General features: G+C 49.5%; 6 protein-coding genes across 7 annotated transcripts; 3 read left to right on the top strand and 3 right to left on the bottom strand.

Annotated features, from left to right (window-relative positions):
* Positions 1-6,442: 6,442 nt before the first annotated feature.
* FBXO2 (F-box protein 2) lies at positions 6,443-10,803 on the bottom strand. The gene is made up of 5 exons (XM_056865129.1): positions 10,551-10,803; positions 9,515-9,641; positions 7,724-7,819; positions 7,480-7,615; positions 6,443-6,577 (listed from the first exon to the last, which is right to left on the bottom strand). Exons 1-5 carry the CDS (start codon positions 10,801-10,803, stop codon positions 6,443-6,445), a joined length of 747 nt encoding a protein of 248 aa, XP_056721107.1.
* Positions 10,804-16,754: 5,951 nt separating this feature from the next.
* LOC130491699 (F-box only protein 44-like) lies at positions 16,755-19,499 on the bottom strand. The gene is made up of 4 exons (XM_056865485.1): positions 19,238-19,499; positions 18,117-18,234; positions 17,866-17,961; positions 16,755-17,088 (listed from the first exon to the last, which is right to left on the bottom strand). The coding sequence occupies exons 1-4, from the start codon at positions 19,494-19,496 to the stop codon at positions 16,755-16,757; spliced, it is 807 nt and encodes a 268-aa protein (XP_056721463.1). The 5' UTR covers positions 19,497-19,499.
* A 4,280-nt stretch (positions 19,500-23,779) lies between these two features.
* Positions 23,780-28,732, top strand: LOC130491697 (F-box only protein 6-like). The gene is made up of 5 exons (XM_056865484.1): positions 23,780-24,038; positions 25,142-25,268; positions 26,361-26,456; positions 28,354-28,483; positions 28,604-28,732. Exons 1-5 carry the CDS (start codon positions 23,780-23,782, stop codon positions 28,730-28,732), a joined length of 741 nt encoding a protein of 246 aa, XP_056721462.1.
* Positions 28,733-35,376: 6,644 nt separating this feature from the next.
* Positions 35,377-40,775, top strand: LOC130491257 (F-box only protein 6-like). The gene is made up of 5 exons (XM_056864969.1): positions 35,377-35,635; positions 37,111-37,237; positions 38,541-38,636; positions 39,649-39,784; positions 40,629-40,775. Exons 1-5 carry the CDS (start codon positions 35,377-35,379, stop codon positions 40,773-40,775), a joined length of 765 nt encoding a protein of 254 aa, XP_056720947.1.
* Positions 40,776-42,236: 1,461 nt separating this feature from the next.
* On the bottom strand, positions 42,237-49,591 carry MAD2L2 (mitotic arrest deficient 2 like 2). Of its 2 annotated transcripts, XM_056865262.1 has the most exons (8): positions 49,536-49,591; positions 48,239-48,357; positions 48,031-48,102; positions 47,715-47,815; positions 46,749-46,843; positions 45,560-45,633; positions 43,810-43,902; positions 42,237-42,298 (listed from the first exon to the last, which is right to left on the bottom strand). In XM_056865262.1, the coding sequence occupies exons 1-8, from the start codon at positions 49,573-49,575 to the stop codon at positions 42,257-42,259; spliced, it is 636 nt and encodes a 211-aa protein (XP_056721240.1). In that variant the 5' UTR covers positions 49,576-49,591; the 3' UTR covers positions 42,237-42,256. The 2 variants fall into 2 exon arrangements, with proteins under 2 accessions (XP_056721240.1, XP_056721241.1); XM_056865263.1 differs by lacking the exon at positions 48,031-48,102.
* A 12,164-nt stretch (positions 49,592-61,755) lies between these two features.
* Positions 61,756-66,896, top strand: DRAXIN (dorsal inhibitory axon guidance protein). The gene is made up of 5 exons (XM_056865370.1): positions 61,756-62,191; positions 62,862-63,158; positions 65,172-65,255; positions 65,704-65,793; positions 66,741-66,896. The coding sequence occupies exons 1-5, from the start codon at positions 61,756-61,758 to the stop codon at positions 66,851-66,853; spliced, it is 1,020 nt and encodes a 339-aa protein (XP_056721348.1). The 3' UTR covers positions 66,854-66,896.
* The last annotated feature ends 1,261 nt before the right edge of the window (positions 66,897-68,157 follow it).

Genomic DNA, 68,157 nt, shown 5'->3' with positions numbered 1-68,157 from the left:
TCCCTTAGCGAGGCAGGCAAAGAAAATCGCTTTTCTTGCCCCTTCTTGCTTTTGAGCCATTTTCGACTGTCGGAGGTGGAAGCGCGCAGCACCCGAGCCGGGTTGTTTTTTTTTTTAATTTTCCAAATGTTTCACTGGTGAGAAGGGGGCTTGAAGACTAAATGGTCTTTGGATCCCCTAAATGTCACCCATTTCGCAGGGTTATGGATTTTATCTTCTGCCAGAAAGGTCTATTTAAAGAAAAAAAAAGTTGTAAGAGTTGATAGGAGCACGGCGGGATGAAGAAATGTTTTTAGGGCTCTGTGAATGCTTGTGATCCTGGAGGGAGTGGCAAAAAATGGGCAAAACTGAACTGCCTGAGAATCCCAGATTCCATTTAAAACAAAACAAGTTGCTAGCCCTTACAGCAATTTTTTTTAAAAGCTTCAATTCAAGAACCACAGACAAGTCCTGCTGGATTAGATCCAAGTCTCATCTAGTTGAAACTCCTATTTCCAAAAGTAAAGAAGAAGAGTTGGTTTTTATATGCCGACTTTCTCTACCACTTAAGGCAGAATCAAACCGGCTAACAATCACCTTTCCTTCCCCTCCCCACAACAGACACCCTGTGAGGTAGGTGGGGCTGAGAGAGCTCTTAATAGAACTGTGACTAGCCCAACGTCACCCAGCTGGCTTCCTGTGTAGGAGTGGAGAAACAAATCCAGTTCACCAGATTAGCGTCTGCCACTCATGTGGAGGAGTGGGGAATCAAACCCGGTTCTCCAGATCAGAGTCCACTGCTCTTAACCACTACACCACAATGGCTCTCTGGTTAATCAGATGGCTGTGGGCTTCCCACAGGCAGGGCATGAAGACAACAACCATTCCCTAATACTGGCCCCTCCAACCATTGGTTTTCTGAGATATACTGCCTCTGTACATGGAGGTTCTATCATGGCTAATAGAAGTTGCTACAGACTGCATTTTGTAACCTGCCTTGAGAGACAACGAGAACGGTGGGCTGTAAATGAAGTCAATAAATAAAATTAATCTGTCTGCGCTCCTTTGAAAGGTAACTTAGCCAGTGACCAGCACCACCCCTTGTGGCAACCTTGAGAGCATCTACAAGTAGCAAAACCAGAACCAAGTAGCAAGACTAGAGTTACTGACCAGATACATGCTGTGCCAATTCAGACTGCCGGGGGATGGCGGGATGGGGAGAGAGATCTTACTGTTTTCATTCCTTTAGCTATTAATTATTTTGTGTTGTAATGTTCCTGTTCTATCACTAGATGTCAGTATAGGAGCAAATTGCAGTTTCCATTTATGTGATTCCACCTAGTGGTGGAAGATGAAAATTCTGTTCGTTCTCCTGTAACAGGTCACAGAGGATTTGAACTTTGCCATCCTCGTCCATTGAAAGGTGGGGTGTCAGGGAAGAAAAATTCTACCCTATCCTTCTCCCTGGTGTATAAGAGAGCAAATCCTAAACAGGTCTACTTGGAAATAAATCCTACTCTATTCAAGGAGGCATAAGCCCAGGAAATTGTTTTTAGGATCGCAGCCTCAGTTTTGTATATTCAGGGCTGGATTTTGGACATGGGGGAGCATTCAAACATACTCCCCCCCCGCCCCCGCAGTCTGAAGTGGCCCAGCCCAGGAAGGGCTATGCCATGTGATGATGCCGAATAATTATTTCTGCCCCATATTTGCTGCTCCGTCCCCCTCCTCTCTCGCATCACAGTGCAATTTGCCATTCTTCCCTGGCTTATCACTACAACAAGCCAGGCGACGGGCCCGGCACCACAGGCCTTATCTGATTGTGTTTGTCTAAGGTGCGATTCGGCAGTAATCCCCCAGGCAATTAATTGGCTTTTGTTCAGCAAGAGTGAACAAGATCTCATCTTAATCTTCATTATTTCTTCTTGTAGAGTGGAGTCAACACAAGATTAAGTTTAATTTACAAAAAAAAAAAAAGCTGGGGAAAAATTGCAGAGTCTCCGGTTTTTATCCCGCCTCGCATCGTTTCTTTTCCTTTTTGCTTAAAATTCACTTTGTGGTGTTCGCTTCCTCAACAGTCGGGAACACAACAAACCCCTCATCCAGCAGCGTTTGAGGTTTTAGAAACAAAGATGCTAGCGGGCTCACATCTGCCTGAAAACAGCATCTTCTGAGCAGGAAACTTACTGGCTGATACTGGGATGCTGTGGGGTGTGAACCTGCAACCTCAAATGTCAGGCCCTGACCCTATGTGTGTCCCCCTCCACAGAGCTTGTGGTCAAAGGACAGAGTTGCCAGCCCCAGGTTGGGAAATTCCTGGGGTGGGAAATTCCTGGGGGTGGACGTTTGGAGAGGGGAGGGACCTCTGCAGGGTGTAATGCTATCAACCCACCCTCAAAAGCTGACATTTTTTCCAGGGGAGCTGATCTCTGTCGTCTGGAGGTCAGTTGAAATTCCAGGAGGTTTCCAGGCCCCACCTGGAGATTGATAACCCTATAAGATAGGGTTGCCAGGTCCCTCTTCTTCACTGGCAGGAGGTTTTTGGGGTGGAGCCTGAGGAGGGTGGGGTTTGGGAAGGGACTTTAATGCCATAGAGTCCAATTGCCAGAGCAGCCATTTTCTCCAGGTGAATTATGTCATCTGGAGATCAGTTGTAATTTCTGGAGAATTCCAGGCTCCACCTGGAGATTGGCAACCCTATCAGAGGAGAGAGCTGCAGGCCCTTCCAGCAGGGACTTTGCCTCTATTCCCATATTCCTCCTGGCCTGGGAAGTCATAGGATGCTGGAGGGCCAATCAGGTGCTGTGGAAGAGTATAAAGATGCCTCGTGGCCCATCCATCCCCATCAGTCCTCAGAGTGTGGGGGGGCTCTGAAGTTACTAGGTAGTGATGGAAATACACCCTATAGCTATCTTCAGGGGCTGAGTCCTGGCATGGAAAATAGATGCCATATCTGAACATTGCAGCTTGGTTGGCTGCCAGCCATGTTTGTAAGACAATGGGTCCGTGGTTGTCCCTCTGGGTGAAAGCCAGGATAGGGTCTCTTTTCTGTGGCCTTCTGCAAAGACCCCCCCCCTTGGAGCAGAGAAAATCAGGGCCCAGCAGAGGAGCCCAGCAACAGACAAAGAATCTCCTCCACCATCCTTTGCCTGGCTGGCGTTCATTCCCTGCAGGTGAGAGAGGTTAAGGCAGCAGCTGAAAACCCCCAGGTGAGGCCTGCAGTCGATTTCCTTCACTCTTCACCTTATCTGAAAGTGCTCACATCTGCTTGAAACAGCCCCCCCCCCCATTGGTCCTGAAAACCCTTCTCTGATGGACTGGCAACTGCTTGAGTTGTAGGGTAAGCACTCTGCACATGCTCCTTAGCTGCTTTGTCCCATCACACCTGGAAGCAGCTGCGGCTTGGAGAGTGTGCCCCTGCAGCGTATATTTTATTACACAGCTTTGATAACATCTGTGTGTTTGGAAGTGCTGTATAGTTTGGTAGTGTCCAAAATAAATGCTACACGCAGAACCTGGGGGGTTTGGGAGAGGGGCTTTCCAGGCAAGCACTGGAACCTCTCATTTTAGAAATGGGGTTCCCGGAACCTCTGCAGCCCCCAAATGTATTATGGCTGTGGGTGGAGGGAAGAGTTACAGGGAGCTGGACACTTGCAGTGCTACAGTGCCATCTGCTGTCCACGTGCGGCCTGATGGTTGCTAAAGCGGTGTTACTGGCACATGCCAGCCCTTCCGGACGCATAAGGGGTGAGCCCGCTTATCTTAATTTTGGACTTAATCACACAAGTGTCTTTTTCTTCCCCCCTGTCCAGCGAGCAGGTGTGGGGAAGGCTCACAATGTGTTTGTATAGCTTGATTGGGATTAAAGGGAGGAACCTAGGTTCAAATCTCCTCTCTTCCGTGAGCTCATTGGGTGACCTGGCTTTGGGCTGGTCACGTGTTGCCTCTAGTCTCGACCTGACCCACCTCACAGGGTTATTGTGAGGATAGAACTATGTGTGCCACCCTGAGCTCCTGGAAGGAAGGTTGGGAAATCCAGAGGTATTCTGCCTCTGAGCTTGGAGGATCCATTGAAATTTCGTATCTGTTGATCAGTCCATCCTTCAGGGTTTTGTCTCACTCTTTCCTTAAAACCATTTAAGTCAGTGGCTGTCTTTGCGGCCGTGAACAGGATAAAGGAAAAACACGTGTAAAGAGGTATTTGTCAGGAGCAACCCCTCTTCCCCCAAGACAGTATTAAAATGAGGTGCTGTATCTAGCTCCTTGGTCCCTAGAAATGGGATTTAGTGCATCCAATCTGCATTTCATCTTCAAAAAGGGTTTCCAAAAAACTGTGGTATTGGGCAGCTTCGGCTGATAGGATGGTGGTGACATCTGGTGGCCGGTTTGGGGAAGCCATGTGCTTTCTCTGCCCAGCTGTGTTTAAGAACATCAGGAGAGAACATCAGAAGACCCCTGCTGGGTCCGGCGGCCAGCAGTCCGTCTGGTCCAGTGGCCAACCAGTTACTCCAGAGGGCCAACCAGCAGGGCATTGGTTGCTGGGGTCCCAAAGCAGCTTACGTCATTCTCTCTTCCCTTTTATGCTCACAACAACCCTGTGAGGTAGGTTAGTCTGAGAGTGTGTGACTGGCCCAAGGCCACCCATCGGGGAGGAAAGTGGTTATAAATGAAGTAAAATTTAAAAAAATGAGGCTTTTTCAGTTATGGCTCCTAAACTTTGGAACCGTTTTGCACTGGAGGTTCACAAAAGCTACATCACTCTTTATGTCCCAGAAGGGATTATATACATTTTTCAATTTTCTGTTTTGGCTCTTCTGGTTCTTTCCTGCTTTGTATCTGGGTTGTTCACCATCATTATTTTATATTAATTTATGTTGCATTATGTTGAGCCACTCTGAGCTTTTGGAAAGGCAGGATTGTTTGTTTTTAAGAGTTACATGAATAAATCCACTCTGTGCGGATGGGATTCCAGCTACCCAACATTTATTTACATGTTTGTCTAAAGCATTCTAGGCACCTTGGAAGCATAGTAAGGAAACCCTGGGAGATTTGCAATAGGATGGCAATAGAGTTCTTCCCAGCCTGGGATACAGCATAGGGCAGATCAGCTCTCTTTGCCAGGCGTGGCTGTTGGATGTGGGCGCCAGGCTGGCGTTAAGAAGAGGAGGCAGCCGCTGGGATCTCACGGGACACCAAATAGTCAAACACAGAAGAAGTGCCCCACAAGTGACGTAAATTGCAGCAGGCATTTGGCATTCTGGCGGTTTGCTTCCCTGCAGTCCAACAACCGTTTCTTGGGCTGTAGCTCATTCATTCAGGATTGGGTTGGCTGGGGGGTGGAGTTGTGCCGCTTCGCCTTTTCTGTGCCAAATCTGACCCAGGGCAAAATAGTGGTTTGAAAATTCAGCTCGGAGAGGCACTCAAAAATCTATTAATGTCCAAGATTGGGCGTTTGTATTTTCCTTCTTCCCCTTAAATTCAGTAGCATGAAGTCTTACAAGAAATCTGAACAAGTGTTTTTTACAAGGACATTTGCTTCTCAGCCACCCCCCCCTTCTGTTTGATAAATGATGCTAATTTTGACACCCTTGTTGCAAGGGTCATTGTCCTGCTTGCTTAATATGTAAGCTTGAGCTTTATTTTGTTGTCGTTCTTAAGGTCTACTTTCAAGCTAAGCCATATTTGTCCTTTTGAAAACATAGCAGGGAATGAAGGAAACAGTATTCGGGGGTAGACTGCCTCTGAGCATGAAGGTTCCATTTAGCGGTCCTCATGGCTAATCTCGGCGCCCCGCTATTCCAAACACAAGGCTGGTTTCCCTAGAGAGGTCCGAGCATCCCTCTGACTCACCTGTGCCAAATTTGCATTACTTTTGTGCAGGGCAACTGAGAGAATTGGAAGGGGATGGAATTCATGGGGGGCCTGGGTCACTCCGGGGGCCAGCAGAACTGGGTATGTCCTGAGGCTTGTTTTTCATAAGTTGTCTGGGGTGGGGGGCAGAGAACCTTTGCCTAGAGGCCATTAATGGCTGTCGGCAGCGCCACCTTTATGTGGAATTTTATAATACACACAAGGAAGGGACAAGCAAAACCGGATATATTTTCATCCGCGCACCCGGCTGCATCGCCCCAACCCCCATTTGCCAACCTTCCCCTTCAAGCATTGCTTTTTTTAAATTACAAGCGGGAGGATGGTCATGGGTGTGGATGTTTTTGAATTGGCAAGATACTGAGCTTCATCAGCATTCAAGTCCAGGGAAGGCTTCTCTTCGTTTTTTACTTTTTTGTTTCTGGGATTTCCAGAGAATTAGACCACAGCAACAACTCCAAATCTGGCAGATTCTGTTTTAGGAGAATGCTTCCTCCCGCCTTGAGCACGACCATGCAAAAGGTGCCTCCTTCCTCGATGAGGGGCAGTCCACTGTGCGGGCTCTAACCCGGCACCAGCATACTGAGGGTCAAGATTATAGCTCCACGGTGACGCTGCTGTGGGTCATGCGTGCTCCGTACCAGCCCTTCCAGAAGACCGTGTCCTGGCCTCCGTGTTCAAAAGAGACGAACCGAACCCCAGGGCCATAGTCGGTGAACGTGTGGGTGATCTTTGGGAGGTGGGAGAGAAGGAGAATTAGAGAGAGAGAAATGGTCAGGCATTTGTATTGGTGACAAATCCATTGAACTATGGTGGCTGTCGAGAAACCCGCCCTCCATAAAGCTTTTGGTCAAAGCCCTCAAAACCAGTGTCCATCGCCACATCTTGTGGCAGAGAGTTCTATATGCACTTGATGCCTGGTGTGAAGAAGTACTCCCTTTGGCCTGCCTAAATCTGTGATGGGGCGATTTCGTGGAAGACCTCCAAGATCTAGTATTATAAGGCGGGGAGAAAGATGTCTGTCCCCTTTCTTCACACCCCATATCAGAAGAAGAGTTGGCTTTTATATGCCGACTTTCTCTACCACTTAAGGGAGACTCAAACTGGCATACCATCGCCTTCCCTTCCCCTCCCCACAACAGACACCCTGTGAGGTAGGTGGGGCTGAGAGAACTCCAAGAGAACTGTAACTTGCCCAAGGTCACCCAGCTGGCTTTGTGTGAAGGAGCGGGGAAACAAATCCGGTTCACCAGATTAGCGTCCGCCGCTCATGTAGAGGAGTGGGGAATCGAACCCAGTTCTCCAGATCAGACTCCACCACTCCAAACCACCACTCGTAACCACTACACCACGCTGGCTCAGAAGCCTCCAGGATGTGTGTCTCTCCGTTATCGCTTGCTATGTTTTAAAATGCCAAAGTATTTTCATTAGCAAAGACTCTGGAGTAGGAGGAAACGGATGCCATGCCCACAGCCTGCCCCCTCCCTTTTAGAGGTTCCAGAGGTTTGGGGCATCCTGCAGTCTGAAAGTACCCCAAAATCCCCTGTCCGGGGCAGGCCCGGCTGGCCCCTGCCTCTGAAGAGATCTCAGGGCTTGGCTTTAGTCCGACCGTCGCCCTCCCTGTGCTCCCACCTCGTTCCATTCGCCTTCGTTGTCTTGCGGGAGAGCTATCGTCTCGCTCCTGTACTCCGCCACCACCTCGTCCGTCTCCGACAGCAGCTTCACATTCAGCTCGTACAAGCAGCCGGCATCACACCGGGCCGCGTACCTGCAAGGGAGGGCAGACCCACATCGATGGGGGATGAGTAAGCTGGTGGGAAACATTCTTGTGGCAGAACCAAGTGCATGGTCGGGGGGGGGGGCTCTCTTCGCTTACCAGTCCTTCACCACAATTTTTGGCTGGATCGTGTCCATCAGCTCCTCCCAGTACCCTTCAGCCCGGAGATCAATGACTTGGGATTTGCGGCACCACCTAAAATGTCACACACGTATAGTGTGTCACACAAGGCATAGTTAAAGCGTGGAACTCCCTGCCCCAGGATGCGGTGATGGCTGCCAACTTGGAAGGCTTTAAGAGGGGAGTGGACATGTTCATGGAGGAGAGGGGCTATCCATGGCTGCTAGTCAAAATGGACACTAGTCATGATGCATACCTATTCTCTACAGTATCAGAGGAGCATGCCGAATATATTAGGAGCTGTGGAACACAGGCAGGATAAATCTGCTGCAGTCATCTTGCTTGGGGGCTTCCTAGAGGCCCCTGGTTGGCCACTGTGTGAACAGACTGCTGGACTTGATGGGCCCTGGTCTGATCCAGCAGGGCCTTTCTTATGTTCTTACGACACTGTGTCACTGAACTTAAGCCATTTTGTGGCTGCGCCCACCCTGCTGTGTTGGAATTCCAAATGTGCCTGCAGACTCAAAAAGGTTGGGGACCCCTGGAATAGACCTAAGCAGTATTCTGAGTAGACCAGCTTTGGTGAGAACTGTGATGGAGGGAGTCATGTGGACTAGCCACTTAAGTAGTCTTTGTGGCCCTGGGATCGTTAACATGCCGGCCTCTTTTGCAGGCAGATGAACTCCCAGTTTTATCAGACTGCCCAATCAGAACCTTGTGAAATGCGAAATTTTGTACCAAAGAAAGCTCAATGTGAATTAAGCAAACGTTATTGACTTTTAGGGTTGCCAGGTTCCTCTTCACCACTGGCAGGAGGTTTTGGGGGCGGAGCCTGAGGAGGGCGGGGTTTGGGGAGGGACTTCAATGGCGTAGAGTCCAGTTGCCAAAGTGGCCATTTTCTCCAGGTGAACTGATCTCTATCAGCTGGAGATCAGTTGTAATAGCAGGGGATCTCCAGCTAGTACCTGGAGGTTGGCAACCCTACTGACTTTGTACAATTTTAATTCTGCAGTTTTAAAGCTACTTTGCATCACATATTCTACTTGGATAGGCAATGGAGGAGCAGGACACTGATGTTAGATGCACACAACTCTGAAAGTCTAAATCGCTTCTCCGACAATTGAAATTTCATCTGATATTGCCTACATATTTCTCAGGCGTAGCTTTGCAGCCATGAGGACTAGCAGCTTTTTAAAAAAGTAAACCTTGCCCTTAACCATTAGAAATTCAGCCAACTCTCTGGCTTTTGAGATTTCGGCAGGTAAGGCTTCATACACATGACTTTGCAGAACTTAGACACTTGCTCTCTTTAAAAAAATAAATATATAAAGCTGGCTTCAAATGCTGTGCCCTGCGCTATACTCCATGGGTTTGCCGTGCTCCTGTGAAATTGCAGCATTCACACATAAGAAGGAGAGTTGGTTTTTATATGCCGACTTTCTCTACCATTTCAGGGAGACTCAAACCAGCTTACAATCACCTTCCCCTCCCCACAACAGACACCCTGTAAGGTAGGTGGGGCTGAGAGAACTCTAAGAGAGCTGTGACTAGCCCAAGGTCACCCAGCTGGCTTCATGTGCAGGAGTGGGGAAACAAATCCAGTTCACCAGCTTAGCCTCTGCCACTCATGTGGAGGAGTGGGGAAGCAAACCTGGTTCTCCAGATCAGAGTCCACTGCTCCAAACCAGCGCTCTTAACCACTACACCAAACTGGCTCTCTTGCCCAAATCTCCACTGAGATACAGAGACAGAGAAAATAACTGGACTTACTCAAAAGACGTGACAAAGTACTTGTGGACCTCCTCGCTGGGGAATTCTTTCCCGAAGTCTCCGGGCAGCTCCTCGATTTTCCAGCCGTCGCCCCCGCTGTCCACTTCCTCCCAGTGCTCGAGGCCCTCTGCAAAAGGGCAAAATGAGAGAGGCCCTTCCGTCTCCTTCCACGCTACCAGTCCGAGGGTGGGCACCAAGCTGTGCTTGTCTACAAATGAAATAGTAGTCCACCCGCAGACCACCCTGGGTCTCATCTACATGGCAAGGTTCAAACTGGTTTGGGTTTCACAGCTTTCTGCAAGGGCAGCTTTGGGATGGTGTGCCAACGTCCCTGTGGAACTTGCTCATCTGGCTGGCTGTACCACGTGTAGCAGAAAGAGAATGATGAGGTGGTAAAAGGGGCTGTACCGCTTCTGACTTCATCATTTCTGATGCACCTTCATGTTAAAAAAAATCCCACCACAAGGAGAAAGCTAGCACATCAGGGGAAAGGATCTCGGTCAGCCTTTCAGCCTACTGGAGATGGTGTTCCAAAATGGGATCCTTTCCCTGTAGTTTGCAGTCTGTTCTGCCTCCTCATATAAGTCAGGCAGTGCTTGAGAGTATTCAAGGCAATTGGCAAAGATTATTTGTGTTTTCTCCACCAGCTCGGAGACTGGGATGGGAGCCAAGAAGTCCCCAGTTCAACTCTTGGACCTAATGCCTTAGCAAGCCTATTATTCTCAGCTTTCCCCACCACAATAGGAAGATGGGCCTACCTTACAGGGTTGTCGCAAGGCTTGCTGAGACCCCTAAAGCATGCTTCTGTCTAGTGCATTGCCATGTTTGGCAGGGGGTGCCATGCTACAACAATTGCCAAGACAGGCAGAAACTCAACAGGAGTTGCTTTTCCCAAGCAGGATCATGCAGCGCTGGGAAAACTTCTCCTCCTGGATTTCTGCCTGTCATGGAGCTGTTGAAGGCCACCCTGCCGGGCACGTGGCTGAGGATCTCCTGGATGACGTTGCATTTCCCCCGATCCTCCTCCACCCCTCACCTTCGCCGGTGGCGTTCTTGATCAAGTTCTTCTTCCGCTTATTCAGGAAATAAAGCATCTGCCAATTCTCGCCTCCCGCCTCTTCCGCATCTTCTCCGGCGAAGCCTTCCTGCTGGCACTTCAGTAGCCACAGGGCCGTGCCGTCGATCAGGGCCTTCCACTGGGAGCAGACCAGCCGGCACACCAGGATCAGCTCAACAGCCGGGACGGAGGCCAGGATCCGCACCAGCAGCGGCTCGGGAAGGGACTCCATCCTCTGCAAGGGAGCTGGCAAGAAAGAGAGAGTCGGTGGCTGGGGCAGAGAGAAGCCGCCAAACAATTCGATGTGTGGGAGGCAAGATTTACTTCCTGGCCACGCTTCAAGTTGGAGACTGGCAACTGGAGTCCCCTGGGCCAAATGCCTAGAATCATAGAGCTGGAAGGGACCACCAGGGTCATCTAGTCCAACCCCCTGCACAATGCAGGAAATTCACAACTACCTCCCCCCCACACCCCCAGTGACCCCTACTCCATGCCCAGAAGATGGCCAAGATGCCCTCCCTCTCATGATCTGCCCAAGGTCACAGAATCAACCTTGCTGACAGATGGCCATCTAGCCTCTGCTTCAAAACCTCCAGGGAAGGAGCGCTCACCACCTCCCGAGGAAGCCTGTTCCACTGAGGAACCGCTCTAACCCTCAGGAAGTTCTTCCTAATGTCTAGAGGGAAACTCTTTTGGTTTAATGTCAACCCGTCGGTTCTGGTCCGACCTTCTGGGGCAACAGAAAACAGCTCAGCATAATCCTCTGTAGGACAGCCCTTCAAGTCCTTGAAGATGGTTATCATGTCCCCTCTCAGGGTTCTCCTCTTCAGGCTAAACATCTTCCTGCTTGCTCCCTGCCCGGTTGCCAACCCAGCAGTGAAAGAAGGGTGTGTGGGGCGTGGCACCTGCAGTAACGGGACGTGCCCTTTTGGGAGGGGTGTTGTCTTGGCCAGCCGCTCCCTCTTCTCAAACTGGAACTCTGCCCAAAGCTATTGCTGGCTGGGCTTTTACACAGTGCAATCTAAATTGCAGAGAATATATGGGAAGGTGGAATTTTAGCTGGAGGAGGAGGAGGAGGGAGGGAGGATACGCAGGTTCTGGGTGCCCGGCAGTGATCTTGGCAGGGCCCACGAGGGTTTCTTTGCCTGCCACACCTTTACCCTAATGCAGAGCTCCCCCCCCCCGCTTCTTCTCCCGTGGTCTAAACAGACCTGGAAAAGGAGGGCTGAGAGAGGTCCCACCCGAGAGAGCAGCTGCCAGCCAGAGACTAAGATACAGGGTAGCTGGACCAGGACTAGACAGGTTTGCCAACTCTGGGTTGGGTAATTCCTGGGGGTTTGGGGATGGAGCTGGGGGAGGGTGTGGTTTGGGGAGGGGAGGGACCTTAGCCGGGTATAACGTCGTAGAATCCACCCTCCCAAGCAGCCATTTTCTCCAGGGAAAGGGATCTCGGTAGTGTGGAAATGAGCTGTAATTCCAGATCTCCGGACCCCGCCTGGAGATTGGCAAGCCTAGGACCAGCCCTGTCTCGAGAGAAGGCCATCCACATGCTCAGACATAACCTCCTTGCCTCTGTCCCATCGATGCTGTGCCTGACCGATTATCATAAAGGTGAGCTTACCATTTAAAAAAAGAAGTAGAAAACTGCAAAACTGGGGAAGGAAGGGAGGCTTAATGCACACCTGGGTGGGTTTTTCCCCCCAGCCAACTTACCCTGCAGATGCCTCAGACTCTGGGCTCAGGTCAGCAGCAAAACTGGGTCCAGGTGCGGGGAGAATTGGGGCAGCATCTGTGGTGGTCCCTCTCGGGTGACTCCGATGTCCCAGCCCTGTCGGCGGAGGTGGGGGGAGGATGCTGAGGGCCTCCTGCCTCTCCTGCCTCCGCCTCTGGAGCTGGTCTGGTCTTGTCTGTCGCAGGCAAGTAACTGAAGATGTTGGCTCTGGAGGGCAAGAACGTCAGCCTGCAGGAAGGAGGAAGAGCTGCCCTTGGAGAAGGAGACGGAGAGAGCGTGCCAGCCCTGGGGATGACGCAGCAAAGACCGGAATGAATTTCCACCAAGCCCTGCGAGCCCGTTTTCTTTCTCTTCCCCTGCTTTTTCATTCTGCAGACTTTGCAGAGTTCTGTAGAACTCAAAAGCTCACTGGCTGTTCTGTGACTTTTTATCCTACTAAAAAGGTTTTGCTCACAACTGGAATTCCCCCCCCCCCGAACCGTCTTTGGTAAAAGTTGTGAGGGAGCCCTAAAGGCCATCTAGACCAACCCCGCTTTTGCATGGTTGAGCCCTCCCCTTGTTGGCCTTCCTAAGATCGAACTGCACAAGCTGGGCTCAAGCAACGTGTGGCTGAATTGCAGGTTTGTGCCAATGAGGATTATCTCCACGTTTGTTCTTTCTCTTTTATTTTAAAATCTATGTGGCAAGGAAGTGCAGTGTTGGGGAAAACCTCACCTGTCACATATCTGCCTTTTTTGATAAAGTAAAGGAAGCACTGAGGCCTAGCCTAGGAAATTGAAATGGCATCTGGACCAGTGGCAAAGAAAAGTAATGGCGGCCACCGTCGATAAAATCCCTGAGGCAGAAGACTAGCTCAGGTGTGCTTTGACCCCCAAGCCCCTGACTTGAATCTCCAGGTATGCGAGGGAATAACTTGGAATTGAAATTGAAAAGAGTTTAATATTGTCCAAGGCCAGCATAAAAACATACCAGATATACAAACATAACATAATACATATAAAAGAGTATCAAGTGCAAGCCCCTATAATTTCTTACCATCTCTCACTCATAAAAGCCGTTAAGCGCATAATTTTAAAAATATTATATAATTGGAGTTAGCATAAATATAATCTAAAATTGCTCAACCATTAAGTTCGACCCATGCACGCCTGATCCTCATAGCTTGCCACCCAAATTTGGCCACTTTAAAAGTTATCTCCATATCCTTGTCTGAGAGCATGTTAGAAAGGCTAAAAGCTCTGGATCGCCCTGGGAGGCCCGATAATACAGAAAAAACGGCTTCTCGTATCTTGTTATAGATTTTGCATTCGAACACGACACGCTCAAGGGTCGCAGTACTCCCATCAGAGCAGGGGCATAATCGTCCTGCATATGGTATCTTTTTGTCTCTCCCTTCCAAGACGGCTGAAGGGAGTGCGTCACAACGCATCAGGGTGAAGGCCCTCCTGTAGTCTGGACTATCTAAGTGGGAAAGTTCTCTTACAAAGGAATGTTAAAGGGAGATTGGAAAGAGAAACTGCTGAATTACAGTTGATATTCAAACTAAAGTCAATGCATTTACCTGGGCTGAATAAAGACCTTGCATTCATGGCCCATTACCAATGCTGATTTCTCCACACCCATCTCTCCCCTGGACATCACAGACTCTTCTGCATACCACACCTCATCCCATCACGCCTGCTATTCACATTTACATACCATTAATATTTACATACGAATGCTTGTCTGAATTCACTCTCCTCTACTTAAAGACAGATGGATTCACATTCTAGCTGTATCTGAAGAAGTGAGCTGTGGCTCACGAAAGCTCATACCCTACCAGAAAATATTTTTGTTAGTCTTTAAGGTGCTACTGGACTCTTGCCCTTTTTGACTAAGTGGGAAAGGTAAGACATTGGGACCACGTTGGTAAGAGTGCTGCAATTGTAGCACATGTTTTTGATTCTACTTCGGTCATGCTGTCTTTCCACGTCCAGAACTCTTTGCCTGATCAGGGCTCCTGCCTGTGGATAGTCCATTGATAGGAGCAGATGTTGTGAGAGACCATAGTAGCCTAGTTTATTCATCAGATTTCTCAACCAGGGGGGAAACAAAAGTGTCAAACAAAATTAGATTAACAAGTCCTTTGGGACGTGAGGCTATTTTGAGCCAACAGGAGATGGTTACAATCCATATCCTTGCTTCAAACGTTACTTCCCCTGCCTCCATTCGAATTGCAGCATTGGAGACACTGGAAGGGACTTGTAGTACAGCTCTCAGGAATTTGGATTGGATCTTCTCCAGCCTGGAGTAATTCGCTGTGTTAATAAGCGGCCCCCCCATATAACATTTGGGAGGAAATAAGTTGTGGTTCCTTTGTGAAGGAAAAGCTGTCTGCACATGCTCTGGAACCCCATCTGTATTCTCTTTACTAGCCAAACAGATCCAAAGGGAAGGAAGCCTGAAAATCAGTAAAACTATCTAGGCTGTTGACTAAAAAAGCAGAGGAATTTAAAACAAAGCATTTTGACTTCTGAATTCATGAGCGGAAACTTGATTTCAGTTATTCATTTGACCAACTGGTACTTTTGATGCAGAGATCCATCTGCAAGTCGCTACGATCATGCCCTTCCTGCAGGCAGGAAGTCAAGGTGGGGCTCGCCTGGAGAGATTGTGGCAGGAGTGGGATTCGATCCAGGGACTGCTCGATTCCTAGCTCAGTCTCTTACCCACAAAGTGGCACCATCCCCTCCCCCTCCTCTGGATATGGCTGCTTATTCTTTCATCTTCAGGATTCCTATGCTTTTCATGACTACCCTCCTGGCATCCACCATATTCTTTTTCAAGATTGGGGGGCCAAGACCCCGTGGCCGGTCCATTACCACCCACCGCACCCTCCCCCATGATCTGAACACTGTGGGACAAAGAGGAAGCCGTAGCCCTGACGCACTTTAGCGACGTCCTCTGATACGGTTTTCTTCTTTTGTGCAATTCCTGGGGGTGTCTCCCACTCCCCCAAACATGTAGATGAACCGAGGCTGCAATTTCAGATATTCTCCACTTCCCTGAACTAATTTTGCTTGCAGTCGAGGAGCCACAAGCGTCATTAATACCTCAATTTGTAACTGAAAGATGGATATTTTTTTAAATTTATTTGCATTATTTATAGTCCGTCTTTCTCACTGAGACCGAAGGTGGATGACACAGTGTAATCAATTCAAGGTGTCGGCAGTCACATGCAGAGCCCTTCGTGGCCTTGGACCTCCCAATCTGCAGGACTGCTGATCTACTACAACAAAGCAGGGCCTTTTCCAGGTGCCACCCTGCAAATGGGCAAGATCGACAACTGCCTGTTACACGTGGCATTCTCCGTTGTGGCCCCCACCTTGCGGAATGGCTTGCCCGAGGACATCAGGAAAGCTCCTGCACTTCTGGCATTCCACAAACTATGCAGAACTGAATTATTCAGGAGGGTACTTTTACAAAGATAATAGGGTGATATTGTAACAGAATGGTTTAGAAAGGTGCTTTAATAAAAGGAAAGGGACTGTGGACTATACTACTGGGTGTAGTACGTACTATCTGTTGCTGTATGCCATTTCTGCAACACTTAACATTTCATATCAAGACTTACACTTTTGTTTGGGGTTTCTGCTTGGTTTCAAACGAACCTATTTTTATTACTGTACAATTATGATATACTTCTTTACAGTGCCATCAACCGGATGGGATTTCCAATAAGACAGAGAACCTCTTTACAGGTAGAAAGGAAGAAGAGGAGGAGGAAAGTTGGAACCAACATCCAAACAATGAAATCATAGTAAAAATTAGTACATAAATTAAATCAGGAAGAGAAAAAAAAAGCCAGAACTCATTCCAAATGCCTCACCCACAGAGACATAATGTAATAAAAGGGCTTTCAAAACACCGGTGCTTTCTGCCCCTGAATAAAGACCTCTTCCCTGTAGAGAATCCCTCCTTCTAATAACAAACCAGATGGTCAAACACCTATCTGTAGGGAAGCCAGACAGAACCACCCACAGACAAGGCTGAGGTTTCTGCATGCTGGGGGGGGGGGCAGATATGCAGAAATACTTGTACTTTGTCAGATGTTTAAAAAGAAGCAGCGACACACACCCCAGTAAGGACTCAGCAGAAAACGGGTATACGGGAAAATCAGGATCTCCACAGCCCTTGATGCTAAAAATATTCTGGAGAAGATTCCTTGCAGGTCCCCAACACGTTTCTTTGTTTACTGATACCCTGCTTTTCTCCCCTCTCCAATAGGCTCCCAACATGGCTTAAAAACTGTCTTCCTCTCCTCCAATTTATCCTCCCCACAACCACCCTGTGAGGTTGGTTAGGCTGAGAGAGAGCGACTGGCCACGGCCACGCAGCGAAGACTCAAACCAGGGTCTCCCAGAGCCTCAGCCGGACACTCTAACCGCTTCGCCTCTTAATGTCCCAAAGGGTCAGAAGACAGAGCAGGGCTTCCTCTGCGGATCACAATGCAGATCGGGCAAACGGGTTCCGGGCGCTTCGCTTCGCCACAGGGCTTCCGGACCGACGGTGACACTGCTGTTGGTGACCCGCATGTAGGTCCAGCCTTCGTTGCCGTGGATAAAGCGGATGTGGCGGACGCCGGCTGGGTAGTCGTGGAAAGTGTATGAAACCTCACACCATTTATCCTCGTCTCTCCCCTGATTTCTGAAGAACTCTTCGGGGCGACATTCTTGCAGGATGCTGAAGTCTTTGGATAATAGTGTCACACACAATTCGTAGCGGTAATTTGGGCTAAAATAATACCTATGAAGGGGAAAGACAGCAGAAACGTGAGTCAGAGACATCATGCGTCAACACTCCAGTGCTGATGGATCTGTGCCCTTGGGACAGATCGGTGACTCATCGTTAGTAGAAAGGAGTCCTGGTCCCAGGTGGCTTTCTAGTATCAGGCGGGTGTTTCCAACTGGTGCTTCCAGTATCAAACCTGAACTGGTCGCCATTCTTATTGCCAAGGGGAGGCGCACCCAGCCCTCCCCACAGAGATGCAAGGCGACACCTCATAGGTATATTCCAGATTCTCCTGTTAGAGACAGATGTGGAATCCCCTCCTGATAAAAGGAAACACTTTTATCAGGTAGAACACTTCTTTCAGGTAGATGTGGAATCCCCTCCCGTATCCTGGCAATCCAAAAACCTCATGTATTTTGCAAGCAGCATAAATTATGTAAAATTCAATGTCTGCAAAATTGTCCTTTTATTGTCCAGTTTATTCTGGCTTTGATGGTTGTGGAGAAAGGCAAATTGTTACGGGGGGGAGACACTGTTTCCCCAGTGTTCAGCCACTGGTAAATCTTATTCACGGCCATAAAGACTAAATATTTGCCTTTTCCCCCTCCAAAATGAAGGCGGACTTTGCCACATCTTCTACACTCCTGCGGACTTGAGGCATACAAAGCTCTGATTAGAGAGATTAATTTGGCTTCTGCCAGCTGGGAGGGTACCACCCTATTCTTCATCACCAAAAATGATGCCAAGCTACCATCCCTCCCCAACCCATGTAATGCTGGCTCTGGCACTCACCAATCCTTCACCACGATATCCGGCTTGGTCTCGTCCATCAGCTCATCCCAGTAGCCTTCATCCTTTAAGGTGATGAGCTGATGCTTGAAGGTACACCTGTGGCAAAAATGAAAGCTGTTCAGTGGGGCCAGCAATGACCCGTTTTCTGGATCCCACTACCTGGGCCAAATGCAGCTCCCTGAAAAGGACTATCCCCGTCCCCGCCCCCTCCAAATCCAAAAACAGATATTAGTTGCAATGAAGGTCCTTACAAATGATATGCGACAAAGCATTTCCGAATGTGGGGGAAGTGCATATCGGCTTCCGGTGCTTTCTCAATCTTCCACACTTTCTTTTTCTTCGACTTGAATTCCCAGAACTTCAAGCCCTCTGCAGAGAAGACAGAAAAGGGGGAGTGAAGGGGGAGACTTTCAGTGGGATCTGCAGCAGCCAAAGGTGGGTTAATCTCAGCCAGGGAAGAGAACTGCTTTGGGCCTTCGAGCAGGCCTTAGCCTGAGATGGATAGCAAAGTCCCTCAAAAGGGAAGCAAAGAGTACAGCTTGTCATAGTGGTTACAGCATAGCCAGTAGAAGTCTGAGGACTCTTAAAATTTTGCTTCCAACCCCATTTTTAAAAATGTTTCTCATTCAAAAAATGAGAAATTAAAGATCTAGCCCCAGTAGAGAAATCCAGAAGTGTAAGCTATCAGTCAAGTTTTGAAAGAATTATTTGGAAATCAGTAATGCATGTTTTTAACTGAGCATATTTCTGCCTCTCTTGTCTGCGTTATATTTTTAAACGTGAAGCTGGTTTACCTTCATTCCCCTGCCCAAGAAAATCTGGGAACGGCAGTTCTGTGCAGAAGGCTAACAGACATTTCCTAGTGCCGAAGTACAATTCCCAGGATTCTCTGCAGGTAGCCAAGACAGATGAACGGGCATAAATGTTTCATCTTTATAGATCTTTAAGTTAATTGCACTGAAATAATTACAGACTCTAGTTAAACGTCTCAACTTTTGGAAATTTCTTTCATTTTCCTACTATTTGCAATTCCTATTTTTAACTATCAGTCCTTGACATGGAACAGCGAAACTACACATTCAGAAGTGTGCTGGGCATATTCATTTTTCCCCCGTTATTATTTTTTAAGTTTCTGCACAAATGAAACGTGCTTCAGAGAAAAGAGTTCTATCCTAGCCTCCCCTTCCTGTAGAGAATTCAAACATCCAATCTCCCCCCATACACACCCTTGAAGTGGTACAGTCCAAGTAGGACTGTACCATGTGCCACTTCTGAATGTGTAGCTCAGCTTTAAGCTATCCAACACTTCTAGGGTTTTGCAAATTGGCCTTAAATGTGAGCACAGGTTCTCTTTCTATCCCCGGGTACAAACTTTCGCCGCACGGGTTCTTGATTAAGTTCCTCTTCAAGCTGCAGAGAAAGTAGAGGGTCTTCCATTCTGAGATGCTTCTGTCGAACATCGCGAGGCAGTAGCCCTCTCTCTGGCACTTGCGTTTCCACAAGGCGGGCAGATCCACCACATCGCACCACTGCGAGCAAACCAGCCGGCAGTTGCAGACGAGATCCCTTCCGGGGACCCGAGACAGCACGTCCTCCAGAATGTCTGGGGGCAGGTCGCCGATGGTCACCATCTTTCTCAGCCAACTGCAAGGAAGAACCAGCAGATCAGCTGAAGGTAGGGAAGGGCCATGAAATAGAGAGGGCCCATGACCCCCCCCCCAGGTGCAGCTCGTGCCAACCGAAGATGTGAAGGCCCGGAGGAAACCCCAGAAAAAATCAGAAAACAAACAGGTTCCCCCCGTTATTTTTCCCCAAGGTCTTTTTTTGTTTGTAGAAAACCAAGGCATTTATAACTTTTAAATTCCATAAATGTGTCAACCATTGCAATTTTATATGCTAAGTTATAAATGATGCATTTTTATGTTGTCAAAGCGGTAAATTAGTTAAGGTTTGACAGGGCAGTATGTATTGCATATATTTCAGTTGCAGCTAGAAGGCAGGGAGGCCCTCTGCACATGGCCAGAGACTGCGGTTGCAAATAGGGTTGCCAGGTCCCTCCTTGCCACCAGCTGGGTTTTTTTTGGGGGGGGAGCCTGAGGAGGGCGGGGTTTGGGGAGGGACTCCAACGCCATAGAGTCCAATGCCCAAAGCGGCCTTTTTCTCCAATGGAACTGATCTCTATCGGCTGGAGATCAGTGGTAACAGCAGGAAATCTCCTGCTACTAACTGGAGGTTGGCACCCCTAGTTGCAAAGCAGCTCCAGGGCGGAGCTGAGATGCCCAGGAAGGGCCTGGCCGGCTCTCCCCGGGCAGCCACTCCCAAATGAACACCCCCCCCCCAATGAATACCCCCCCCCAATGAACACCCCCACCCCTGCATACCCCTGCAAGGCGCTACCTGGTGAGGCAGCGGGCCGGCAACACCGACGGCTGCCCGGGTCTTGGGATCGGCTGGGCACTGCCAAGCGGCCTGATGCCCAGCGCCAGCCGGCCAACGGCCGCCCCTCGCCTCGCCTCGCCTCCTCCGGGGCGGACCCGCCGAGGTCTGCCCGCCCGCTCGCCCGCCTGCCTCCCTGGGAGGCGGGGCGGAGGAGGGGAATCCCGGCCGGGGGATTTGCATGCCGTGACGCGGGGGGCGGGGTCGGGGTCGCCTGGAAAGGGTTGGGCTTCCCCGCTCAGAAGCAGCAGCAACCGGTTCGGAGCAAGGGCGGCCGTGGAAGCCGGGGAGGTTTGGCCACCTTGGACGGGCCGCTGTCTGTGTGCCCATTTTCCCTATCCGATTTCTCCAAACTCTGTAGGGGGGAAAGGGCCAGAGTCCAGGAGCACCTTAAAGACTAACAAGAATATTTTCTGGCAGGGTGTGAGCTTTCGTGAGCCACGGCTCACTTCTTCAGATACAGCTAGAAGGTGAATCCATCTGTCTTCAATTCACAGTGGGTAGCCGTGTTAGTCTGCCTGCAGTAGTAGAAAAGGGCAAGAGTCCAGGAGCACCTTAAAGACTAACAAGAATATTTTCTGGCAGGGTATGAGCTTTCGTGAGCCACGGCTCACTTCTTCAGATACAGCTAGAAGGTGAATCCATCTGTCTTCAATTCACAGTGGGTAGCCGTGTTAGTCTGCCTGCAGTAGTAGAAAAGGGCAAGAGTCCAGGAGCACCTTAAAGACTAACAAGAATATTTTCTGGCAGGGTATGAGCTTTCGTGAGCCACGGCTCACTTCTTCAGATACAGCTAGAAGGTGAATCCATCTGTCTTCAATTCACAGTGGGTAGCCGTGTTAGTCTGTCTGCAGTAGTAGAAAAGGGCAAGAGTCCAGGAGCACCTTCAAGACTAACAAAAATATTTTCTGGCAGGGTGTGAGCTTTCGTGAGCCACAGCTCACTTCTTCAGATACAGCTACAATGCGAGTCCATCTGTCTTTAAGTAGAGGAGAGTGAATTCAGACAAGCATTCGTATGTAAATGTTAACGGTATGTACATGTGAATAGCAGGCGTGATGGGATGAGGTGTGGTATGCAGAAGAGTCTGTGATGTCCAGGAGGGGAGAGATGGGTGTGGAGAAATCAGCATTGGTAATGAGCCATGAATGCAAGGTCTCTGCAAAGATGTGTGTGGAGAAATTCAAATCAGCATTGTGATTTCTCCACACCCATCTCTCCCCTGGACATCACAGACTCTTCTGCATACCGCACCTAATCCCATCATGCCTGCTATTCACCTTTACATACTGTTAACATTTACATACGAATGCTTGTCTGAATTCACTCTCCTCTACTTAAAGACAGATGGACTCACATTCTAGCTGTATCTGAAGAAGTGAGCTGTAGCTCACGAAAGCTCATACCCTGCCAGAAAATATTTTTGTTAGTCTTTAAGGTGCTACTGGACTCTTGCCCTTTTGTACTACTGCAGACAGACTAACACGGCTACCCACTGTGAATTATCTGCAGGGGGGCTTATTGTGTTGAGAATCTGGATGGGGACCACGTGCCTCTAGAGAGGGGCCCATCCAAGGCAAAACCTCCCAGGCATCAATGGCCGAAGACTAGTCCGTGTTCCGAACCGGCTCTCCGGGGTCTCCGGCAGAGGTCTTTCACATCACCTACTTGCCTGGTCTCTTTAAGTGGAGATGCTGGGGATTGAACCTGGGACCTCCTGCATGCCAAGCAGAGGCTCTGCCACTGAGCCAAGGCCCCTCCCCTTTGTGACGAGCTGCGCTCCAGAACCTGTTTTTCGGGGTTGGGCCTTAGATGTAAAAACTGGGGCGATGCAGGTTCAGCTCAAGCCACGAAACCCCCTGGGTGACCGCGGGACGAACCTCGTAGTTTGTCATGGGGGGGGGGGGTTGAGACAAATCCCCAGGGATCAGGCTGTGCAGGCGTACTACTTATGAGTAAGATCACGACGGGCGTCGATGTAGGAGTAAATCAGACCCAACCCTTGGAGACCCGGGTTACCTTTTAAAGAGGAGGGGGGGGTGCTCGCCCAACGCGTCATCGCATGCAAATCAGCGTGGGCAGGGATGCCCCTCCTTCGCCCCGCCTCCCAGGGAGGGGACCCCGGCCTCTTCTTGCCGCATCATCGTACGAGCTTCGCCTGGCTGGCTGCTGCAGCTGGATGCTGAGCGGGGCGGAGACTGCGCTTCCCCCTCTGGCCGCCAGGAGTCTCGGAGCGGCCCTGGTAAGCCCCGGGAGGGACTGGGACTGGGGCGGATGGGCGGAGGGAGGAGGGTCCGGGGCTGTGTTCGAGATGTGCCACTGGCAGAGATGGAGTCCCCGGACCCTTGATGGGCAACCGGGACCATCAGGGTTAACCCCCTTGTCCGGGGGGGGGGGGAAGACGGGGGGGGGCTAAAATGACATCGCGGCGGCCGTGACTGCAAACCCCTTCCAAACAGCATACGTTGAATAATTGCCTTGCCTACTGCATGTACAGTTCTTTAGAGCACGCACAGCAGCCCTGTAAGGTAGGCTAATGTCTGTATCCCTTGTATTGCTGTGGCTTGAAGTCAAATGATTTTAATGAGCCAGGGAGGGGCCGTGGTTCAGTGGTAGAGCATCTGCTTGGCATGCAGAAGGTCCCAGGTTCAATCCCCGGCATCTCCAGTGAAAGGGACTGGGCAAGTAGGGGATGTGAAAGTCCCCTGCCTGAGACCCTGGAGAGCCATAGGGAGGGGCTGTGGCTCAGTGGCAGAGCCTCTGCCTGGCATGCAGAATGCCCCAGGTTCAATCCCCAGCATCTCTGGTTAAAGGGACTAGGCAAATAGGTGATGTGAGAGACCCCCGCCTGAGACCCTGGAGAGCCGCTGCCAGTCAGAGTAGACAGTACTGACTTCGATGGACCAAGGGTCTGATTCATTATAAGGCAGCTTCATGTGTTCATATGTTCGATGCCAGCTTGAAATACAGTGACAACCTCACCTGAGGCAAAAAACAAATGTTTGGCAAGCCTCTGGAAAGAAATAAGGCCCCCGAACTGTAGGGGACCTGGGCTGTCAGTGGTCAAGGGCTTGCCAATGATCCCAGTGCCTTTGCGCTCATTGGTTGGAACTACAGAAGGTGGGGCAAAATTGCTGTTTACTTACAGTTAAATTAAAAGCAGAGGGAATTATCCAATTTTCTTATTTTTTTCTAAGTGAAAATGGAAATTTTAAGGAAGAAGCATCAAAGACCTCAATGGGCTGAAACTCCCCCTGTGACCTCTGGCATCTAGACAGCTACTGATGGCTGCCCATTTATTTATCGTTTCTCTGTCCCAGCTCTCCCTGGTGCACCCAGCACTGCATACTCCAACTAAAGCTACAGCTCCCCCCAGATTCCAGTCTCTACAGACTTCAGATTTGTGGAGTGGGGCATATGGGATTACGCGGCAGGAGCTGCTCTCCGTTTGTCCTTCTGCAGCAGCCTGCAAAGGAAGATGGTCAGCATCCAAGACTTGCCCACTGACATCCTTCTGGATCTGCTCTCTCGGGTCCCCTGCAGGGATCTGGTCCGCAACTGCCGGCTGGTTTGCTTGCAGTGGCGAGATCTGGTGGATCTGGCAACGCTGTGGAAACGCAAGTGCTTACAAGAAGGTTTCGACCCTGAAACGCCAGGCAGGAGTGTCCCGGACTGGAAGATCTTCTACTTTCTCTGTATTATGAAGAGGAACTTAATCCAGAACCCCTGCGGTGAAGGTTTGTCCCCATGCATGTGCAAGAAAAAAAATGCCTCCTGTAGCTAAACCTCATAGAATCAGAGTTGGAAGGGACCACCAGGGTCATCTAGTCCAACCCCCTGCATAGTGCAAGAAATTCACAACTACTTCCCCCACACACCCAGTGACTCCTACTCCATGCCCAGAAGATGCCCAAGATGTCCTCCCTCTCATGAACTGTCTAAGGTCACAGAATCAGCATTTCTGACAGATGGCCATCTAGCCTCTGCTTTAAAACCTCCAGGGAAGGAGAGCTCACCACTTCCCGAGGATGTGTCTTTGGCCCTTCTTTTTAAACTGTTGGGGATCTCAGAGCTTCTGAAATATCAAATGATATAGCCTTCCTGGGGTCGGACTATTTCAGAATGCAGGTAGGAAGAATCATAGAGTTGGAAGGGACCACCAGGATCATCTAGTCCAACCCCCTGCACAATGCAGGAAATTCACAACTACCTCCCACACACACACCGTGACCCCTACTCCACACCCAGAAGATGGCCCAAACTTTCAACTTTTCACCATGTAAAAACCAGTGTAGCATACATGTCAGACTTTTTTATTTTTTTAGACTTATATCCCACTCTCTATCTCAGCCAAGGCTAGGCTCAGAGCAGCTAACATCCATTAAAAATCATACCATCGGTACAATACAAAAGTAGGTTAGGATTTAAAACCATCATGTCTCACCATGAAAATCCAATTGGCGCCCACCCATCGGCACACAGGTCTGTAGCCAGCCCAGGAGAGAGCAGTCAGGGCCCCCACCCAATCACCCAGATGAAGTCAGGGGCAAGGAGACCAGGTATGATGGAATACCGTCGCTGCCCTTAACCATAGGCCTGGCAGAACATCTCAGTCTTACAGGCCCTGTGCAATTGCACTAGGTCCCTGGTCTCACTGGACAGAGAGTTCTGCCAGGGACAGACTAGCCCTGGAAAGGCCTGAGTTCAAATCCCCACACTTTGTTTGTTTTGTGTGAGGACAGAATTAAAACATACCCTTGCAAAGGATAACCTGTCTGCTGCAGCGCTCACTGTTCAAAGACTCCCCCACCCCTGACCCTCTTTGTGGTTTTTCCCCCAGAGGGCTTCAACTTCTGGGAAATCGAGTCGCACGAAGGAGACAAGTGGCGGATCGAAGAGCTGCCCGGAGCTCGGAGAAGGGACTTTCCCCACCAGCCTGTCCCGAAATATTTTGTCACATCTCAAGGGTGAGGACTGTTGTCCTGCGCAATCCAATATCAATTTTGTTTGTGACAGCTACAAGATTAATATGAACCGTTGTGTGTAAGATGTTTATATGTTTGTTTGTAATGGCCTACGGTGAAATGCAAATAAAACCATTCATTCATTCAAGTGTAAGACATCGATTCTGCCTCTTGCAGGGTCCGTCAGACCAACTTGGTTCTTGACTTGAGCCGAGACTTTCTGGGCAAAGCTTCAGAAGTGATTTCCTCACTCTGTAAGGCAGAAAGTCAACCCCGTAAATAATTAAAACCTCAAGCCCTGCTGGATCAGAGAAATTGTCCATTTAGGCCAACATCCTTTTTCCAGCAGAGGACCACAAGATGGTCCCAGAAGGCCGGCAAGCAGGGGCACAGGGAAAAGGTCTCCCTTTATTGTTGCAATGGGCATTTAGAGGTATACTGCCTCTGAATATGGAGGTTCCATTTTGAGCTGTCGTGGATGCTTTCCTCTATTGTTTAATCCCCCATTGGAAAGCCGTGCATGTACGAGTGCTTCCTGGGAAGGGGAGGAAGAGGGTCTGGAAGCTTCCATGAGTGGGAATCTGAAAGGGAGATTAGAATGCAGCCCTCTTCTGACTGGCACAATTGGGGAGCCAGTGTGATGTAGTGGTTAAGAGCTGTGGTTAGGAGCAGTGGACTCTAATCTGGAGAACCGGGTATGATTCACCACTCCTCCACATGAACGGCGGAGGCTAATCTGGTGAACCGGGTTGGTTTCCCCACTCCTCCACATGAAGCCAGCTGGGTGACCTTGGGCAAGTCACAGCTCTGTTAGAGCTCTCTCAGCCCCACCTACCTCACAGGGTGTCTGTTGTGGGGACGGGAAGGGGAAGGTGATGGAAAGCCGGTTTGAGTCTCCCTTAAGTGGTAGAGAAAGTCGGCATATAAAAATCAACTCTTCTTCTTCCTAGGAGGGTGAGGAAGAGGGTCTGGAAGCTTCCAAAAGTGGGAATCTGGAAGGGCGATTAGAATGCAGCCCTCTCCCCTTCCCTCCAACTTTGCAAAGTTTGACTGCCTTGCAGGCGGTGGCGTTTTTAATTGTCGTCTGTCCCTCAGGCCCTGCACGAAGCATCAGCTCATCAGCTTAAGGAAAGAAGGTTACTGGGACGAGCTGATGGACGAGACCAAGCCAGATATCGTGGTGAAGGACTGGTGAGTGCGGGCAGGTGGCGGAGGACAATATGAAAAAATCAGGAGAAGAAAGAAGGTTGAGGAAGGTCTCGGGAGACGACGAAAACAGCAACAACACACTGAAATGAGTCCGGTGGGGGTTGTGTTGGCAGAGTATGCTCAGTACACAGAGGAGGGTCAGACTCACTGATTAAAGATGTAGTTCCCTCAATAAAGGCAACTTTATTTTAGGATAGGAAAGCTGAGAGAGAGCCTCTAGCTGTCTATCTAGCTAAGGAGGGAGAGAAATTACTTCTGAGAAGGAGGAAATTGTCCCCTAAGAATATCAGTCTAAGGACAGACAAGAGGTATGGGGAAAGGGTGAAAAGGGTCTCTAACCTTACAGCCCTAACTAGCCGACCACGCCCACCCCCTGCTGCGACATATCCGACTCTTCCAACAGGTTGTGAGCCTCATCCTGATCCCCAGAGTGAAGGTGAGCCTTTAAAACAGCCCTGGGGGTGGAACAGTTGGTCTGTTTGTTTAAAACATTTGCTCCAGGCCAGCAGCCAACTCTGCACGGGCAGGTTGGCTCAGCTTTCTAGGGGGAGGGGTCCGTTCCAGGATAGCCCCCCACCAGAAATGTTCCCTGGGGTTTCAAGCACCCACCTGCCTGCTCCAGAACCAAGGGTGGCTGATGGAAACCTACATTCTAAGCAGGTGCAATAACACACACACTATAAGAACGCCAGACAGGTATTCATGTTAGTCTGCAGCAGCAATTCAGTGGGGTTTTCAAGGCAAGAGACATTCAGAGGTGGTTTTCCATTGCCTGCCTCCGCGTCACACCCCTGCTATTCCTTGGAGGTCTCCCATGCATATACTTGCCAGGGTCGGGGCTGAGAGTGTGTGACTGGCCCACCCAGCAAGCTTCCCCGGCACGAGTGGGGATTCGAACCTGGGTTTCCCAGGTCCTGATCCAACACCTTAACCACTACTCCATGCTGGCTCTCCCAGTGGCACTTAAAGATTAGCAAAATTACATTTGGGGGATACATTTTGTTAGTCTTTACGGTTGCATTCAACTCTTCCTTTTACTTTAGAGAACAGACATGAAACGGAGAAGTTATGCAAGTGAGCTGTATTTGGCTGCAAAGATGGTGTGGAATCTGGATTGTGCAAACAGAGGGAATCTGGATTGCCTAGGAAGCAGAGCTTTAACTTGTCCTACTGGGGAATAACATTCATTGCGAATTCATTCCGGGAGCTGAGTTCTAGGCACGCTTGAACCCTGTTCAGATTGGGACTGCAGCGCTTGAGCAGAAGCAGTTTCAGCCTCCCCCCCTCTCGCCAACAGTTCCCCTGCCCCTGCCTCCTTGGGGGCTCCACATGTACCGATGGCGCACAGCTGGGTTTCCCCAGTAGAGCAAAGAGGGCTCCCCCAGGGCTGTTTGGCTGGGAGAACAACAGGAGGCTGGAGCCCCCTCTTCTCGTGTGTGATGGTCCTGATCCACGTGCCTGGGAATTGAGTTCCCAGCATAGGGCTCCTAGCACACGTCTGGCCTGGAGAGGCCTGGGGATGGGGACAGAATATGTAGCATGGCCCTCTGGTTTCTCTCTCTGCCAGAAAATATTTGAGCACGCCTACGCTGTGAGAGAAAATCTATTCTCTCCAAGATCAGAGGAACATGCCTATTATATCAGGTGCTGTGGAACACAGGCAGGATAAATGCTGCTGCAGTCATCTTGTTTGTGGGCTTCCTAGAGGCACCTGGTTGGCCACGGTGTGAACAGACTGCTGGACTCAATGGGCCTTGGTCTGATCCAGCAGGACTTTTCTTATGTTCTTATGTACGCTGCTGTCTTCCTTTGTCTGCCTCCTTCCTGGGTCACTGGCAAGGCAGCCCTTGATGCGTTCTGGCCTCTCCATCCAAACTAGGTTCCATTGCGGTTGCCCTTGCCGGTACCAGCTGCAGGTGAAGCTGCTCTCTGCCAACTTCAGAGTCCTCCAGGAATTTTGCCCCAAAGATGTGATTGTGGAGCAGTGTTCAGACAGAGAGTGGCGCGAGGTAGGTGCGTGGATTTTGCTCGGGGGTCCGTCAGCTCAACCTGGGAAAGAGTTTCTGAGACAGGCTGTTCTCTGCCCATCTCCGGCCTTATGCAGGTCCCTCTCCCTCTCTCGCCTTTAGGTCTCCTACACATTTCACAACTACCCTGCTGGGGTTCGCCATGTGGTCTTTAAACACGGAGGCCAGGGTTGGTATGGCATTCGAATCACCAACAGCAGCATCACCATCGGCCCGGAAACTGGAGAGTGACACAGATAGCTGTTGGAAAGCTCTGCCTTGGGAGCGCTTGGATTCTCTTGTGCAATTTGCACTCTGATTGCGATGGTCGCTTCAGACCTTCTCTGGAGTTGTACGTTTGTATCCGCCATCTCAGCCCTGAGCATTGCTGGCTAATGAAACTGGGGGGCCTCAGGTTGTTATGTGGGGGACTGCAGGTGGGACAGTTTTGAAAGCACTCAAACAATTGTTTATTTACGGCCCTTGGCCAGATAAAACAAAAAAAACATGGACTAAAATAATCTTGCAAAGAAAGATTTACAGTCCGAGTCATACATCACTTAAAACCACAACCGAGATACATCTGCCATTTGGGCTAAGAGACTACTCTATGGTGACGTATTTTCATTGCTGCCGTACAAAATTTTGCAACCTGTGAGGTGATTGAAGGATTATCCCCTTGTAAGAGCTTTTCAATCTTTTCTCTCACCCTATCGGGTCCCATTCTCAATAAGAGGGGCTCAATAAACTTGGAACGGGGGAAAGCACTCTTTAGTTGCGTTGGGCATGGGTAGTGGACCGCCAGGGCTTCCTAGCAGGCTGCAGGGAGGGGTGGAGCCCTTAACCCTGCCCCCAAGCAAGGGCTGAGTTCTTTTTGGTAAGGCTCCTGTGTGGAATAGTTTGTGTTGCACCGCATGTTGAAATTCAGCAGATAAAAGTTTTACTTGTCGCATTTCCGCCACTGGATTTGCATGGAACATTAACTGCAAAGAACAACATTCTTTTTTTCTTTTCTTTTTTTAAAGGACTGGTTTTACTGCATTTTTTAAAAGTCTTCCCCTTCAAGTTCAAGCATGAGCAGCTGATGCCCAGTTCTGTCATCTGCAGCAGACAAATTGTGATGTTGCTGGCGATGGCGCACCATGCCATCTCTCCAGTCCCAGCAGTGCCAGCTCTTCTCCCCCCCTTACGGCTGCCAGAACGGGGTGAAACTGAACCCACTTCCCCTACCTGATCAGCCAGTCCCGAGAATCACCAAAGCCTCCTCAGGGGACCATCAGGCGTCCAATACTACAGGGGGGGTGGAATATCCATGCGCTGCAAAAATCCCATCTCCCTCCTGTGAGCAAGCAGCAAAATAAGTTAGTCAGTGCTGAAACTGGGGATTCTGCTCAATCGATTTATGTTCGGCACCTGCTATACTTAGTGAATATGAGAGGCAAAGGCCACTGAACACTTGTGTGGTGAAGAGTGAAGTGCTCTGAGAGGAATCTGTGTTCTGTGCGGACGTTAACTGTGCAAGAAGTGAGAAAATAAGTCTTTGTGGCCATGTCTATTTAAGGAACTTTAGAGGAAGAAAAACTGTACCCATCTGAAACCATTACACTTATGAACTTGACTGAAATTGTTACCCTGTTATGCGTAAACTATGTTTAAGAGAAACAACTGTTGTATTTAAAGGATCTCCTCTTACCCCAAAGCCACCACTGCATGCTGACTGCTCTGTCATTCTGCCATATATAATTAAGCCATCCTGGTCTTTGAGTTCAGCTAAGAATTCTAATTCTTTGGTGGCCGCGAAAACAAGTAGGAAACGCAAAGGAAGGTAAGGAGCCAGCATAACACATGTCACCTCTGAACACGACAGAGAGGTGCCTTTCTAGATGTTACATGAAGGGGGTCTCAGGAAAGAGATAAAACGCTACAGGTGGAGGTGGAGGATACCTGTGCAGAACAGCTGGAGGGGAATTATATGTGCTGCTGGTGGTTACAAAGATAAGCATCTACAGCACCTTCCTGCATGTTAACTCAGAAATAAGTCCCACTGAGTACAATGGCTCTTACTCCCATGTAAGTGCATTTACTTGGAAGTGTAAATCCCCTTATAGAAAGGGTGGCTTATTCTCGTACATGTGTATAGGATTGCAGCCTAAAATTAGCTCCATGATTAGGCCTGGAACCTGATCCTGTCCAGGCACGGGAAAACCCTGGTGCATTCATCGCAGCTTAAATGTGCCATGAATTGGGACATTTAAAAAAACAACCCTTGCTTTTAAAAGGTTGAAATCCTATGCACGCCTATCTGGATGCAACAGCTGAGATTTTTTATCTACATTATTTGTAGTCCCCCTTTTGCACCGGGACTCAAGGCGGATTACACAGAGTGAATTGGTACAATCAACAAAAAGGGGCAACCAGTAATCAATGCATTAGGGTTTTAGAAGTCTAGAAGCACCAGAAAGAACTGAAGCATAGAATATTGGAATTAACATGCCACATTAAGCAGTTCTGAGATGACACAATAGGATCCTACTACACCAAGCTATACACAGTGGCAAAGACCGCTGTCCCTAATCCTTTGGCCACCGCCTGGGGCAGGCCATTCCAGGAGCTGGAGGCTATCATGAGCTGGGGGCTAGCAGCGTGGTGTAGTGGTTTGGAGCGGTGGAGTCTGATCTAGAGAACCGGGTTCGATTCCCCGCTCCTCCACGTGAGCGGCGGACGATAATCTGGTGAACTGGATTTGTTTCCCCACTCCTACGCATGAAGCCAGCTGGGTGACCTTGAGCTAGTCACAGCTCTCTCAGCCCCACCTACCTCACAGGATTGTGGGGAAGGGAAGGCGATTGTCAGCCGGTTTAAGTCTCCCTTCAGTGGTAGAGAAAGTCGTCATATAAAAACCGACACTACTACTACTTCTTCATAAGTGCACTTATAGAGAGTGGGCTGTACAATTTCTAGACAGTTGCCATCCTAATTATCTTGGTTCTTGGTGAAGCAATATATGTATTGAAGTGCCTATAAACTTCATTTATGGGAAAACATATATATCCTGCACACACATGAAAATTTTGGGAACGTTGGCATCCACAACTATAAGAGGCCAACAGATTACATGGCTTGCCTAGTACAGCCGTTCACCAATAAACAGCTCAGAATTACCTCCCTCTTAAGGAATGTGTTTTCCTACTTCCAAAGATCACAAGTCCTACTGTAGTGCTTACTTAGAAACAGCCTCGGGCAATCTCTATAGGCTATTCTAATGAGATATTGGAGTATACAACTAATGTACAGTGAATCTATGTATATTGTAACACCCCTGACCAGAGGTTATAAAGGTTCTTGCAACCGTTGGTTCTTGTAGGTTATCCGGGCTGTGTGACCGTGGTCTTGGTATTTTCTTTCCTGACGTTTTGCCCGCAGCTGTGGCAGGCATCTTCAGAGGAGTAACACTGAAGGACAGTGTCTCTCAGTGTCAAGTGTGTAGGCAGAGTAATATATAGTCAGAAAGGGGTTGGGTTTGAGCTGAATCGTCCTGCAAAAAGTATCAAAGGTAATGTGCTAATGAACATAAACATCAGCACAACTTTAACAGAAAAGAAGAGAGTTTAAGAATGAATAAGGCTCGGCTTCCTGTCCTGAAAACCTCCAGACTAACAAAGACTACAGTCCACAATAGCCATGCAGATTAGCCTTGGATTTCACACATTAACAGATCACTTCAGGATACAATGGTTCCACATTAACATACCACACCCTCATTAGCACATTATCTTGATACTTACAGGACAATGATTAGCACATTACCTTGGATACTTTTTGCAGGACAATGATTCAGCTCAACCCAACCCCTTTCTGACTATATATTACTCTTCCTACACCCTTGACACTGAGAGACACCGTCCTTCAGTGTGACTCCTCTGAAGATGCCTGCCACAGCTGCGGGCGAAACGTCAGGAAAGAAAATACCAAGACCACGGTCACATAGCCCGGATAACCTACGAGAACCGATGAACTCTGACCGTGAAAGCCTTCGACAATATTTTGTTCTTGCAACCCTTTGTTCAGGTGTGTGAATCGTCCTGCGCTCTGGGCAGTTTTCACCTGGTATGTGTATATTGGATCCAATAAACAACTGCTTTAAACTATCAACCTCCTACCAAGACCACGGTCACACGGCCCGGATAACCTACGAGAACCAATGAACTCTGACCGTGAAAGCCTTTGACAATATTCCTACTGTATTATTGTCATTGGAAATTAATACATTTCAGTATTCACATTGTGCATTGACGTTTCATCCTTTCTCCAAAGATGCCAAGCGTGGTGTAGCGGCTAAGGGCAGTGGACTCTTGATCTGGGGAGCCGGGTTTGATTCCCCGCTCCGCCAGCTGGGTGGCCTTGGGCTAGTCACCGCTCTCTCAGCCCCACAGTTGTGGGGACGGGGAGGGAAGGGGATCGTCAGCCGGTTGGAGCCTCCCTTAAGTGGTAAGGAAAGTCGGCATGTCAAAAAAACCCAACTCTTGTGCGCCGGTGCAGGGAGGCGGCCCGCCCCGGAGGAGGCGTCTCCCGGGGCTGGGCATCCCCGCCGGCCGGCCGCCCTCCTTGCAGCAGCAGCAGCAGCAGCCGCGTCCAGGTGAGCCCCGGGGGGGACGTGCTGGGGGTCACAACAGGGGTCCCGCGTGGGGGGGGGGGGGTTTCGTGCAGCCCCGGCGCTTCCTTCCAGCCTCTGCGGGGCTCCGCGCCCGGGCGCCGACACGGGGGTGGCGCGTTCAGACGAGCGTCCAGCCCCGGGTGAAAGTTCCGGCACCGTGTCGGCGTCTGCGTTCGGAGAACGGCGGCGGCGGCGGCAGGGTGTGCACGCGAGTCAGTGGGGCGCAAGGCGCGTCTGCGCCCCACTGAGAGCGGGGCGGGCTGGGCTGAGCTGGGTGGGGTGGGGGGCTTGCTCCCCCGCGCCAGGCCCGGCCCCCTTTCGCTTTCCGTGCCGCCTGCATGCGCCCCTAAGACGCCTCTCCCCACTGCGCAGAGACAGCCCGCTGGACTCCACTCAGACGGGCAGCGGCTCTCCGGCAGAAAAAGGTCTTTCACATCACCTGCTTGCCTTTAACTGGAGATGCTGGGGATTGAACCTGGGACCTGCTGCATGCCAAGCAGAGGCTCTGCTACAGAGCCATGGCCCCTCCCCATGGCTCTCAGGCAGGGGTCTTTCACATCACCAACCTGCCTGGTCCCTTTAACTGGAGATGCCAGGGATTGAACCTGGGACCTTCTGCACGCCAAGAAGGTGCTCTGCCATTGAGCCATGGCCCCTCTCCATGGCTCTCCAGGGTCTCAGGCAGGGGTCTTTCACTTCACCTACTTTGCCTGGTCCCTTTAACTGGAGGTGCCGGGGATTGAACCTGGGACATACTGTGTGCCAAGCAGAGGCTCTACCACTGAGCCACAGCCCCTCCCCATGGCCCTCCAGGGTCTCAGGCAGAGGTCTTTCACATCACCTACCTGCCTAGTCCCTTTAACTGGAGATGCTGCCGGGGATTGAACCTGGGATCTTCTGCATGCCAAGCAGAGGCTCTGCCATTGAGCCATGGCCCCTTCCCATGGCTCTCAGGCAGCGGTCTTTCACATCACCTACTTTGCCTGGTCCCTTTAACTGGAGGTGCCGGGGATTGAACCTGGGACATACTGTGTGCCAAGCAGAGCCACAGCCCGTCTCCATGGGCTCTCCAGGGTCTCAGGCAGAGGTCTTTCACATCACCTACCTGCCTAGTCCCTTTAACTGGATTGCACCTGGGACCTTCTGCAGGCCAAGGAGATGCTCTACCACTGAGCCACAGCCCCACCCCAAACTGCAGCGTGCTCACAAAGCTGCCTTCTACTGAATCAGACCGTCAAGGTCCATCAGAGTCAGTATTGTCTACTCAGACCGGCAGCGGCTCTCCAGGGGCTCAGGCAGGGGTCTTTCACATCACCTACTTGTAACTGGCGATGCCGGGGATTGAACCTGGGACCTTCTGCGTGCCAAGCAGAGGCTCTGCCACTGAGCCACAGCCCCTCTCCATGGCTCTCAGGCTGAGGTCTTTCACATCACCTACTTGCCTGGTCCCTTTAACTGGAGATGTCAGGGGTTGAACCGGGGACCTTCTGCGTGCCAAGCAGATGCTCTACAAACTGCGCCACAGGGTTGTTCTTTTGCAAGAAAGTTAGAACCGTGGCCCCAAAAGGCACCTGAGGTGTGGCTCACGGCCCCCTCCAGCTCTTTGAAGCTTGTTTGAAGAAATCTGAGTATTTCACAAATGGACAGAGGCAACGAAAATGTGTCTGGCTGTGTGATAATATCACTGGTCTACCTTGCAGGGCGGTCACAAGCAGCGCTCTCACTCTCAGCCTGCAGTTTGGAGGGGCAATAGTACTGGTCTGCTTCACAGGGCTGTTGTAAGTCGCTCTCTGCTACATCTGCTCCAACCTGCCCTGTGGGGATAACTGTAGGATTTTGATTGAGAACTGGAAAAAGTCACGGCCCGTTTTTTTTACATACCAGCTAGGACCCTCTTCTCACGCTAGCCAAATAGGGGCGTAATGGAACCTCCGTGTTCTGAGGCAGTCTACCATTGAGTGCCAGTTAGCGGTGTGGGGTGGGGAGCAAGAACAGCCGGTCTGTGAAACAGGATATTGTCTCAAATAGACTATTGGTCTGATTTTGCAGTTCTCTTCTAATGTACTCAGCAACCTTGTGAGGTGGGCCAGTATTAGGTTATCCTTATGAAAATTGAACACCGCTTGGTCAGAGCTGTTTTACATGGATTTGCAGTCTCTCCCCATCTCCCCCCCCAAAAAAAAATTTCTCTGGAGGACCTCAGCCTCCCTCTTTCTTGCAGGCGTCTCCGGAAGGAAGGAGGATGGTCCACATCGGAGAGCTGCCCGAAGACATCCTGCTGGAGCTTCTCTCTCTGGTCCCCGGCAGGGACCTGATCCGCAAGTGCCGGCTGGTTTGCGCGCAGTGGCGATACCTGGTGGATCAGGCCACCCTGTGGAAACGCAAGTGCCAGAGAGAGGGCTACCTGCCCAAGGGGCAGGACAGGAGCCTCCCGGACTGGAAAACCTTCTACTTCCTCTGTATCCTGAAGAGGAACTTAATCAGAAATCCTCTTGCTGAAGGTGGGCTCTTGGAAACAGAAGGAGGAGAAGAAGAAGAAGAAGAGAGCTCCTCCCAGATTTTAAATTTGGGCTGCCCCCAGCTGCGTCCTCTAGCTTTTAGGACACGATGCTCTGAGGTTTCTGAACTGGCTGGTCGGTTTGGAAAAGGGGTTAATGACTCAGCTGAGGGGGAGCCCAAATTTTAATGCTTCCCCCCCCCACACAAACCCCTAAATAAACCCCGAATGTTCCTTGCCTGTGGAAAATTAGGCCACTTATTCACGGGAGGTTTTGCCTTGGATTTGCCGCTCTCTAGATGCACAGTTTTTCCCATCTGAATTCTCAAAACTTTGCATGGGGGCTTGTTGAGAATTGGGATGGGAAAAACGTGCATCTAGAGAGCAGCAAATCCAAGGCAAACCCTCCCATTCATAAGGGGCCTTAGCCTTTTGAGAAAGGGGGAGAGGCTAGATAACTCTTTCCTGAGCTGTCTATTTTCTGCAGGCAAAGGGTATTTCAGGTGTGGGCCATTCAGATCGAGGCTGGTTAATATTTATTTTAATTTGATTACATGTTTTTTTCTTATTTTAGAAGCTGCATTCATGCATTTCGGAGTGGTGCATGCCACTCCTGCATTTTATAAATAGTTATGCTAGAAAATAACTAATAAATAACAAAAATCTGCTTAATTAATGAGCATTTTTTAAATTCACCGTTTTGAATCGATTCATCAGCTGACCGCTGTGGTTTCAGCTAAAATAAATGGTTTTATCACACCTGTATTCTGAAATGTGGAAAAAACAGAAATTCATATAGCTGGAAGCCAAAAGGAATAGCCCAGAGCTGAGATGGAAACAAATTTGGAGTGAGGTGAACATAACTGAAATTGAAAGACAACCCTGTGTGCGTATTGGTTTTGCGTATATTGGTTTTGTTCCGGTTTGGCTTTCTCCCCAAGGCATCATGGGAATTGTAGTTTGGTGGGGGGGAGGTCTCAGAATTGTTAAAGAACTACAGTTCCCAAGATCTCCGGAAGAGAAGGCATGACTGTTGACTCATTAATTCTGTGGCGTAGACTGGGTCTTGTAAAAATATTAAGTTTTTAAGAATTTGCTCTATTTCTGGAAAAAAAAATACTTTGCAAGGTTTGAATTCTGTCTTCTTATAGGGTTTGACTATGTTGCTAGATGTTGGTTTCAGCTGCTTTTCCTATGACTATATAATGTATTAGAAAACAGTATTGTTAGATCTCTGCGGGGTTTCCAGCTATGTTTTAGGGTTCTTTGATGTCTAGAATTTGAGCTTGCAACTAGCTAATTGACTTCAGGTTCTCCTAAAGGATCCTGGGAATTGTAGTTAGATGCTGAGACTCCTCCGTTAGGAACCCTCGAACTACAGTTCCCAGGATTCCTTAGGGAGGCAGAATGACTATTAACTATTGGCACCCCATCCAAGCCTTTTCCTTTCTCCTTAACTTTCTGTGATTTTCCCCACAGATGGTTTTAACCACTGGGAAATCGTCTCCAGTGAAGGGGATGAGTGGAAGGTCGAAGATTTGCCCGGTGCTCACGGGAGAGAATTTCCTCATCCACATGTTAAGAAATATTTTGTCACGTCTTTCGGGTGAGATTCTTGGTCGTGGACTTTTTGAGCATTTTATTTCTACACAATGATAATCATTGGTAAGAACTGGTATGAACGACTCCTGTAGGATGAACAACTGTTTTTTCCCTACATTAGAATCAGAGTTGGAGGGGACCACCAGGGTCATCTAGTCCAACCCCCTGGACAATGCAGGAAATTCACAACCACCTTTTATTAGGACCAACCAGATTAGTGCAACAGAATTGTGGATGGTCCATTAACCAATGACATTGCAGGAAATTCACAACCACCTTTTATTAGGACCAACCAGATTAGTGCAACAGAACTGTGGATGGTCCACTAACCAATGGTCCACTAACCAATGTCGTTGGTTAGTGGACCATCCACAGTTCTGTTGCACTAATCTGGTTGGTCCTAATAAAAGGTGGTTGTGAATTTCCTGCAATGACATTGGTTAGTGCCAGAAACCTTTAACCAGGTAAGATCTCTCCCTTGGGAGAGTGCAACTTTTTGTATGATTCAACAACTTGGGGGAAGGGACATGATGGACTTGGAACCTTCATACATGTACGGTGGCCGTGTTAGACTATTGAGATTTGGGAGGGGAGGGGAAACTTTTGAAAACAGGATGTGGTTTAATAAGTAATCCCCAAAGAGCCTGGCTGGCTCAGGCAGGAAGTCCATTTAGTTCAGCATCATTTCTCACTGTGGCCTGATGTCACATGAATGCATGAAGCTGAACCAGACCCTCAGCCCATCTAAGCCAGTATTGTCCACTCAAACTGGCAGTGGCTCTCCAGGGTCTCAGGCAGAAAAGGGTCTTTCACATCACCTGCCTGATCGTATTTAACTGGAGATGCCAGGGATGGAACCTGGGACCTTCAGCGTGCCAAGCAAGTGCTGTGCCACTGAGCCACGGCCCCTCCCCACAGTCTCCCAGAGGTCCACAATCAGAATATGAAGCAAAGAACCCTCCTGTGCTGTCGCCCTCCAATCAACTGGTGTTCAAAGGCACACTGCCTCTGAACATGGAAGTTCTACCGTCCTCAATCCATATGGATCCTACTGCTCACCATTTCTCCAAACAAACCGAGCAGGTAGAACTCAAGGGCTCCTTTCCACCTTCTGACGGTTGCCAGGGTAAAAAAAAACTGCTAAAAAGCTTATGAAGAGGGAAGAAGAGATCAGGATGAGGCAGAGAGCAAAGGACCTCTCCTCTCCGGGGCACAAGCAGGTCTCCATCGCTGCTTCCTAGTAGTTCAGAGTCACTCTCTCCTGCCTTCATCCTGGGGGTGCTGATTGATCCTACCCTGTCCCGCAGGCTCTGCATGAAGCGTCAAATCATTGAGTTAAAAAAAGAAGGCTACTGGGAGGAGCTGATGGACGAGACCAAGCCGGATATCGTGGTGAAGGATTGGTGAGTGGGGGTGGGGAGGAAGCACCCAAAGTAGAACCTGAGACGGACAAGTTGTGTTTGAGTGTGTGGGTTGCCCAAATGCGCTGGAGTCAAGAGAAGGAAGGATGCCTGCCTGCTGCCTTTTCTCCCTCTGGCCCTGACAACAGCAGCTTGGCCCATTTAGGGTCTCTGGCTGCTGCTTCTCCATTTGGCCTCAGACTAGACCCAGGCAGGATTGTTCTCGCTATGGCCCCATGTTCGAGGCTTTTCTCCCTTTCTCATAATACCAGAACATGGGGTCATCTGCTGAAGCTGGAGGGTGAGAGATTCAAAACTGATGAAAGTATTTCTTCACACGACGCATAGTTAAATTGTGGAACTCCCTGCCCCAGGATGTGGTGATGGCTGCCAACTTGGAAGGCTTTAAGAGGGGAGTGGACATGTTCATGGAGGAGAAGGCTATTCATGGCTAGTAGTAAAAATGGATACTGGTCATGATGCATACCTATTCTCTCCAGGATCAGAGGTGCATGCCTATTCTATTAGGTGTTGTGGAACACAGGCAGGACAATGCTGCTCCAGTCATCTTGTTTTGGGCTTCCTAGAGGCACCTGGTTGGCCACTGTGTGAACAGACTGCTGGACTTGATGGGCCTGGGTCTGATCCAGCAGGGCTTTTCTTCTGTTCTAAGGCTTTAAGAGGGGAGTGGACATGTACATGGATGATAGGGTTATCCATGGCTACTAGTCAAAATGGCTACTAGTCATGAGGCATACCTATTATCTCCAGTACCATGGGAGCGTGCCTATTGTACTAGGTGCTGTGGAACACAGGTAGGACAATGCTGCTGCAGTCGTCTTTTTTGTGGGCTTCCTAGAGGCCCCTGTGTGAACAGACTGCTGGACTTGATGGGCCTTGGTCTGATTCAGCAGGGCTTTTCTTCTGTTCTTGTGAGGCTGTTCTGCTGTTTAGGTTCTGCGCGTGTACCAGAGCTCTGTGCTTGATGCTTTCCTTGCCCCCTTCCCCAACCCAGGTACGCTGCCCGGTATGATTGCGGCTGCCTCTACAAGCTGAACGTCAAGCTGCTGTCTGAAAACTACATTGTCCTGGAAGAGTTTGACCCGGACGATGTGACGATAGAGCAGTGGAGCGATGCAGAATGGCGTGAGGTGACGTAACCGTGCTGGGGCAGTCTCTCCCTTCCGAGTTGGGGGTGCATCAAATGTCCTTCTTTTGCCACTCTCCATTCTCTTGGTTTTCAGTGTTGCAAAATTTCTTTAAGGTCACAATAGGTTTGCTGGGTTTTTAGGCTCTTGGTTCCATGTCTATTGCTGGTGCATTTTGTGCTGTGAGCCAATTTGAGTTCCCAAGACCAAAAAAAAAAAAACGTAAACAAGATTTACACACAGCTGATACAGAATTCTGCAGGGGAGAAATATCATAGAATCAGAGTTGGAAGGGACCACCAGGGTCATCTAGTCCAACCCCCTGCACAATGCAGGAAACTCACAACTACCTCCCCCCACATACCCAGTGACCCCTACTCCATGGCCAAGGTGACCTCCCTCTCATGATCTGCCTAAGGTCACAGAATCAGCATTGCTGACAGATGGCCATCTAGCCTCTGCTTAAAGACCTCCAGGGAAGGAGAGTTTACCACCTCCCGAGGAAGCCTGTTCCACTGAGGAACCACTCTGTTAGGAAGTTCTTCCTAATGTCTTGACGAAAACTCTTTTGATTTAATTTTAACCCATTGGTTCTGGTCCGACCTTCTGGGACAACAGAAAACAACTCGGCACCCTTGTCTATGGGACAGCCCTTCAAGTACTTGAAGATGGTTATCATAATTCCTCTCAGTCTTCACGTAGTCTTCTATGTACACTGTCTCTCTCCCCCCCCTTCCCAATGACACTGCATAATCTCCTATCCTGCGTTTGCTAGTCTGGAATAAAATATGATGTGGGCTAGAACAAAGCTGGTGAAACCCAACCTTTCTCCCCTTCTCTTTTTCAGGTTTTGCACACTTTTCACAACTACCCATCTGGTGTTCGCTACATCCTTTTCTGTCATGGAGGCCGAGATACTCAGTTTTGGGCAGGCTGGTACGGCATCCGCGTAACCAACAGCAGTATCACTATTGGCCCAGAGGTAGCCTCATAAGGAGGGGGAGAGAGCACCCTGCCAGGGGGTGGGTGGCTTCAGATCGAGCCGCCCTCGCGGCGCTTTCTGAACTCTCATACAATTGGTGGGTGAAGTCTCCCCCTCTTGTTGCCTTTGTGATTTCAGACGTCCTCTGCTTTTTCTGGAGATGTCAGTTAGCACCCGGCAGCCTCGACTGCAGCATTTCCTGGCCCTTAAACCCAACAAACGCTTAACTTTTGTGCTTGTAGAGGGAAGCACGTCTGAAGAGTGTGGGAGGAAAGGCATTGGGTTGGTTTCTGGGAACAAAGGGGTGAAACCATCAGAGGAGAGCATTTTACCCCAGTTGGGTCTACTTTCAGAGACAGTTGACAGATAAAACCACTGGGAAAAGCTGTTTCCTATCATCGCTGCAAAAATAGTTTGTTGTTAAAGGCACAGGAATTGTGCAATTGGTGGGCAGGGAGAGACAGGGGGAAGAAATAATACTACATTTTCAAGAGAGCTGACAGTGATGACAGTTAATTCTTCCCTATGTCTGGCCTAGGGGGTCAATTCAGCCTGCTCATTTCCCCTCCCCCATAGAAGTCACTGCTGCCATTTGTCATTGAAGTGTCTATTGGCCCTTGGTGGCCGCTACACATTTCTTGTTTTTACCCTTTGGCCAAGGAACCAATTTCAGCATATAAAAAATTAATTGCCACCTGTCTATTCTCTTTGGGATGTGGAGGAACAACATGGTCTTGCAGCATTTTGTACCAGTGTCTAAATAAAAAATGTTCAACATCCATTTGCATGATTACAGAATCCTCCTCTCCCACCAGAATCCTCCTCTCCCACTTTGAGGTCCTTCAACTGGAGATGGTGCAGCTCCAACCTGGGTCTTTCAGCTTGCAAAACAGACCTAAATCAAATAGCGTCTGATTGCTTCCAAGGATAGGGTTGTTAACCTATTTCTCACCCACAGCCCCTTCTTTTCCACTTCAGATCCCGGACAAGCTGGATTTCAGGAGTTGCCTGGAACTGGTTTATCATAGAAAAAAATCTGTTTATTGAGCAGCCAGAACTGCTACCCCAGTGCCCGAGGGCTCCGTACAAGCGGACCACTCTGGAAAGGCATGACCCCGACAAAACAGACAAAGACTCTTTGAAACTCACACGGGAACTTTAGAACCAAGAGTTAGAAACGAGGGCTTTTGAAGACTCGTAAAAAACACAGAATGCAACTCCTCTTTCCACATACACTTAAAATGAGTCCTGATAGCGGCCTGGAAACTTACTATACACACCCCAAACACAGTCATACAAACTCACTGATGGCTGAACAGATTGTTCTTCTAGGAGTCTCTTCTATAGACTGGGGTAGGAGCGCTCTAGAAAAACATCTGCACATAGGTGCCAGGGAGGAGGGGGTGGTCTTAGCACCAGGGGGCTCTGTGCCCCAGAGTCAGCTTGGGTGGTGGTCTCCTTTGCAGATCTCAGCATTGCAAGAAGCGTCGTGTTCAGCTGCCTTTCTGAGCACGCTCCTCGACATAAAGCTGCATCTAGAAAGAAAGCCGGGGAGGGGAGACTTTAAAATCATGTTGAAGAACCAAAATAAGTAGACCCTGTGGAACAGCCAAGACCCTAGAGCAGATGCACAGATCAAGACAAATAAGCTCTCCAAGGTCTCAGGAAGAAAAAGGGTCTTTCCTTTTAAAAAAATCTGGAATAATTTTTTTAAATTCTTTACACACAGAAAATGTCCAACAGAAAATTCAAAATTCATCAAGACAAGCAGTATCAGTACAGTATTTAATCTCACAATTCTGTGACATAAGCGGAACATTTAATCGCTGCCTTCGAGCATTTCATATAAACCAAAATTAGTTGCCCAGCTGATTCGCCGTTTGTCTCCAAACATCGATGTTCTTCAAAGGCTTCCTTTTTTAAATAAGCTGTCAATTTAATCATACAGAACTTATCCTTTTGACTTCTCTAGCCCCTTTTTTTCTTGGAAGATAATTTTTCTTCCCGTGTCTGGCAAAGAGGACAACTGCTTGTAAACAGGGTCTTTCTCCAGCACCTGCAATGATTTGAAGTGGCGACTGAACCTGAAAACCTGAATGCAGGACAGCGGTTCTACTGCTGAAGTAAGAGTCGTCCCCAATATAATATGTGCTAGTGATGGTATATTCAGAGGAAGATCCTGGCCAGCCTTTGAACTTTAATGGGGTATGTGGTTTTTTCATAACCCCCCTTCCCAGAGCAGCTTATCCTGTAACAAATGGGGGGGGGGTATTTGACAAGGATACACCATCAGCTGCAAACAGGTTCCTGGCTCTGATAAATTTATTTTATTTTTAACGCTATTTGTAGTCCACCTTTCTCGCTTGGACCCAAGGCGGATCACACAGAGGGCGTCAATACCATCAACGGATAGGATGAGGTTGAACAGAGGGCTGCTCTGACTGATGGGAATGCCAAAGCTAGAGGGAGGGGCTGATCAGGTGTCCAAAATACTGAAGGGGGAGGTGGAATGTCTGTGCTCTGCAAAAATCCTCTCCCTCCCCTAAGCGAGCAGCAGAAAAAGTTACACATAGTCGATACCAACAGAGAACAAGTTGGCTCAAACAATTTAAGTCTGGCGCCACACCGTGCTTTGTGATGATGAGATGTCCGTACAAAACCGTGTGCTGAGAGCACTTTGCACCCGCTTGTCCTTTTCCTAATCACACCCTCTGTGCACTTTCTACACCTCTTTGCCTTTATCAGCCAAATGGCCATGAGCTAATCACAAAAAGTCAAGCCAGGGCTGTAAAGCTCTTGGGAATCAGGTGATCATGAGCCACCAATCACATGCAACTACCAGCTATATCAGCTGCAAGGCCTGCTGGGCTGCCCCATTTCTAGGGTCTTCTTCCTGAAGCGGCAACCAGCATCATCTGACTGGGTCCCAGCTCCAGGTGTTCATCAGATTCCCAGTTGCAAGAAACTGAGCCCGGCCAGCCCAGGAATGTAAGGACCTGACTTCCCTGGGGGACACCCCCTCTCTGCTCTTCCCTTCCTTGCTCACCTTCAAAATATCCGAGGTCATGGTCTTCAAAGGGATCAGCCGTGGGTCTTGCATGTGGACGTCCTGTTCGTCTGCTAGGATCCAGGGGAAATCCTTCAGGTCAGGAGGCAAACAGGTTTGGTCACTCAGGGCCGGTTCACACATGCATGGAGTCGCTTTGATTTATCTGCATGCAATGACTGCAATACTTGGTAGGTAAGAGTGTGCACGAATTGAATTCACAAATTGCGCACATCAGGTATGGAAGTTGTGTCTCTGGTACGCTTGCAAGAGTGATTTGCACTCTCCCTTTAGTGCAGGCTGAGAGAAGTAGCCGGAACAATCTCAATTAACTCCTGGTTCCGCCTGCGGCTAAGCCACACTGGCTTTCTAGTGAACTTGCGTCATGCAAACTGGCTTTTGAAGGAGAGGGAAGGTGGTAGTGCTTTTCAATCACACAAAAGGATCTTCAAAAGAAGAGGCTAGAAAATGGAAACTGTATACTATGCATAATCGCACTAAGGTTACAGGGTGTTAGATAATTAAAGGGTAAAGGTCCCTGTACAAGCACCGGGTCATTCCTGACCCATGGGGTGACATCACATCCCGACGTTTCCAAGGCAGACTTTGCTTACGGGGTGGTTTGCCAGTGCCTTCCCCAGTCGTCTTCCCTTTACCCCCAGTAAGCTGGGTCCTCATTTTACCGACCTCGGAAGGATGGAAGGCTGAGTCAATCTTGAGCCGGCTACCTGAAACCGACTTCGGTTTGGATTGAACTCAGGTCGTGAGCAGAGCTTGGACTGCAGTACTGCAGCTTACCACTCTGCGCCATGGGGCTCCTAATTAGATAATTAGAATACCAATATTAGAAGTCTATAGAGGAGAAGGGGCAATAGAAAGCAGATGTCTGTAAGTAGTAGTTTGATTAATTTTAAAATGAGTTAAAACACTGGTAAAATAAAAACTAACAGTATTTAGGCAGCAATGATAAAAAGAACATTAATCTGATATTTGAAGCCTTATGTGTGTGTGTGTGTTAAGTGCCGTCAAGTCGCTTCCAACTCACGGCAACCCTATGAATGAAAGTCCTCCGAAATGTCCTATCTTTTGACAGCCTTGCTCAGATCTTGCAAATTGAAGGCTGTGGCTTCCTTTATTGAGTCCATCCATCTCTTGTTGGGTCTTCCTCTTTTCCTGCTGCCCTCAACCTTTCCTAGCATGACTGTCTTTTCCAGTGACTCTTGTCATCTCATGACATGACCGAAGTACAACAGCCTCAGTTTAGTCATTTTAGCTTCTAGGGTCAGTTCAGGCTTGATTTGATCTACAACCCTCTGATTTGTTTTTTGGCAGTCCACGGAATCCGTAACCCTCTCCTCCAACACCACATTTCAAAGGAATCTATTTTCTTCCTATCAGCTTTCTTCACTGTCCAGCTTTCACACCCATACATAGTAATAGGGAATACGATGGCATGAATGAAGCCTTATGGATGGCTCTAAATATATGTTCCCTTTGAAAGACATGTTTTGTATGTATGGGTATGGATGTTTTCTATTTTTACTTTAATAAAAAAATTGGGTGGGGGGAATAAAGAAGAGGCTGGGAGGAAAGAAATACCCCCAGGACATCCCATTCACCATTTACAGGACAAGAAGAAACGTTTAAATATGAGAGAGAGCTGATAGATTATTTGGCTATTCAGGATTGCTAGGAGCTGATCCCCTTCTGGAGCGGTCATTTGTATGATCCTTTGCAGATCTGCTCCTACCTTGATCACCTGGATCTTTTCCATGTTCCGGGTGGCAGCTTCTCTTGTGTGGACTAAGACCGTGAAAGTACAGCCTGCAAAGGGGTGGGTGGGGAGAATTAGCAATTGTTTCAGGAAGCTGATGTTTGCAGATGCTTTTGGGGGGGCAGGATCCAGGCCTCACCCCTTGAGCTCTGCATAACGGGCTGCAGATTTGTCATCGTCATTGAAGTTTCTACGAGATGGTTTGCTACTTCCATGGGGGGGGAAGCAAGGGCAGCTACTAGACCTACACACCTATTACTCTGGAGTAATCTGCAAGTAGCTGAGGAGGAGGGTTTGTGGTTGTTAGGCTATCCAGAGAGCTCCCCACTGAACCACAGTAAAGGGGAAGAAGAACAGTATAGAGTTTAAATAAATTATTTACCCAGCACCTAAAACAAAATTATTGCAGAGTTTAGTATTAGAAGAAAGGTTCAGCATAGGTTTCTTTGCATGCATTGGACGAAAAAAATACAAGCTTCTAGTTCTCAGTAAGTACTAGAATAGACTACAAAGAAGGTGGCCTCCTTAGGATACAAATATTTTTCTTGTGAGCAAAATTTAAAGGGTTCTTTTGTGTTATAAGTACAAATATATTTGTTTAGGGTTCTTTCTGGACACTAAACACTTTCCTTTAAAAACGTTTCATAGGATAATTATAGAATCATAGAGTTGGAAGGGACCAGCAGGGTCATCTAGTCCAACCCCCTGCACAATGCAGGAATTTAACAACTACCTCCCCCACACACACCCAGTGACCCCTCCTCCATGCCTGGAAGATGGCCAAGATGTTCTCCCTCTCATGAACTGCCTAAGGTCATAGAATCAGCATTGCTGACAGATGGCCATCTAGCCTCTGCTTAAAAACAATTATATGCATACCCTTGCAGCCTTAGTGCCAATCAAAACAGAGTTTTTTCAGATATTGCCTTCCCACACTTCTTTGAATGGCTGTGAACATTCCATGACATCACCAGCAGCTCAGCCAATGGCTAAGAGGGCTAGTAGGACAGGGAAGCAACAAACAAAAACTCTGCTATTCAGCTTGATTTTTTAAAATAAGATGCATTTGGTTTAAATCGCTGCTGACTACTATCACTTTAAAGAGGAAAAACAGGCCAGAAATCTCAGCAAGGCAGCTGGAAAAAAATTTCCTCTGCCGACTGACCTGGTGGATTGTTATCCAGTACCGCATCACACACGCTGATCTTCAGAATAAAAGCACGCAGCAGCTGTTCCACGTGGTTCAGGAGGGAATCGGAGCTGGGGCAAAGAAAGAGGGCAGATTTCAAAGACAGAAACACGTTCACACAATCAGCTACAGCGGCTAGCAAACCCTCGACAGGTCAAGCATCCTTCCTCTTCTCTTGCAAAATGAAGAATGTGGGAATCTTAGCAATTCTGAGTGTGTATAAAAATGAAGGCTTTTCTTACCAAAGTGGTTCAACTTGTGCCTGGACAGCACCTCTTTACACTGGGGGCATTCCTAACAATGCTTTTTGTTTAAAATTCCTTGCCCAGAGAAAACTGGAAAATGAGGAAGACGGGAGGCTTCCAGCCCTTGACAGGCTACGTTTTTAAATGAGCAGAGATATAGTTTTTGTTTTTCTATACAGAATAGTGTTTAGCCCTGTGGGTGTCTTTGAGAAGTGGTACAGTCCTGGCAGTGGGTTGCCATCTCAGAGAGGTGAAAGTGGAGCCAGATGCCGGGCTACTCTTCCTCATGACACCACCGGTCAGAAATGTGTTATTTCTACATAAGCTCAGCTCCATCCCTAAGGTTCTCACCAGCTTGCAGTTATTTAAAGGCTTGCCTTTAAAAAGGTATGGAATTTTCCAAAGTAGCAAATTAATGCCGCTGCCCCCAACATGAGTTACTTGGAGGGCAGCTTTGGGTCAGCAGCTTGTACCCTACACCACTCCGCTCTGCCAAATTTGAAGCCATCTTCCTCCTGACCCTCTTCTGACTGGGAGGTTCCTTAGGCCGGAGGAAGGCTTCAAACAGAGCTTCCACGAGTCCGAACAAACTGCTCCAATCAAGTGTTGTTCTGCAAGTCATCCCATAAGGTCTGCGACCCGCCCATCTGCAGCACGTAAAAGATGCCCAGTCCAGCTTCTCCAAGGAAGCCCTCACCTGATTGACAACAGGGGCGGCTGCGTGATTTCAAAAACAAACCGCTCCACCGGATGATGCTCTTTGTCCAGGATGACCACCACGACCTTTTCCACGTCATTCTGAAAAGGAAGTGCAGATTTTCCTCCCCTTTCTGTTTGACAAAAAAGTTCTGTGAAATTTTGCCTGTCTCCATCCCAAATGAAACCATGCCAGCAACTGTTGTTGATATACCTGCTGAAGCATCTCAGCAAAGAGAAAATTAAGCTGCAAGATGGATAGAACGTGAGAACGTCACTGCGGTCCCCCAGATCAGGTTTGGGTTTTGCAGACTCACCTTTTCCAGCAGTGGTTTGATACAATGAAGGGTGTCTTGGATGTACTGATTCAGCTCCGGGTGGCAAGACATCTATTCAAACAGAGTTAGGAATCTCATTATTGTTATTTTTAAAATAACAGCCTGTTTTCTCCCTTTCCTACTCCCAGATACCTGCTAACAAGCCGAGCTTTGCCCGGAGTCCCTCAAAAGCAGATCTGGCTCTCACCTGGACAGGTATGTTGTATTTTTTCCTCTTCTGGAAAATCCCAGTGGGGTAGACTTCCCGGACATAAAGAATGAGGTGGACAGCCACTTCCAAAAATTCAGAAAGTACATCAGCAACAACTGAAGAAAGCAAAGGGGGAGGGGAGTTGAATTAAAGGCTGGAAGGAAACAGGTGGAGGCAAAAGCAATCAAGCCTGAGAAAACACCATCAATTTCAAAAACTGAAACTTAAGCCAGGGCCTCTGAGGCTCTTCACACACTCCCTGAGGAGTAAATCCCACTGGATTCAGGGAGTTATCTATGCATAAACATAAATTATTGCACTATTAATCTGTTTGAGCAACAGATTAAATCAGTGAACACTTTGATTCATTTTAATGGGGAAATGGTTGTCTGAGAAGCTGAAAGCGTTTATTAGGAAGATATTTTTATTCATTTGCATTAGGGAATGGAGGGGGAAGAAAAATGTTTTTTTTATTTAAGCTATTTTTAGTCTTCTACTTGATAAAACTCAAAGCAGTTTAATATCCAAACACAATGTATTCAACATTCCTCTGTGCCCTTCGGCTCTGGTCTTCCGCCAGCAGGCGAAGACTTCTTTGTTACACGGCATTTCCTCAATGTTCCTTCTTTCCTAACTAGCACTGGATCGCAGGTTTTCCATCGTAAATTATTTTTTGTTTCCAAAACAAGGTGCCTGCATTTTTTCAAAACAGGCCCAAACCTTCTTAGAAGAAGAGTTGGTTTTCAATACCCTGATTTTCTCTGCCTTTAAGGAGTCTCAAACTAGTTTACAATCACCTTCCCTTCCCCTCCCTACAACCCTGTGAGGTAGGTGGGGCTGAGAGAGTTCGGAGAGAACTGTGACTGGCCCAGGGTCACCCAGCAGGCTTCATGTGGAGCAGCGGGAAAACCAACCCAGTTCACCAGATCAGAGTCCGCTGCTCTTGACCACTACACCACGCTGGCTGACCGTTTCCCATCCCTGCCTGGGAGGAAACATGGGTCCATCACAAGAACACATGAAGCTGCCTTATACTGAATCAGACCATCAAGGTCCATCCAAGTCAGTATTGTCTACTCTGACCGGCAGCGGCTCTCCAGGGTCTCAGGTGGAGGTCTTTTCACATCACCTACTTGCCTAGTGCCTTTAACTGGAGATGCCGGGGATTGAACCTGGGACCTTCTGCGTGCCAAGCAGATGATCCACCACTGAGCCATGGCCCCTCCCATCACCCTTCATGGGACTCAAGGGGAGCTCAGCATCCGCACAGGAGGAAGGGCGTTCCTCTCCTTACCTTGGCCAAAGTTGAGGTCCTGCCGGGTGAGGGTCGTCATCCTTCAGCTCCACCTTGGGAAGAAGGAAGCAGAGCTGAATGTCGGGGTCCGGGGGCACCTGGACCACCACTGCAGCTCCTCCGCGCTTACTCAGAAGACAGCAGAGGGGGTTTACTCCCAAGTAAACCTGCACAGGACTGCAACCCGAATCGGCTGTCGCAGGCCAACGCAAGCATCTAGGACCAGACCTGCCCACGGGAAGGCTGCACCCCTACACCGGCTCCCCTGCTAGGAAGCCTGTCTGGGTTCAGGGGGGCTTCCGAGAAAACAACCGTACGGGAGGGATGGAAGGGAATGAGAAAAGTACGTTATACAAACAATGTATGTAGGATAATGTAGAATATAGTTGAAATTTGTATAAAAAGAAACAATTTTAAAAAAATTGAAATTTGTATAAAGAGAAACAATTTTTAAAAATTGAAATTTGTATAAAAAGAAACAATTTTAAAAAATTGAAATTTGTATAAAAAGAAACAATTTTAAAAAAAAAGGAAGGAAGGAAGAAAACAACCGTACGGTTGCTCTGTGTACGAGTCCGGCCGCCATCCTACACCGAGCACCGTTGGGGAGTGTTACTTACTCCGGAGTAAGCAGCCATGCTGCGGTCCTAGGTGCTACTTGGGAGCAGGAAAGGCAACGGGGCTCGCTGGCGCGGAATTGCGCCTCCGCTTTGTCTGCAACGTGCGCGCTGAATGCCTCCCTCTCCCCCCCCCCACCCCCCCCCCAGCTGATGCAAGCGCTCCTCTGCTCCTGCATGGGAGAAACCAGGCATACCTTTTACTCGGGAGTCGGCTCCGTTGGCTGCAGGGGGGCTGACTCGCGAGTAAGCACGCCTAGGAGCAGCCTGCTCGCCCTCCGGAGCGCCCCGCCGGCCCGCGCCCGCCTCCTGCTTGCCCCGGTGGGTCTCCTCGGCTGCAACCGCCCCGCTCGCTGCTCCGGGGCGGCTGATCACGGGGGAGGGGGAGGAGGAGCAGCGTCCGCCGGGCCCGCCTCGCCCTCCGCCGGGTCCTAGCGCCCGACCCGTGCGCGCCGGGCATCGCCCGCTCGCGGGGCTCGGGTTGCCAACCTTGGCTGGGGGAGACCCTGGAGATCTGGGGGGCGGAGCCGGGGGAGGGGGAGGGGGGAGGAAGAAGAAGAGTTGGCTTTTATATGCCGGTTTCCTCGACCTTTTTAAGGAGACTCAAACCCCCACCCACCAAGCCACCCACCCACCCAATGAGTTGGGTGGGGCCAGGGGCGGACTGGGTCTCAAAATATGGGTTGCCAGCAGACAAAGGGGGCCCACCCACCACTATAAGGCTATCATTTAATTTTTATGAGAAATAAATAAAATTTCCCCCCCAAAAAAATGCATAAGTGGAAAAAAAGGTACAATTAACATTTTTGCGAAATAAATGTATATTTTTTAGTAATTGCAGCGTACATCTATTGTACATGTTACTGGCAGCATTCAGTAGATACTAAATGTAAATACAGATTGTTATAATTGAATTTTTAAATTATTTTTTTAAATTTTAAACAAACAATTTTAAATAAATCTGTTATATTTTCAAGCGACTAAAAGGTTATTAACATTTTTAACATATTGTCTAATGTTTAAGGGGGCCCACTTGCCATCGGGCTTTAGATACCTAGTAGGTCCATAAATTACCATAGAGCATATATTCAACACAAAAAAACAGCAACAATTTGTTGTTGACAAAGGACAGCTGGACATATAAAGGGCCCCATGACCTTCAATAGCTTAGGGCCTCATCAAACCCACTTGCCATTGGGCCCACTTGCCATTGGGCAAGTGGACACCCTGGCCAGTCCGCCACTGGGTGGGGCCGAGAAAGAGCCAGGAGAGCTCCAAGAGAGCTGTGACTAGCCCAGGGTCACCCAGCAGGCTTTATGCGGAGGAGTGGGGAAACCAACCGGGTTCTGCAGATCAGAGTCCACCGCTCCAAACCACCGCTCTTAACTAGGGTTGCCAACCTCCAGTGGGGGGGGGGGGAGGTGAAGATCTCCCGGAATGACAACTAATCCGCAGACTACATGAATCACTTATTTGTGTATTACTTCTTTCTTCAAAACTTTTATTCCTCTTCTCCTGGAGAAAAACGGCTGCTTTGGAAGGTAGAATGCATGGCGTTGTACCAGGGCCAGATTTAGGTTTGATGAGGCCCTAAGCTATTGAAGGTCATGGGGCCCTTTATATGTCCAGCTGTCCTTTGTCAACAACAAATTGTTGCTGTTTTTTGTGTTGAATATATGCTCTATGGTAATTTATGGACCTACTAGGTATCTAAAGCCATTTGCACAGAACAAAATATGTATTTTATCAAAGTAATTGTTGAACTGAAATACAATTAAGAAGTATATTGATAGTGAAATAATTATTAAGCTCTAACTTAAAATGATTTTTTATTCATAACAAACTTAATAATGCAAACACATTGGTATTTGGCAAAAACAAAAGTTCCTTTAGAAACACAATGTACATCTAGTTTTTTTTTCCTTTAAATTTTTTGGGGGGCCCCAAGAGAGTGGAGCCCTAAGCTATAGCTTGTTTAGCTTATAGGTAAACCCGGCACTGCGTTGTACCCTGCTGAGGTCCCCGGATCCCACTCTCCCAGGCTCCACCCTCACATCTCCAGGTCTTTCCCGATCTGGAGTTGGCAACCCTAATTCCACCCTCCAGAGCAGCCCTTTCCTGCAGGGGGGCGGATCTCTCAGGTCTGGAGGTCAGTCGTGATGCCAGGAGGTCTCCAGGCCCCACCTGGCCTCTCTCCACATTTGGTCTCAGAGCCTGGACTGTGAGTGGACTGGAAATGCGGGGGGGGGGTTGCCAACTGCACTTCCAGGCCCTGTTCCTGCGCTCTTTGGGCAGGGGCGGGGGAATGAGCCCATCCAGGTGTGGCAGCCTCTGCACGGACATCCTGCAGGTAGGCCTTTTGGTAAGAAATCGCCCACTGTGGGGTTGCACACGTTCAGTCTCACAGGGAATGATTGCAGGAAGGGATTGAGAAAAAACAAGGGGGTGCTGGAAACGGGTTGTGCGCGGCGCCTTGGCTGTACCGTGTGAACGGGGCTCCCATGATTGCGGCCTGGAGCTCCTGGGGCTCGAGCTCTACCCTTGCACAGGAGCAGAAGCACTTGGGAAAGTTGGCAGCCTGCCCAAAGAAAAGCTTTGGAGAACCACCGAGCAATCCCCAGCTCTCTTCCCCGCCTTTCCGCCCATCCAAGCCCCCCAACCACCACCACCCCGCATCTTTTCTGCGAGGTCGGGGGTCTCTCTGCAGCCAGCCAGCCCCCTTCCCCCCCTTGTTCCACCCCATTTGATACTAATGGAGCCTAAACAGGGACCCAGGTGGGCGCCCCTCCCCGTCTTTTCTCCTTGCCACCAGGTGGGCTGTGTGGTTGGGGGGGGGTCGCTTTGACCAGCTCAGCAGGTTCCCCGATTGGATCTTTGCTTCCAATTGTCACTCTTCTCTCCCCCACCCCCATTAAAGCATCACTACCTTTCGGAGATGCCCACAATCCACCGGGTGGAAGAGGTGAGGAACCAGCCGACCCGCACCCTGCCCCCCAACCAGGCAGATTTGGGTGGGAGGAGGGAAGTCAGCAGCCCCAGGCTAGACCCCCCCGTTATCGACCCCCAAAAAACACCCCCACCCACCTGATCTCCCCGGCAGAGCCAACTCCCCGTCCTCTCTCCATCTGCAGCCTGGGAGAGACTTGGGGGCTCCGGGTACCAACCGCCTTTTGTCCCCTTTGTCTCTCTCCAGAGCGCCCCCTCCCTCGGGGGCGCGCCCGGCGGCGTGCACGCGCCTCCCCTCGGTGCCATTCATCATCCCGGCGGCTCTCTGCCCCCCCCCACCCGTCCAAAAAGGCCCGCGCAGACCCCTCCCCTCCCCCCCACGAGGGATGCCCTCCGCCCCCGGGCGCCCCCTCTTGCCAAGCCGCTCCTCCTCGGGCGGGGAGGGGGGCCCGGAGTCCAGCCCCTCTTCTCTGGGGCAAGGCGCAGCTCGGCCGGAGGAGGCAGGCAGCCGCTCCGCAGCGCAACTTCCAGCAGGTAAGGCGCCAGGGCATCTGGGCACCTGCCCGCTGGCAGGCAAGCGGAGGCGGCAGGCTTGGGGCAGCTGGCATTGGGGCCGGCAAGGGGGGCGTTGAGGGGTGTCCTCTAACCTGCCCTCTCTCCAATATTGCCTTTTTAAAGGGGGGGGGGCGGACTCCGGCTTGCCAAGCATCCAGACCGGGAAAGTATCAGAGGATCCCAAAGAGACATCAGAAGTTGCTTTGCAGGTGGGAACGGAGTCGTGCCAGGGGGCTCTTCATCCCCTCCCCGGTTCTCTTCAATGCGTTTCCGTTTAAGTCTGCCCCTCCAGAGGGGCTTGTGATGAGAGGTTTGGGCTAGAGATGGGGAGAAAAGGAGGGGGCCAGTGGAAGAGAGTCGCTTGGCAGGCAGAAGGTCCCAGGTTCAATCCCGGGCATCTCCGGGGAAAAGGTTTAGGTGGTCGGTGTCTTCTGCCTGAGATCCAGGAGAGCCGCTGTCAGTCGGTGTAGACCAGTGGTTCCCAACCTTTTTTTGACCAGGGACCACTAGGACTTTTTTGTTCGGTGCAGGGGCCCCAAGGTTCAAAATAAAAATTCAGAGAATTTGAAAATAAACTTTAATCATAACTGTTAGTTAAACATTAAACTTAGAATAATATTTGAATATATATTTTTATAATAGAGAACTTTTCATTGAAAATATTAATTTATTATGGGTTTATAACTTTGTTTCGCAGACCTTAATTTAGTTCTCGCGGACCCCTGGGGGTCCACGGACCCCTGGTTGGGAACCAGTGGTGTAGACAATACTGGCGTGGCTGGACGGAGGGGGCCCGCTCCCATTTGCCTGAGAGGGGAGGGGGCGCCTGGTGAAGGCCAGGAGCCCGATTGTTCTTCATGGCCAGCCCCCATCTGATCAGCCTGAGAGCGTGAATGAGAAGAGTGCTGCTCCAGTGGCTCGAACACCCGCCTGTGCCACTTTTCTAAACAGAGCCAAAAGCAGCCAGCGGTCAAATGGAAGCACACATTGGGGGACAGAAGTCCCAGCAGGAAGTTCTCCTGCGCACGGTTCACCTCCCTGAGGCTTGTGCATGAGAACTTCCCACCGGGCTGTGCATAAATGACGTGCAGATAGAAATCTGAACAATCAAAGGGGGGGACGACCTGTTCCAAGAGTCCCATGTTGAGAACAACCTGCCCCACCCATTGGCAGAGGGAGACAGAGACCCATAACAGAGGGTGGGGTGTGGGAGGAAAGAAGGCACTCATCCTTCCGGAGCACCTGAATAATTTTGCTTTCCCAGAAGAAATTTGGTAGAGTTCCTGGAGTGTATCCAGAGAACCTCCCAATCTGGAGGTTGCTCATCTGGATGCATGGGGGGTATGTGAAATATTGCAAAATGGGAGATAGTAAGAAGGGCTATAGGTCTGCTGGGGGCCCACATCTCCTCTCCTGGCCCCCCTCCCTTGGCTCCATCTACCTGGGCTTGGCTCCTTTTCATCTGAGGCTCAACGCCCGGTTTGTTCTTCTTGCTTTCGCTCTGCCTAAGCGAAGCCCATCCTCTCCGGCTGAGACAGTTTGATCAGCAATTTTATTGCTTTTTTGTAATAGGGCTCTGCTGCTACACCAGCTTGTTGGGGGTGGGAGGAGAGGGGCTGCCCCAAGGAACATTCCACTGCCCGCCTCATCCCCAAACCGAAGAAAAAGAGTTGGTTTTTATATGCCGGAAGCCTGTTGCATCTTTATCACTCTGTTGCTTTTGAACTTTCAAATGCCTTGCTTTTCATGTACATTGTAATACTTGACCTGGTGGTCTTGCACCTGATTTTTTTTCAACTGTGTCTGTATACCTGTTGGTTGCTTTGATAATACCCTTCCATTCGCAATTTCCAGTTTTGGTATTTATGTGCCATAGGTGGCTCTTTGTTCTTGTGCTGTTTTGTTTGAATTCCAACCTACAGGTAGCGGCTGGAGATCTCCTGCTATTACAACCGATCTCCAGCCCATAGAGATCAGTTCCCCTGGAGAAAATGGTCGCTTTGGCCATTGGACTCTAGGGCATTGAAGTCCCTCCGCTCCCCAAACCCCGCCCTCCTCAGGCTCCACCCCAAAAGCCTCCCGCCGGTTGTGAAGAGGGACCTGGCAACCCTATGTTACTGATATGAGACATCTGTGTGAGTTCTTCAATGACTCTGGATGAGGTTTTCCAGCTGTTGCTTGGGAACTTCCTGTATCTATGACTGAAAAGTTCATTCCACATGTTTGTGTTTGCATGTGGTACAGTCACCACTAGGTGTTCATTGCAAGTAACTCTGTTGTGGATTGTTGTATACGTGTAACCTTGAGTGATGGTTGTTGGTTATTTGTATGAAGGTGGGACTATTGAAGGTTTGTTTGCTCTGGGTAAGTCAACACCAGCTTGCCCTGTTGTGTGTGTGTAAGAGCTGCCAAGTTGCTTCCAATTCATAGTGACCCTATGAACCAATGTCCTCCAAAATATCCTGCTCAGGTCTTGCAAATGGAGGGCCCTGGCTTCCTTGACTGAGTCAATCCGTCTCTTGTTGGGCCTTCCTCTTTTCCTGCTGCCTTTGACTTTTCCTAGCATGACTGTCTTTTCCAGTGACTCTTGCCTTCTCATAATGTGACTGAAGTACAATAGTTTCAGTTTAGTCATTTTGGCTTCTAGGGACAGTTCTAGGCTTGATTTGACCTAGAACCCACTGATTTGTCTTTTTGGCGCACGGTTACAAATCTATTTTGCACCCATCTTCACCATGCAAATTTAATCTGGTAAAATTATCTGCTTTTAGTGCACTATCAAGGAATATGCAGACAGGGTCTCTTGTCATTGAGAGGTCCCTCTTCGCCACTGGTGGGAGATTTTTGGGACGGAGCCTGTGGAGGGCGGGGTTTGGGGAGGGGAGGGACTTCAATGCCATACAGTCCAATTGGAGATCCCTTGTAATAGCAGGAGATCTCCAGCTAGTACCTGGAGGTTGGCAACCCTAGTCATTGATGGTCCTGATAAGTTAATTTCTGAAAGCAACAGACGTGAGGCAGAGCACGCCCTATTCACCCTGGAAGCCTCAATCTTTAGTCCTGCATGGGGACAAAGCGTGGCACGTTTTTGTTATTACCCTGCATAATGCAGAATTCTAGTATGAAAAGGACAGAGCTTGCTAGGGTCCCCAATTTCCTGGAGAAAGAAATGACCTGTCTCTTTAACAGAGGCTCAGTGGGATGTCACTTACCAGGTGACAGTATTTACCTCCATACTAAGCCCAATTTGCACACATTAATCCTCTTTCAAAGAGACAGGACGGGTTTTCTCCAGGATTGTTGGCAATGCTAGATTTAATAGCTGAAGTTAGTTGCAGTCTTTTTGTTGTTATTGTTGCAAAAAGAGAAAGACCTTCAGGCTTGCAAAGGTCCTGGTCACCTGCCTTTTCTGCTCCAAAGGTCCGGGTCTGGGGCTCTGCTTTCTGGAACCCCAAGGGGTGAAATCAGCTCTCTTCACACGCTCCCTGCCTCCCTGCGTCACCTGCTCTTTTTGCTCTGGGAGAAAATGGACTGGCAGGTTTTGAATGAAATCAATTTGGGCATCAGCTAACTAATGGACTATTAACAGCTGGTAATTCATCAAAGGGGATTTATTTGACACATCCAGCCCATCCAACCCTCCGGCTTCCCCTTCATTACTGTACCCGTTTGGACAAAAATTGCTTTGCAGTTTAGTCACGTTCCCATCCTCTCCCCTGGCTGAAAGCTCTCTTATTCATCCAGCTGATTTTTTTAAAAAGCAAATATAATACTCTGCAAGGGATAACTTTGATATTGCAAAATGAATATTTTTTTTGGGGGGGGGGGAGAATCAAGATAAAAATACTGGACCAAAATATTTGAGGCCTGGTTTTCCCAGTAGGAAGCCAATGCTCTAACCACTGCTTCACACTGCCTCTGCGGTGCCCATCTTAAAGTTTCTGCTTTTGTGATGTTTGTTTTTCACCGTTGCTAGCAAATCAGTCCCTAAAAACCAGCCTCTTTATGTAATACGTTTCCCCAATAATTAGAAAATGCTCTTTGCTAGGGTTGCCAACCTCCTGGTGGTGCCTGGAAGTCTCCCAGAATCACAACTGGTCTCCAGACTACGGAGATCCGTTGCCCTGGAACAAATGGCTGCTTTGGAGGGGGGGCTCTATGGCATGATACCCCACTGAGGTCCCTCCAGCCCCCAAATCTCCAGGAATTTCCCAACCCAGAGCTGGCAACCCTATGCTTTGCTAGGGTTGCCAACCTCCAGGTACTACCTGGAGATCTCCTGCTATTACAACTGATCTCCAGCCGATAGAGATCAGTTCCCCTGGAGAAAATGGCTGCTTTGGCAATTGGACTCTATAAGTCCCTCCCCTCGCCAAACCCCGCCCTCCTCAGGCTCCGCCCCAAAACCTCCAGGTATTTCCCAACCTGGAGCTGGCAGGCCTATGCTTTGCACATGTGGCCAAAAGATAGGGCCTAAATATAGGAGTGGAAGGAAATGGATACACTTTATTGGGTGTGGTGTGTGGGGCGGAGGCTCGGCTTCCAGCCCATCTCCACGCTTTGGACTATTTATGTTATTTTATAAAGGCAAAAGACATTTTCCCTCCTCCTTGCAAACGCGAAAAGGCCTGTGTTGCGAATTTGTCCCAGGCCCAGAGAAAAGATGTTTGGCCCCTGTGCCTCTTTGTTGCCACTCTCTCTGCTCCAGGCGAGCAATGGCATTTAAACAAGTGCTGGGGCTCAGTGCCGATGAAAGCCTGGCCTCCCGTCAGGGCCGACGCCCCTCGCTGCGTGGGCTCTGCATCCGGGTTCAATGGCGGTTGTAGAAGAGCCAGACGGTGACAAAACCAGGAATGCTCCCAGCGGTGCGCCTGGCGCTGTCCTATGGCAGGAGGGGGGGAGTCAGCAGCACACTGATGAATGGGGGGCAGGTTGAAAGGGGAAGGGGCACGCTGGAAAGGATGGGGCCTGTGAATTCGGGGTGGGCTCTTTCTCTAAAGAAGCTGGCACCGAAACCAGGTCAGGCTGAAATGAAAAAATAAAATAAGCAGCTTTATAAACTCCGCTGAATGCCCAGGAAGCGGTGGGAGAGGATGTCCTTGAGAGAAGGGAGGCTTCAAAGGCACCCCGAGGGGGTGTTTTCTAGAGGCAAGGTGGGGGGGGCATCTCTGGTGACTGTGGGGTGTGCGTCTATGGGGGAAGGCCTCCTCCCTTCCCACAGAGAACTGCCCAAGCATGCCTGCCTCTCCCCGCTCTGCCTGGCGCAACCGTTTGCCTTTGGGATTCAGGAAAGCAGATGGAGACTAACCCAGCGGGGTAGAGAAACCTCATTTGCCAGCACAATGCCGCCTTCCCGCTCGCTCGCCGCACGGCTGCTGGCGTGCGCAGCTTGGCCGGCACCGTGCACTTCCGAGAGCCTCATACATCATCCGCGCCCCCCTGCCAAGCTGCTATTGACCAGCCTCCTTGGCACAGGGGGCTCGGCTGCGTCGCTGGCCACCTCTGACACGCGCACATGGGTTTGCCCTGGCCACAATGCCAGGCCTGTGAACTTCCAGGGAAAGGTGGCCAAATTTCTCAGAGGGCGAGCCACAGGAGGGAGGGAGAGAGTGAGTTCTCCCGTGCGTTAGTTGCATGGAAATGGATGGGAAAGGGCGCGTGAGCGCACTGCCCTCCTCCCACTGGTTTCTCTGGCTGGCTGAAATGTTCTTGGTGGTGTGCCAGGTGGAACAGCTTTGCAAAGGTTTGGGAAATTCTTGGAGATTTGGGGATGAAGCCTGGGGAGGACAGGGACCTCAGTGGGGTACGATGCCATGGAGACCACCCTCCAAAGCATCCTTCTCCCCCCCCCCCCGGCCAGGAACTGAGATCTGTAGCCTGGAGATGAGCCATAATTCTGGGGGATCCCCAGGTCCCACCTGGAGGCTGGCATCCCAACTCCACCCCTTCTTGGGCAAGCTGATGAGCTGACCCAGGACAGAAATGATTCTGTGTTGTGAACTATCCTTGTAAGAAACGGGCTTTGGAAGAGAAGGAATCTAGTTCTTAAGAGAGACAAATTGTTTCTTTGCTCCACAAAGTCCCTCTGTTTCCGTATGCTTGGGAATCTGTGTGCTGGCAATCTGATTTCCACCACGCGTTGTTTTTTATTTCTGCACATGGCTTTAATAGAGGGAGGAATCTTGGCAAATGTAAAGTTCGCTTTCTGCTTTAGCTCCTCAGTTGAAAACAACATGCTAGGTTTCCGGGGTTTCACGTGAGGAGTGGGAAGGCTTTGGTTTTCACAAAGTGATTTTCTCCCTTCAGAGTTCCCAGAGAAGCCTAGCACAGGCATGTGAAAAACTTGCCTGGTCGCCTAGGGCGTGCGAGGAGCACCTCCGGGGGACCAGGCAGGAAAACATTTTGTAAAATGTTTGGTTCTTTGCTTCTCCCCTCCCAGGCTGCCAAATGTGCCACAAATAAATATATACTGGAGCAGGTGGGCTAGAAAATGCCATCATGCACTAGCTGGGTGGCCTAGTTGGTAAGGCTTTTCCATCCCCACAACTAGCACACCTCGCTCAAACTCACTTCTAGGGTTGCCAGGTCCCTCTTTGCCACCGGCGGGAGGTTTTTGGGGCAGAGCCTGAGGAGGGCAGGGTTTAGGGAGGGGAGGGACTTCAATGCCATAGAGCCCAATTGCCATTTTCTCCAGGGGAGCTGATCTCTATCGGCTGGAGATCAGCAGGAGATCTCCAGCTAGTACCTGGAGGTTGGAAACCCTACTCACCCCCGCTTCCGAGTCTAGTAAAGATGTCACACATCAGGTCTTTATTGAAGGCCAGCCTGCTGTGAGACGGAGACTGGAGACGGGGTACAGAATGCCAAGCAGACCAGGGCACAAGGGATGCCCACAACAGCTGGCGTACGGCTCCACTCTGGCGGGGGCAGAGGGGGGCCCTCAGCTGGAGCCGGTCAAGGTTCAGAGAGACTTGCTGGTGATTAATGACCATCATTTGCACATGAAACCACAGCCTCCTCTTTCACTCTGGGGCAAGCAAAGCAGGGGACCTCTGGATGCTGGAACCAAAGGGGTGGAAGGGGAGGGGGGGCCTGTCAAGTTTGCCTGTCTCCTGGAGGCTAACTAGTGGACAACAAAAAATGGACCCTCCATGCTCATATTGCCAGGTCTGTGTCGGGAAATACTTGGCGATTTGGGGGATGTTGGCAACCCTCCTCTGTGCCCTTAATTTTGCTAAAAGACTGGAAAAATAAATGGCCACTTTCTGTAATCCAGTGGACTGGGGATTTTACAACCTCATCAACATTTGGATGTATGATATATAGATGGTATGGTATATGGTATATATATATGCAATGGTATTTTAAAATATTTGGAAATCTTCTACAGATGCCTGTATCTAGGCCTAGGCATCTATAAAAGGTTTGCAGATATCTAAAAATACGTCCATACACAATTGCCGTCTATATACCATACATCCAAATGTTGATGAGGTTGTAAAGTCCCCAGTCAATTGGATTACGGAAGGTGGACTTGTCCAGATCACCCTAACCTAGATACCCCAGGCTAGCCTGGTCTCATCAGATCTCAGAAGCTAAGCAGGCTTGATTCTGACAAGTATTTGGATGGGAGACCTCCAAGGAATACCAGGGTTGTGACGCAGAGGCAGGCAATGGTAAATTCTCTATTTCTTTTCTGTTTGGGGGTTAAATTAAATTTTTTTAAAATAATTTAAAAAATAAGATTGGCTTGGACCTGCTAGAAATTTAGCAGGTTACCCACATAGCCAGTTTCTTGGTGATGTGGTTTTTCCTTCACCAGGTTTTAACTTGATTAACTTATTACTAGCAAGAAACACTGCCAGTATCCTGGTGCTTCCTAGGGTTGCCAGCCTCCAGGTGAGTCCTGGAGACCTCCCAGAATGACAAGTAATCCCCGCACTACAGAGATCAAGCCTCCCAGAGGCAATCCAGGTTCCACCCCCAAATCTCCAGGAATTTCCCAGCCCACAGTTGGCAGCCCCAGTTCTTCCTCAGCAGAAATTGCTGCTGATCACTGACTTGAGCGGTTCTCTTGCAGGTGAGTCCCGGCTTTCAGGAAGATGGCTGCTTCCCCCGCCCTTTTCTCCCCCATTTTTGTTTTCTGCCTGCTGACTCTCAGCCCCACGGACTCCCTTGAGCCGGCCCCGGTGGTCTCCAGCCTCCCAGAGGTCACCAACAACTTCCAGAGCGAGGATCGGTGGGCCCCCCTGCCACGAGCTGTGACACATCACCGCCGACACAACCTCCAGAAGCAAGAGTGGGCTAACCACGGGATGCCGGCCCGGGCTAGAGGCTCCGGGGAGCCCGGCCTGCGGCACCTGGGCAGAACTGGGTCGGTGGAGCGGCCCGCCAGCCTCCGACAGAAGGACATTTTCTTGGGCTTCGCGTTCCCGTATCCCGAGCAAGAGAACCACGCCCCAGGATCGGAAAGAGGGAAGAAGCAGAACCGTGAACTCCGACGGCACAGCCGCAGGGACCGGCTGAAACAGCACCGTGGTACCGGGAACCGGTGCCGGGTGGGGTGGGGAAGGGTACAAATGGCCCACAGCTCGCCTGGCAGTTTGCAGCAGGGATGCCAACTCTGAGTTGGGAAATTCCTGGAGATTTGGGGGTGAAGCCTGGGGAAGAAAGGGTTTGGGGAAGGGAGGGACCTTAGTGAGGTATAATGCCATAGAGTCGTCCCCCCCCCCCAAGCACCCATGTTCTCCAGGGGAACTGACCTCTACTGTCTGGAGATCAGTTATAATTCCGGGAGATCTCCAGACTCCACCTGGAGGTTGGCAAACATAGTTTCTGAGTCTTGGGGGCACCCAGAGAAATTGGCAGGTGGTAGATTCAGGACAGCCAAAATAAAGCGCTTTTTTGCACAGCACACAGTTAACTTGTGGGACTCTCTGCCACAGGATGTTGGGGACGGTTATTCACTTAGCTGGCTTTAAAAGAGGATTCGATGAATTCATAGAGGAGGGAAGACCATTGTTGTTAGCCAGGATAGCTAAATGGAGCCTCCATGTTTAGGGGCAGCGTAACCCTGATTATCAGTTACTGGGGGAGGCTCTGTGCCTCGCTTGTGGGTCTTCTGGGTGCGTCTGCATCAAACAAGATGCTGGACTTGGGCTTGATCATGGGTCTGATCATGCTAGACGTCTGTTCTTCTGTCTTGCAGGCAAAGGTCCTGATCCGGGGCCAAGCGCACTATATAAAAAGCCTGAAAACTTTGAGGAGCAATTTCAGACGCCCCATACAGAAGGTTCTCCTTCAGCACTGGCTCCTACCTCCCTTCTCGGCTCTACGCCAAAGACATCGACTGAGGAGACGCCCGCTCTCAAAGCCACATCCCCCCGGCCTCGGCTCCGCGTCAGGCAAGAGGGGGACGTGATGCCCACCTTGGACATGATGCTCTTCGACTGGACAGATTATGAAGATCTCCGGCCAGATATGTGGCCCTCGTTCTGGAAGAAAGGTAGCGCCAGCCCTGGGGGATGTCCGGAGGGATCTAATCCAGAGGGGGAGACTCTGTTGGGTGTCGAAAAACATTTCTAGGGCGGCCTGGTCTACTTGTGGAGGAGCTGTGGCTCAGTGGTAGAGCATCGGCTTTGCATGCAGAAGGTCCCCGGTTCAATCTCCGGCATCCCCAGCTAAAAGGATCAGGTAGTAAGGAGCCCCGTGGTGCAGAGTGGTAAGCTGCAGTACTGCAGTCCAAGCTCTGCTTATGACCTGAGTTCAATCCCGATGGAAGCGGGTTCCAGGTAGCCGGCTCAAGGTTGACTCAGCCTTCCATCCTTCCGAGGTTGGTAAAATGAGTACCCAGCTTGCTGGGGGTAAAGGGAAGATGACTGGGGAAGGCAATGGCAAACCACCCTGTAAACAAAGTCTGCCTAGTAAACGTCGGGATGTGACGTCACCCCATGGGTCAGGAATGACCTGGTGCTTGCACAGGGGACCTTTACCTTTAGTAGGTGTTGGGAAAGGCCTCTACCTGAGACCCTGGAGAGCTGCTGTCAGTCGAGTAGACAACATTGACCTTGATGGACCAACAGTCTGAGTCACTATAAGGCAGCATTATGCATTATGCATTTCTGCCACTTAACAGCTGATGAGGGCAACAGAGTGTTTCTGGGCCACATGACTTGACACTGCAGGAACAGTCAAGTGACTAGAGGCTGGTCTGTCTGTGTAAAAAAGGGGATCCCTATATGCATAGAAAACCTGCATGCTGTTACTGCTTATTAAAAATCTACTGTTTTCATTATTTATATGGTATTTATGATTTTAATTGTAACTGAGAACATAAGAAAGCCCCTGCTGGATCTAGACCAAGGCCCATCAGGTCCAGCAGTCTGTTCACACAGTGGCCAACCAGGTGCCTCTAGGAAGCCCGCAAACAAGAAGACTGCAGCAGCACCATCCTGCCTGTGCTCCAAAGCACCTAGTATCATAGGCATGCTCATAGAATCATAGAGTTGGAAGGAACCACCAGGATCCTCTGATACCCTAGAGAATAGGTATGCATCATGACTAGTGTCTATTTTTACTAGTAGCCATGGATATCCCTCTCCTCCATGAACATGTCCACTCTCCTCTGAAAGCCTTCCAAGTTAGCAGCCATCACCACATCCTGGGGCAGGGAGTTCCACAATTTAACTATGCGATTTTATTTATATTCTACGTTATTAGCCACCCTGAGCCCGGCTTTAGTTGGGAAGGGTGGGATAAGAATATAATAAATAAATGTAAATGTTCTGTTTGCTGGATTGTTGTTTTTTTGTCTGGAGGGTCATTCTGGAGAACCGGGCTTGATTCCCCACTCCTCCACAGGAGCCATGGAGGCTAATCTGGTGAACTGAATTTGTTTCCCCACTCCTACACATGAAGCCAGCTGGGTGACCTTGGGCTGGTCACATTCTCTCAGCCCCCCTACCTCACAGGGTGTCTGTTGTGGGGAGGGGAAAGGAAGGCGATTGTAAGCCGGTTTGAGTCTCCCTTAAGTGGAAGAGAAAGTCGGCATATAAAAACCAACTCTTCTTCTTCTTCTTCATTCAGTATGGTGAGCTCCCAACCCTCGGCAGTCTGAACAGGATTATTTGAGAGCCAGCATGATGTAGTGGTTATGAGCAGGCAGACTCTAATCTAGAGAGCCGGGTTTGATTCCCCACTCCTCCTCATGAAGCCTGCTGGGTGCCCTTAGACTAGTCACCATTCTCTCCGAACTCTCTCAGCCTCACCTACCTCATAAGGTGTCTGTTGTAGGGAAGGGAAGGAGATTGTAAGCAGCTTTGGGACTCCTTCAGGTAGAGAAAAGAGGGGTATAAAAACCCTACCCTTCTTATTATTTAAAAGAATCAGGCAGGATTTGACCTCAGTTTATTCAATCTTAACCCCATTTTGCACTGAAGATTCCACTTTTAATTTTGCATTTTCTCTGGCTGTTTTCCCTCCTCTCCACCTTCCTCTTCCTTCCCCTTCTCCTCCCCAGAGAGACAGCGGAGTAAGACCAGTGGGAACGAAACCACGCCAGCTGAAGGGGAGCCCTGCGACCATCACCTTGACTGCCTCCCAGGTGGGCCTCAGTTTTCATGAGGACTAGCACCTGCAGGAGAGGGGCAGGCAAAGGAATACGTGAGAGGTCTCTGGAAATATAGATCCTTTATTTAGATAGAAATGTATATGGCAGCTCTCCAGGTACCTGCCTGAGTGCCCTAATGAAAAAAAATACACAAACCGAAATAGCAAATCAATAAAACTGTTTTTAAAATTCAGTAAAATTAAGACTATAGCAATAAAGCCGTCTATACGTATAAAACCAGAAGCCTGCGAATCCCCAGTTTGCCATGGAAGCTTGGCTTGGGCAAGTCACATGCTGTCAGCCTAACCTAGCTCGCAGGGTTGTTGTGAAGTGAGAGCAATGTAACCACTTTGGGTTGCTGTTGTAGAGGAAAGGTGGGGTCTACACGAAGTAAAGACACGAAGTAAAGTTGGGTCCTGACCAATCCTTCTTGCTTTGGCAGGCTGCTGTTGCGATTTGAGGGAACACCTCTGCAAACCCCACAATCGCGGCCTGAACAACAAATGTTACGACGATTGCATGTGTGCAGAAGGTGAGAGCTGACCTCTTCCCAGTTAGGAGAAAGTCGAGGCTATCCTCTTCTTGGGGGCACAGCTTTACTAGGGTTGCCAACCTCCAGGTACTACCTGGAGATCTCCTGCTATTACAACTGTCTCCAGCCGATAGAGATCAGTCCACCTGGAGAAAATGGCTGCTTTGGCCATTGGACTCTAGGGCATTGAAGTCCCTCCCCTCCCCAAACCCTGCTCTCCTCAGGCTCCATCCCAAAAACCTCCCGCCAGTGGCAAAGAGGGACCTGGCAACCATAAGGCCAGCCCTGTTCTAGGGGTTCAGCACACAACAAACCGATTAGCCTGCTGTAAAGAGAAGTCAAACCAAGTAACAGCAGTATTGGCTATGAAAAATACAGAAAACGACAACGTAAACAGTGTAGTTTTGCTGTCAATTGAATACTATTCAAAAATACATTCAAATACAATCATATAATACAATGTGCAGTTCTTACACCATTACATGAACAGAACTGTTGTATTCTCAACACAAAAGTGAAGAGAATTAAAGTCCAAGTCCATGCCCAGAACTTCTTGAGATGGAAAGGAACAATTAATCCCAATCTCCCTGGAGCTGTGTAGCGAGGTGCAGGACTTCAAAAGTGGACAAAAGTTGGTTCAAATGAACCCATCACAGGACAGGGATCCGGTATTCTTCCTGTTTTGGTAGGTTCTTCATCAGGGTTCAACACAGACTGCACAGTAGCAAGTTCACATGATGATTGGAACGCAATATTCTCTATATTCTAGTTGTTGGCAACTATACACCTCTGGGCCAACATTGTGGCTTATGGGAAGCCTGTAGCCGGTGCTTCAGCTCCAAGAAATGTTGCCCTTTGTAAGGGGAAAGAACGGCTCTCGAGGTGGAATCTGCTCTGTCCTGGGATCCTTTTCTGGCTTATCCTCCCAATTCTCTCTGCTGCTTCAGGTCTGCGCTGTTACGCCAAATTCCACCGCAACCGGAGAGTGACCCGGAGAAAAGGCCGCTGCGTGGAGCCAGAGTCCGCGGATGGAGATCAAGGATCCTTTATTAATGTCTAGAAAGATGCCGGGAAGCTCTTCTGGGCCGGAGGCGTTAATTTATAACTAGCAGTGGGGCTGGAAAGAGGAAGGGCAACCGGAGGGCTTTGATGCTGTCAGCTGAGCCGTGACAGAGCGGCTGCAAATCGAATACAGTTTCCCTGAAACTTCTACTAGCTGATTCTCACTCCCCCCCCCCTAAAAGCTGGAGGCAGTTTTCACTCTGACCATCTGCAAGGGCTGATTTTTACGATATGAACAAACTTTAGCCGTTACCTGCTGCATCTCTGTGTGAGTCTCTGCTCTAGGTGCATTTCCTGTCCTGGGTCATTCTGCTGTATCAGGCATGACTGAATTCAACACACCTACTCAGAGACAAGGCAGAGTTACCTGTTGGAAGCTGCTGGGAAGGAGGCGAGGCTAGACCAGGGATGCATACAGAGAGACAGCAGGCAATTCTCTTACGGCCTACAGTTTGGGAATTTCTGATCCAGTGACAATCCTTCTGGCCCAATCCTGTGAGTTACTGCATTGAGGTTTTGGCTCAGGTATGATGGGGCATGCAGCTTAGCACATGAAATACACCTAATGTGCAGGTAGCAGGACCCAATCCAGGCCAGGTACTGGCGGAGTCGCATCAGTGGATCTCTGGAAAGTGCTGTAGGGACGGGTCCCGGGCAGAAAATGAAGAGTCACCGTGGTCACTCAGGTGACATGCCAAGAAAATCTAAATTCCGTGTCCCAAATCCATTATGCAATAGGCAACAAATTTCTCCACATTTGACTTCTTTTGAATGAATTAATCTTATTCTGTTAGCTGGGGACGGGGGCGGGGGGAGAAACCACACACAACACTGAAGCTCCATCCCTTGAGGTCTTGCCTTGCCACCTATTGGCAAACTTCTCCACTGGGATTCATGAGGACTAGGAACTTGAGAGTCTAAAGGTCCTGAATTATGTGCCCCCAGCACAAGACCTTTTGCTTCTAGGTGGTCAGTGGCTGGGATTGTGGCTTCCTTCCGCTCTCGCTCTCTCTCCTCCAGGGAATTTTCTGTGTTGGAATCCGACAGCTTCTCTGCCAGGGCGCAGCAGCAAAGTTGTTCAGTTACCCCTTCTGTTTCTGATTTATGGTTATTTTAGGAGATTTGGGGGGGTGGGGGTTACTTTTCCAGACGAACAGGGAAAGGAAGTTGCTGGTAACAGGAGAAGTTAGTAAATGCTGTGATGTGGTTGCATGTTTTCTATTTTGATGAGCCTGTAAATAAAGATATAGTTATCCTTCGCAAGGACGGTCTCCCAATTTCTTTCCTCCCCAAAGGGGAGGC

The sequence above is a fragment of the Euleptes europaea genome, chromosome 19, assembly GCF_029931775.1.
Source record: "Euleptes europaea isolate rEulEur1 chromosome 19, rEulEur1.hap1, whole genome shotgun sequence".
NCBI classification, from domain to species: Eukaryota; Metazoa; Chordata; class Lepidosauria; order Squamata; family Sphaerodactylidae; genus Euleptes; species Euleptes europaea.
The sequence above is the reverse complement of the archived record's forward strand: the minus strand, read 5'-3'. Positions and strand labels throughout refer to the sequence as shown.

Bases quoted from the DNA above. Each gene is read 5' to 3' on its own strand.
- LOC130491697 (XM_056865484.1), top strand. From the start codon at position 23,780: ATGGTCAGCATCCAAGACTTGCCCACTGACATCCTTCTGGATCTGCTC. The intron at 25,269-26,360 runs GTGAGGACTGTT...TCTGTCCCTCAG, and splicing joins TATTTTGTCACATCTCAAGG to GCCCTGCACGAAGCATCAGC. The intron at 28,484-28,603 runs GTAGGTGCGTGG...TCTCGCCTTTAG, and splicing joins CAGACAGAGAGTGGCGCGAG to GTCTCCTACACATTTCACAA.
- LOC130491699 (XM_056865485.1), bottom strand. From the start codon at position 19,496: ATGGTGACCATCGGCGACCTGCCCCCAGACATTCTGGAGGACGTGCTG. The intron at 18,235-19,237 runs GTTTGTACCCGG...TCTTCTCTGCAG, and splicing joins CAAGAACCCGTGCGGCGAAA to AGGGCTTGAAGTTCTGGGAA. The intron at 17,962-18,116 runs GTAAGGACCTTC...TTTTTGCCACAG, and splicing joins TGCTTTGTCGCATATCATTT to GTGTACCTTCAAGCATCAGC.
- MAD2L2 (XM_056865262.1), bottom strand. From the start codon at position 49,575: ATGACGACCCTCACCCGGCAGGACCTCAACTTTGGCCAAG. The intron at 48,103-48,238 runs GTGAGAGCCAGA...CTGTTTGAATAG, and splicing joins AATACAACATACCTGTCCAG to ATGTCTTGCCACCCGGAGCT. The intron at 42,299-43,809 runs GTGAGCAAGGAA...CTTTCTTTCTAG, and splicing joins TGACCTCGGATATTTTGAAG to ATGCAGCTTTATGTCGAGGA.
- DRAXIN (XM_056865370.1), top strand. From the start codon at position 61,756: ATGGCTGCTTCCCCCGCCCTTTTCTCCCCCATTTTTGTTTTCTGCCTG. The intron at 63,159-65,171 runs GTAGCGCCAGCC...TCTCCTCCCCAG, and splicing joins GCCCTCGTTCTGGAAGAAAG to AGAGACAGCGGAGTAAGACC. The intron at 65,256-65,703 runs GTGGGCCTCAGT...TTGCTTTGGCAG, and splicing joins TCACCTTGACTGCCTCCCAG to GCTGCTGTTGCGATTTGAGG.
- FBXO2 (XM_056865129.1), bottom strand. From the start codon at position 10,803: ATGGAGTCCCTTCCCGAGCCGCTGCTGGTGCGGATCCTGGCCTCCGTC. The intron at 9,642-10,550 runs GTGAGGGGTGGA...GCCCTTTTGCAG, and splicing joins CAAGAACGCCACCGGCGAAG to AGGGCCTCGAGCACTGGGAG. The intron at 6,578-7,479 runs GTGGGAGCACAG...CACCTCCCAAAG, and splicing joins ACGAAGGCGAATGGAACGAG to ATCACCCACACGTTCACCGA.
- LOC130491257 (XM_056864969.1), top strand. From the start codon at position 35,377: ATGGTCCACATCGGAGAGCTGCCCGAAGACATCCTGCTGGAGCTTCTC. The intron at 35,636-37,110 runs GTGGGCTCTTGG...TTTTCCCCACAG, and splicing joins CAGAAATCCTCTTGCTGAAG to ATGGTTTTAACCACTGGGAA. The intron at 39,785-40,628 runs GTGACGTAACCG...TCTCTTTTTCAG, and splicing joins GCGATGCAGAATGGCGTGAG to GTTTTGCACACTTTTCACAA.